General features: G+C 36.1%; 1 long non-coding RNA gene and 1 pseudogene across 1 annotated transcript; both read right to left on the bottom strand.

Annotated features, from left to right (window-relative positions):
* Positions 1-14052: 14052 nt before the first annotated feature.
* Positions 14053-15957, bottom strand: LOC143542833 (FBD-associated F-box protein At3g49020-like; annotated as a pseudogene).
* An 8362-nt stretch (positions 15958-24319) lies between these two features.
* LOC143542828 (uncharacterized) lies at positions 24320-41767 on the bottom strand. Its single transcript, XR_013136961.1, has 3 exons — positions 41635-41767; positions 25225-25314; positions 24320-24409 (listed from the first exon to the last, which is right to left on the bottom strand). It is a non-coding gene; the product is annotated as an uncharacterized LOC143542828 (long non-coding RNA).
* Positions 41768-72089: the final 30322 nt, after the last annotated feature.

The following is a 72089-nucleotide window of genomic DNA, read 5'->3' on the forward strand; positions in this document are numbered from 1 at the left end:
TATCCAGTATTATGGCTGAACAAATGGAACAAGATCCACCGGTTGCTGAGCAACAAGAGCAACAACAACAACAACAAGAGCAACAACAACAACAACAAGTTATACCGCTATTGCCGTACGATAAAAAGCATAATATATGTGCCTTTGTCGGTACAAATTTTGTAGATGAAGCGGTATTTGGAGGATTATTAGAGTTTCTCCGTCGTTCGCGTATTCACTACTCTATCACTAATGATCCTGAAGTCCGTCTCAGTATCATTCATCAATTTTGGAATACGGCGAGATACGTTGAAGCTACGAACCACATCGAAGCTACAATCAAACAGACTCTTATCACTGTAGATACTGATGTGATTAGACGCGTTCTTCATTTTGCGGATAATATTGACAATTCGTGTGAGTTTGACAAGAAATTGATCAAGGGTCTATTCCGTCGTGTATTTTATGGTGGTGACATCGGAGATTCACGGTACAACAAGAATGGATTGTGCCCGACCTACAAGTATCTACTACATGTGTTGATTCATTGTTTGGGAGGTCGTAAGGGTGGATTCGATGAGTGTTGTATCATGTTGCAGTCGGCGTTTGTGGCACTTGTTCTTAACAAACCGTTTAATTTCTCGGAGATGGTCTTCTACCACTTTAAAGAACAGTTTCTACAAACGGTCTAGAAGAAGAAGTTCCTGATGTATCCAATGTTCCTTCAGCTAATTATTCAAGACATGATCCCAAATTTGGTCATCGATCAAACATTGGTAGATGACGTGCTGGAACTAGATCACGTGATGGCCGACACTGTACGCCGAATGAAGATCTATCAGAAGGAGAGACCAAAGACCAAACGCTTGATTGGTCATATTGTGAATCCTGATTATGTATGTCCTCCCGAGGATCGCTGGATCCATGATAATTCGGACTCCGAGCGTGAGGGAGGAGAAGGTGGGAATGATGGTGGTGATGATTGTAATGATGGAGGTAATGGTGGTAATGGTGGTGATGGGGATGCAACTATTTTAGAACAACAAGCTGCAGTTGAAACTGCGTTAGCTGCTACCATTGCAGCTCAACGAAAGAGGAAATACATAGAGTTGGCCACTGAGGGGTCAGCTAAGCGTCGAGTGTCAGCTGGTGCTGGTGTCTCGTTTGGAGTTCAACCTCCAAGGTCGTCCACTCCTCTACGCCCGGCGATGCCGTTTACTACTAGCACTCCTGAGCTTACTTTGACGACTACGCTCACGTCAGATCTAAGGCTTGGTATGATTCCACATTCTGTACTATCTACTTTGCCAATGCCTTCTGTTGCAACTTTGGTGGTTTCTCCAACACCGATGATGCTGCCTCCACCACCAATGGACATCTCGTTCTTGAGATTGAGTCGTCCACACGGTCTTGTGCAACCTATTCCTGCTTCCTTTCATGCTATGTCTCCAACTCAGCAGACAAATATGCTGTTAAGTCTTTTACATTTGTATGAAAATCAAATGTCTGTTGATCGTCTGAATCAAGAACGGTTAATGGAGAATCATAAGAAATTGATGAGCTATGTCTCCTTTTGTCAGAAGGAAACGAAAGCCCTGCGTGAGATTGTTACGTCTTAGGGGGTGAAGCTGAAAGAACAAGAGGATCTCATTCTACAACTCACGTGTAAAGACGATGTGTTGAAAAAGTTGAAGAATGATGATGATGAGGACCCTGATGCTTCAGGTACTGGAGGAAATGAGCCGAAACAATCTCACGGTTCTTCCTCTGGTGCAGGCACTAGTGGAGCTGGTGATTCTGATAAACAGATCATTGTTTATCATGATACGACTGCTGCGAAACCAATTGAGATGATTGAAGCTGATACAGTTGTCTTTGTTGATGGATCGGGGGTGGTCAGGAGTGTGGTGAATCGGAATGAGATTGAAGTTGGGCAGTTTGTGCAACGGTCTCTAACACGAGAGCAGATTTCACTACTGCTTGGTTTGAATGATGAAAAGTTGACCGTGTTAGAGGCAGAGCCAGATATGGAAGTAGAGAATGATGAGGAGATTTTGAATGATCTGTCTATTCAAATGAATACGGATTTTATTTATGAAGATGAGGAGGTAGAGGTTGAAGATGTCACAACTGAGGAGTATCCTGACTTGTTTCAACACACAAATGTTGATCAAAGTGCTCCATTATTTAATGAGCAAATGTTTAAAGCAGCTGAGGATAATCTGGAGAAGGTATCCAAGGGTAAAAAGGTGGTTGATACCAGATTTGATTCTATTGAAAATCCGACTGATGCTGACATTGCAAGATGGTTTGGGTTTTGAAGCAAGAAAGCTCGTAAGATTATAGATGCGTATCTGTCACACCCTCAAAATCCACTAACGGAGTTTTACCGTCAGAGGGTGTGAACTAACAGGATCGGAATCATTAGTTATAATCAAACCATAAAAAACGTTTAAATGAAAATAAGTGCGGAAGCGTAAAACCATAGAAACCAATGTTGCGTCACGCAGGACGACTTAAAAACCCAATGATAACAGTTTAAAATAAGTTTGCATAATTAAAAGTGTTTCAAGCAATGCATGATCCTAAACCGCGCGCCCGCCTCGGCTACCTGAGAATAACATACTAAAAGTGTCAACACGGGGTTGGTGAGTTCACAAGTTTGTATAAAATAAAGCGTTTAGCGTTTTACGTTCAGCGTTTTGCGTTTAGCATTTTGCGTTCAGCGTTTTGCGTTTTGCGTTCAGCGTTTTGCGTTACCAGATAGTGTTAAATCAATTATATATCTATAGGTAGCTAGCCTATAAAACAAGTATTACTAAGTGTTCGACACCGAAGCTGACTGTTTATCATTTGCCTTGCCACCAGGTCTATCCCGACCATGGTATGTGTTTAGCCAAGATTACACCCACTCGACCTCCAGTCGAGTTTAGCGTTGGGTGGGGTTTGTCAAACCCAGTAGTACTACTCAACAATGACTCGCTATTATCCAATATTAAACGGTTCGATGTGAATGAAGGACTTTAGTTATTGCGTTTGCCACTTAGTCTTTACAAGTGATATATAATCTATATTAACAAAATCTTAAATGCGTTTTCGGAGTATGTTATCTCCCCCAAGTGAAAAGCGTTTGAAAACAGTTTAAAAAGGGGTAAGTGAACTCACTATTTGCGAAGAATTCCCAAAATAAATCACCAAAGGATGCGCGTCACAGAAAAACTCTCTCTAGCGTTCTTCCTAGCACCTTAATCTTCGATCAAACTTGAAAGATCTTGTGTATATGTGTGTGTGTGAGGCTGCCGATCGCGAGAGAGGGGAGGGGGAGGGCTGCCGTCGGGTAGAGTGAAAGGGAGAAGAGAGAGTTAGGGTTTATTGTTATTAATAATAATAACATGTTACACTTTAGTCCCTCAACTTCCAAATGTTACTTTTCTAGCTTAATTAACTAGTTCTAGCACATTGAGTTAACGTTTATAACAATGTTATCACATAACACATAAGTCTAACACATAATTATCACATAATTATTGTTTTGACGTTTTTCGTTTATTCACCAATCGTTTGCGTCAACTCGTTTGCGTTTCGGTGCAATTCCCGAAAGACTACACATGTAGTAAGTGTTAAGCGTCGTTTAAACCCTAGTTTAAATGTAATGAGGTGTGCGTTATAGATTCAGTGATCTTTAAGTTTGAATTGACGGAGTTGAGTTAACGGAGTTAACCTGAAATTGACGATTGCCACATCATTCCCATGTTAAAGAATTTTCGTCCCGAAAATTTGAGTCAAGTCGTGATGAGTGTCTGAAAAAGTATGAAAAATTTTCAGTTTGTCATATCATCCCCTAGTAGAAAGAAATTTCGTCTCGAAATTTAATTCATACCTCCGGTGATTTCTAACGGTTTGTCGAGTTTCGCGGTTTCCGGTGTTTGGTCAGCCCTTCAAAAAGGTGAGGATACTTTTTCATCATTTGATCCTCGCGTTCCCACGTGAACTCCGGTCCACGTCTTGAGTTCCAATGAACCTTAACGATTGGAATTTTGCTGTGCTTGAGTGTTTTGGTTTCCCAGTCCAAAACTTCAACTGGTTCTTCAATGAAGCGTAGCTGTTCATCAACTTGCAGTTCGTCCAAAGGGACTACTTGGGTTTCATCAGATAGGCATTTCTTCAAATTGGATACGTGGAATACATTGTGTACGCTGCTAAGTTTCGTTGGTAGGTCCAGTCGGTACGCCATCGGACCAATGCGCTTAGTTATTCGATAAGGGCCAACGTATCGGGGGTTGAGTTTGTTTCGCTTCCCAAAGCGAACCACACCTTTCCAAGGTGAGACTTTGAGTAACACTTGGTCATTCACTTGAAATTCGAGAGGTTTTCGGCGCTTGTCGGCGTAACTCTTTTGGCGATCTAGTGCTGCTGCCATGCGGTTTCGGATTTGAACAATCTTTTCCGAAGTTTCGAGTACCAGTTCTGGAGCAGTGATTTGGCTGTCACCCACCTCTGCCCAGCAGAGAGGTGATCGACACTTCCGTCCGTACAGTGCTTCAAACGGCGCTGCTTTAATACTTGCGTGGTAGCTGTTATTATAAGAGAATTCTACCAAAGGTAAGTGAGGTTCCCAACTTTTTTCGAAATCCAACACACATGCACGTAACATGTCCTCTAAGGTCTGAATAGTTCGTTCACTTTGCCCATCCTTCTGAGGATGGTATGCTGTGCTCATATCAAGACGGGTGCCTAGTGCGCTTTGCAGCGACTTCCAAAAGTGCGAAGTGAAACGGGAATCTCGATCAGAAATGATTGAGACAGGCACTCCGTGTCTAGACACCACTTCTTTCATGTAGACACGAGTCAGTCTTTCCATTTTGTCCGATTCCTTAATCGCTAAGAAGTGTGCCGATTTAGTCAACCGGTCAACGATCACCCAGATGGTATCGCATCCCGTCGGTGTCTTAGGTAAACCCGTGATAAAATCCATTGAAATGTGTTCCCATTTCCACATTGGAAGTTCCGGTTGTTGTAGTAGGCCAGATGGTTTCTGGTATTCTATTTTGACTCGGGCGCAAGTCAAGCATTTGCTCACGTAGGTGGCAATGTCGGCTTTCATGTTCGGCCACCAGTAAAGTGCCTTTAAGTCACGGTACATTTTATCTGAGCCAGGGTGGATAGAATATCGGGACTTGTGAGCTTCGTCCATCACTAGAGTTCTCAACTCTCCGTATCGTGGAACCCAAATCCGGTTCTCAAAATATCGGACCCCGTCCGATTTGGTTCCAAGTTGCTTGTTCATGCCCCGCATGAGTTCTGATGGAAGATTATCATCTTTCAAAGCTTCAAGTTGTGCATCGCGAATCTGATCGGGTAAGTTGGTATGAATCGTGAGTTGCAATGCTCGCACTCGTCTGGGTTTATCTGTTTCTTTTCTGCTGATAGCGTCGGCCACTACATTGGCCTTGCCAGGGTGGTACTTGATGGCACAATCATAATCCTTAAGCAGCTCGACCCAATGACGCTGTCGCATGTTCAGCTCCTTCTGATCGTAGATATGCTGGAGACTCTTGTGGTCGGTGTAAATGGTAAACTTGGTACCGTACAAGTAATGCCTCCATATCTTAAGGGCAAACACCACAGCTCCGAGTTCCAAATCATGGGTCGTGTAGTTCTTCTCGTGAATCCGTAGTTGTCGAGAGGCATAGGCTATAACCTTCTCGAGTTGCATCAGGACACAACCGAGACCTTGTATCGACGCGTCACAATGTACCTCAAAATTCTCTGTTCCCTCGGGGAGGGCTAAAATAGGGGCGCTACAGAGTTTGGTTTTCAACAGTTGAAAAGCGGATTCTTGTGCGTCACCCCAATTGTACTTAGTACCCTTGTGAGTCAAAGCGGTGAGGGGTTGAGCAATCTTTGAAAATCCCTCGATAAAATGCCGGTAGTAGCCAGCCAGTCCTAGGAATTGCCGCACCTCAGTCGGAGTCTTACGTGCTTCCCAGTTTTTGATGGCCTCTACTTTGCCGGAATCGACATGGATACCATTCTCGTTGATCACATGTTCTAAGAAGTGAACCTCGCGCAGCCAAAATTCGCATTTCGAGAGCCTAGCGTACAGTTGCTCCTTCTTTAACAATTCCAGAATTAATCTCAAGTGTTCTTCATGGTCTGCCTTGTCCTTGGAATAGACCAGGATATCATCAATAAACACAATCACAAACTTGTCGAGGTACGCCTTGCATACTCGATTCATGAGATCCATAAATACGGCTGGTGCGTTGGTTAGACCAAAAGGCATAACTGAAAACTCGTAGTGACCATACCGTGTTCTGAAAGCCGTCTTTGAAATATCTTCTTCGCGCACTCTTAGCTGATGGTATCTAGATCGCAGATCGATCTTCGAGTAATAACTCAATCCTTGAAGCTGGTCAAACAAATCATCAATTCGGGGTAAAGGATAACGGTTCTTGACCGTCACCTTGTTCAACTCCCGGTAGTCAATGCACATTCGGAAAGTCCCGTCCTTCTTTCTGACAAATAAGACAGGGGCTCTCCATGGCGATGAGCTAGGTCGGATAAAACCCTTATCCAATAAGTCTTGCAACTGAGTGGACAGTTCCTGAAGCTCCGCCGGTGCGAGCTGATACGGGGCTCGTGCTATGGGTGCTGCACCGGGTGTCAACTCGATTTGGAATTCGACTTGACGAATAGGAGGGAGTCCAGGCAAATTCTCCGGGAAAACTTCCGGAAAATCTCGCACAATCGGTATATCTTCAATTCGCTTCTCCTCCGCGGGTTTCTCAACAATATGCGCCAAAATTGCCGGATGACCCTTTCGTAGATACTTCTGCGCCTTCATGAGGGTAATGACGCTGGTGGTCATGCCGCTTCTCTCGCCCCGGATTGAAATGATCTCGCCGGAAGGGGTAGTAATGTGGACTATCTTGTCGTGACATATAATCTCCGCTCGGTTCTCGGATAACCAGTCCATGCCGACAACGACATCGAAACTACTAAGCGTAAAAGGAATAAGGTCGATATCAAAGACATGACCAGCCAGTTTTAACTTACATCCCGCAAGTACATGAGTCGTTACTATAGTCTTACCTTCAGCTAATTCAACAGGAAACTTAGCGTCTAACGGGGTTGGAGTTAGGTCTAAGAGTTGACTAAAGGCTTTCGACACAATACTCCTATCAGCTCCAGTGTCAAACAATACAGAAGCAAAACAATCGTTCACAGGGAACTTACCAGTCACCACGTACGGATCATTGCGGGCTTGACCCGACCCAATAACAAAAGCTCTTCCTTTACCATTGTTTCCACCACCACTGCCACTTCCATTACCTCCATTGTTGTCGTTCTGTTTCAGCTTGAGGCAGTCTTTCTTAAAATGTCCCTCTTGTCCACACTCAAAACATCCCTTGGTTGTCATGGGTGGTTTAGGAGCACCCTTTGCCGCAAGGTCTCCTGTACATTCCTTTGCCTGGTGACCCATCTTTCCGCATCTCTGACACTTGACACGGTCACACGGGCCAGCATGATGATAGTTGCACCTGTTGCACTTCGGATATTTCCCAGCATATCCGCTCGAACCCTGCCCGCCACTGTTGCTATTGTTGTTGTGACCCTGATTGTTGAAACTCCGGGTGAATTCGGGCTTGCGGTAGTGTTGTTGCTGTGGGGGTTCGAGGATGAGGATCTGGTATTGTCAAACTTTCTCTTTCCGCTGCTCGGGTTGTTGTTGCTGTTGTCAGTGTTCGGGTTGTCACGGGCCTTAGTGGTTGAACCCCTAGGTGGTAGCGCACCTTGGGTCACTGCTTGATCCGTTAGTTTGTGAGCTAACCGGATCGCTTGTTGAATCGTGGCTGGTCTGGAAGACGTCACCATGCCCTGAATTTGCGGTGCTAACCCATCAATATACATTTCAATCCTCTTACTCGGCGGGTCTACCATCCGTGGACACATCATGGCCAACTCGTGAGAACGGGTAGTGTAGGCTTCGATTTCTGAACCCACCATCTTCAATGACCAAAACTCTGACTCCAACTTTGCAATCTTCTCTCTCGGACAGTACTCCTCTCGCATCATGTTTTTGAACTCCTCCTAGTTCATCGCGTTAGCTAGTTCCAATCCAAGAATCTGTACATTTGAATTCCACCAAGTGAGGGCAGAATCTTCGAGTGTTCCAGCAGCAAATTTGACCCTACTGGCAGGGGGACAATTACACATCTCAAACGCCGATTCGGCCTTCTCAGCCCAACGCAGGAAGCCTATAGCTCCCTCAGTGCCCTTAAACGTACTGGGCTTGCAGTCAAGGTAATTCTTGAAAGTACACATTTCAGTTGGACCTCCAGCTTGATTCTGAACATGTGCGGCTAGAGCTGCCGCCGCATGGTCATTCAACAGGGTTTGGAGTTCTGCTGCGGTTAAGTTGATGTTACCGCGACCGTGTCCAGCGTTTCTTCCAGACATCTAGGTGTTATCATTCTCAGATATCGTCTGAGGACACCTCTGAGTGTGCCTCCGGCTCAGCCGGTTCTTCCTCCGGTTCCTCTTCGGGTTCCTCCTCGGGATCCTCCTCAGGTTCCTCTTCGGGATCTTCTTCAGGTTCCTCTTCAGGCTCTGCCTCAGGCTCGGCCTCAGGCTCTGCCTCAGGTTCGGCTGCGTTCTGAGCAATCAGCATTTGTAAGACATCGCAACGCTCTAGAGCTATCTTGGTTCGGGTCCTTGCTACTTGGAGTTGCTCTTGCAAGTCTATTATTTCGGCTTGCATCTTTCTCATAATCTTCATCTGTTGATCACTAGCCTCCTGCATTTCCTTCATAGTCGCTGCCATGCGGGTAATTTCCTCCTTAGTCTCGGTTCCGTCTTTTAACAGTCCAGAAACGTTCGCTCTCGTATAGCGCATGTAACCCACGTCACGCTCCAAGCATGAAACAACAGCTGCGAGAACTCGCTATACAGGTTCGGTTATGGGTGGTAGGGTGTTGGGGTAAGCAGGATGGTTCAGGGGTGGTAATGGGGGAACTTGTTCACGATAGATCATACGTCTGATCATATTAGGGTACCAATCCCAGCTAACTTCGTTTTCGTACATGCCTCTGGATAAGCGATACCTTTTCGGTGCGGGAGCTTCGAGTTCCGGGACTACTCGGGGTGGCGATGAGGTAGGTAGCTGCGGCTCCTTCCCATGAGCATGAGTCATCTGATCAGATGATGACGAGGGTGGCGTCGACATCCCTACAGGTAAGCCGTGTATGCGCGCGTATGAGTGAAAGAGGTAAAGAGATAAGATTACAAAGACTACACAAACATATGCAGTGCGTATCATTATAACTAATGGGTCGTCGCGGTTATAGTCTAGTATGCATGCAGCTTCTAGTTCTCTATAACCAATGGCTCTGATACCAATCTGTCACACCCTCAAAATCCACTAACGGAGTTTTACCGTCAGAGGGTGTGAACTAACAGGATCGGAATCATTAGTTATAATCAAACCATAAAAAACGTTTAAATGAAGCAATGCATGATCCTAAACCGCGTGCCCGCCTCAGCTACCTGAGAATAACATACTAAAAGTGTCAACACGGGGTTGGTGAGTTCACAAGTTTGTATAAAATAAAGCGTTTAGCGTTTTGCGTTCAGCGTTTTGCGTTTAGCGTTTTGCGTTCAGCGTTTTGCGTTACCAGATAGTGTTAAATCAATTATATATCTATAGGTAGCTAGCCTATAAAACAAGTATTACTAAGTGTTCGACACCGAAGCTGACTGTTTATCATTTGCCTTGCCACCAGGTCTATCCCGACCATGGTATGTGTTTAGCCAAGATTACACCCACTCGACCTCCATTCGAGTTTAGCGTTGGGTGGGGTTTGTCAAACCCAGTAGTACTACTCAACAATGACTCGCTATTATCCAATATTAAATGGTTCGATGTGAATGAAGGACTTTAGTTATTGCGTTTGCCACTTAGTCTTTACAAGTGATATATAATCTATATTAACAAAATCTTAAATGCGTTTTCGGAGTATGTTATCTCCCCCAAGTGAAAAGCGTTTGAAAACAGTTTAAAAAGGGGTAAGTGAACTCACTGTTTGCGAAGAATTCCCAAAATAAATCACCAAAGGATGCGCGTCACTAAAAAACTCTCTATAGCGTTCTTCCTAGCACCTTAATCTTCGATCAAACTTGAAAGATCTTGTGTATATGTGTGTGTGTGAGGCTGCCGATCGCGAGAGAGGGGAGGGGGAGGGCTGCCGTCGGGTAGAGTGAAAGGGAGAAGAGAGAGTTAGGGTTTATTGTTATTAATAATAATAACATGTTACACTTTAGTCCCTCAACTTCCAAATATTACTTTTCTAGCTTAATTAACTAGTTCTAGCACATTGAGTTAACGTTTATAACAATGTTATCACATAACACATAAGTCTAACACATAATTATCACATAATTATTGTTTTGACGTTTTTCGTTTATTCACCAATCGTTTGCGTCAACTCGTTTGCGTTTCGGTGCAATTCCCGAAAGACTACACATGTAGTAAGTGTTAAGCGTCGTTTAAACCCTAGTTTAAATGTAATGAGGTGTGCGTTATAGATTCAGTGATCTTTAAGTTTGAATTGACGGAGTTGAGTTAACGGAGTTAACCTGAAATTGACGATTGTCACAGTATCGGTATGTGGATCAAGAACAGAAGGACGCTGCTGCTCGTGCCAAAGCTAACCAAGTGACTTCATTCAAGAATGTGTCAAAGGTTCAAGGTAATTTTATTTCTTGGTTATATGATTCTGATCTTAAAGTATGCATTGTGAAATGGGAAAAGGGGGTTCAATATTATGAGAAGATAATGGACGTTCTCACTTTATCGCGTTGGGATGTTCGTACCCTCGCGTGTCGTCCATTTATCAACCGGGGTGGGGGGGGGGTGACTGGATAGCAGATTGGTTTCTTAACAACTACTATTCGAGGTCAATTCTAGCTTCAAGTTCCTCAAGCCCCAGGTTCGAACCCGAAAACGTGTAGACGAAATTGATCCAAGGACAGGTTGGAGGAAGTTGACTCTCAAGGTTAAGCCGCCAAAGACCATGAAGCGAGTACCAGTGAAGACTTTGAACCAACACATGCATCTATCCTTCAACCGCTGTTATTACGGTAATCGAACCGGCGAGGCCGTCATTGTTCTGGCAAAGGTTTGAAGACCGAGTTGATCAAGATTATTGATCCGATGTGGCTGTTTAACCTAACCGAGACTGACAATGACGTGCTACCCAAGAACAAGATTTTGTTTGAGCACAATGAAGACTATGATCTGGCTATGCAATTCCAACGTTTTGTGCGTGTATGTTATGAGAACTGGATTCATAGTTGCAGAGATTGGCAGTCCAAGCGCTTCAAGTAAAGTAAAGACAAAGAGCTCAAGACGAGGGGGTGTCTGTTAGTGCACGGTTTTGCGTCTCGAGTCTTTGTATTTATCGTTAATGTACTTGTCGTTTTATTTATGTAATAAATGATTAAGTTATTAATGTAGTTCATTAAAGTATAGCCTAGTTTGTTAAGGATGTTTAACGAACTAGGGCTAAGTTAAATATCCCTTCTGATTCGTTAAGGATGTTTAACGAATCAGAGGGTGATTCGTTAAGATTATTCTATTTTATGTAATGTAACGAAGCAGGTGTCTAGTTCGTTACGGAATGTGTAACGAACTAGACATGTCTTCTATATATAGTGGGTTAGTCCACTGTTTAATTTAAGTTTTGAGGTTAACATTAACGAATTCTTGTCCAACTCTCTCTCAATCTTCATCTTCATATTAATATTATTATACACATACATACATACAACTAATATATCATATATATATAACATACAATCAAGGGTAACAATGAACTAGATCCGTATGAGTTAATTATACATAGATCAGATCTGTGTTAGGATTAATCCGAGTTCAAACAGTGTGTGATTACATTTAGTATTATGTTATTTAGTTATGTTCATTTTATACATTTTCTTAAAAGCTACAGCTACTCTGACAAACACCTAATTATATCTAAAAATCTACAGCTACCAGCTTCCAGCTACTAGCTAGTTTTACCAAACATACCTAGCTCTGTCAATACAAGAATGAATAACTACATGCTTGTATCATATCTACTAAATCAACCAACCAATATAATAATCCTAATAAAACAACCTCAATTCCAATATTTAAAGTTTAAACTAAAATCTCTCAAATTGTCTAAAACACAAGATCTTATAATCGAATAATTAAAAGTATGCAGTATGAACCCGAATATCTGAGTAGCCATTTGATGGAATTAAAACATGCTTCTAGGCCATTTATTTGTTAGTAAATCCTAAGGCCGAGCATGGTTCGGTTCGGTTTAGTTATTGGGCGAAACCAAAACCAAAGGAATCGGTTATTTGAATATTCAAACCGTTCGGTTCTTCGGTTTTCCGGTTATTTTTGTTCATTTTTTTTCAATTACGTGTAGACACTGCAAAAAAAAAACAAAAAAAAAATGAAAATGCATATTTTAAGCTTGTATAAGAATGTATTAGAGTACCACATATATATTGAATCCAAAAAACAAAAATAGGCACGTGTTACGTGGACTATACAAATACAAAGTTGCTAAATAAAGTTTAAAATTCAATAAAGTTCTTAATTAAAAATCATTATAAGTTTAGTCACAATCTTCATTCATTTCTCATCATCTTGATAATCTTTATCACTATCAATCGGTTCAGTTTTTTTTTTCTGTTTTATAAAAATGGATAACCGAATCGAAACCAAAAATTCAGTTTTTCATAAAAAACAAAAAAGTTAACCGTCGGGTAATACCTCGGTTCGTTTAATTCGGTTTTCTACTCACCCCTAGTAAATCCAACACCACCATATTTGACATGTCACACCCCATCTAAGCAAAATCACAAGAATGCGACAATTGTATATCATAACACATTAATACAAGATAAATACTAAAAACGCCTCTCTTCATTATGTGTCACAACATACATTGTTCACAAAAGTCTACATGTAACAAACAACCACGTAAGTTTCAATACAAGTCTCGAAACAAATTCATGTCCATCGCTAAAGCTAAGGGGTATACACCCCTTAACATTATTTCTCTTATTCGTCACGTCTGCATCACGTCAACTTTCCCCCATCATTCAACATCAATACATCACCATTCAACCAATGGTATATACCATTCTCCTCATTCTCCATCATTCTTTATTTTCTTTATTATTTAATTCAATTTATACATATTAATTAAAAAATATATTAAAATGTATATATTATTTTACCTACTCCTCTATATTCCATCTTCTTCCCTAATTCACCTCTTCAAAAACAAATTTAGCAATTCATCTACTCCACTTCAAATCCCCCACATCCAACCAAACTCCTTCTTCTCAAGTCTTAACCATTCCAAAAAAGAAAAAAAAGAGAGAGCAGAATAATGGGTTACTCTTGCGTGAACAGCCTGACTATAGTCTGCCGCATCAAGTCATACGTGACCTGAAGGGGGGGGGGGGGTTGTTCTGGGGTCTTGCGTGATTCCACTTTGATGAAAACCCATTTTGACCCGATATAGTTTTTAACGTTTTAAATCACTCATAACCTCTTGTCTCTCTGTTTGCCAAGGCTAGCAAAAACCATAAAATAAGTCCCAAATGAGTATAATATGAACAATATGCAATAAAACAAACTCTCTACACATATATAGTCAAGACATTATCATGATTCGAGACCATCACTACATATGCAATAAAACAAAAGCTCTACATATTTAAAGTGTCAACCTATACACTATATTATCATTTCCGGTTGTTAGATCAGTTGTGATTTGGTTTGTTTGTGTAGCTGAGATCTCTGCTATTAAAGAAAAGAGAAATTGGTTGTCAAAATTTATCTTGACTAATACCATGAAAAACTCTAGATCTTTACAATTAACTTTTATACCGTTGTCGATTCCAATGCATTAGAAAATCTCCATATCCATCTACCTTTGGCAATCTTTTTCTTGTACAGTTGTTTGGAATTAAACAAGCGGGGTCAATAATGTGTATATAAATTTAGCTCATAAAAAGTGTACCTTCTTTCTTTACGAAGCTAGTTGATTTTCTTTCACAAGATAATGCCGTTGACAATGACTTTAAGTTCATCAAGTGCTTTTGGTCTTTAGAAGAGGAAGGGGACACAATATGAATTTTCGTGTGGCCTTGATCTTCTTGCTAAAGTAGCTTTTTGTATGTAACCTGAATAAAAATAACATATAACGAATCATCTTTTCTTGAAAAAGTTCAGTAAAGGATAATTAATATTTCATCAAATAATAAATCACATATAAGTATTACCTTGACAACATCACTTTGTTCATCAAAACCAGTTAAAGGAACATATGATCTTAAAGTTAGAGATTGAGGATGACAACACCAAAGTACAACATCCACAAAAGCTATATGAGCGAATGATTCTTCATGGTTTCTAGTTGTAGCTCAAGATGCTCGAGTTCATAAGGTGGCAACTCAATCACCTTTAGCTTCTCTAGCCCTTTGAGTTTCTGCAAGACAATTAGAATGAAGACACAACTTTGTGTGTGGATTTATTGTTCACAACACAAAAAATGACTAATCAAATAAACGTACCCAACTAGGCTTCATGTGGATATACAAGTTCAAAACTTTGAATCCACTTTTCTTATATAAAAATAGCCTCAACTTGTGGAACCAAAGAGTGTCAATAATATGGTCATCGGGATAATATTGCATGCATGCTTTCATATTGGTTAAATCCCATACTAGAGGCCAGAGATTATCTCCTAGTGGAAAGAGTAAACGAGGATTTATTATACAAATAAAACCAAATTTGGAGTACTAAACTCAATATCACCCAGTTCACAATTTGAATGTAACACACACGTCCTCTAGGAATGGCTTGACAACTTGTGGTTGTTGCATTTATATTTAGTAGCTAAAAACAAATTTTGAATGAAGGGGAAGTTGGATTAGAAGGAGGTAAAACCATTCGAGTTTGGTAAGGGATGCCCGATGTAAGTCACTTTTGTTAGCTTTTTGCATGAAGCCAAGTTCTTTTGCCTCCCCCCACCCCAAATGCTATCCCAATCTCCTACCAAAAGATTAGATAGATTAGGAGCTTCATTATCTACTAATTCAAGTGGAGTGTTATAGTGAATCACAACTTTTTGAAGATTTTGATGTCCACAAACACGTAATCTTTTGAGACCATGACATACCCTAATCTCAAATATTTGTAGAAGAGGACAACTACTATTGATATACTCGATCACTTCATCATTTATATGGACCATTTCGAGTTCCAAACAAATAAAGGACTTAAGCATGATACCATCAATCATCAAGGAAGACGGTAAATGACAGTCATATATGGTAAAAGATTCTAACATGAAAACTGATAAGAGTATGTTAGGCAAACGATATTGAGTAGAAGCAGAAGGGGCTTCTGAAGACTTAGTAAATTTTATCGCCAGCTTCCTCACACCATTCTTAAGAACCAATCGAAGGCATTTGTTAACAATAACTAATTCTACAAACTCCGTGATTGTTGCAATGAGATTGAGCCTGTCTGCAGTGACATTTTGATGGCAAAAAGCCAAAAATCTAGACATGGTATAGTGAACATACTTGAAAAAACTTTTTCGAGATGTAGAAGTATGGTCACTGAAATCTAAAATTGGGTAAGAAGCAGTTAGGTGAAGCCATTTCTTAGACAATACACTCATTCAAATAAGCTCTCTAGGAGGGCTATCCAAAAATGAGAGTATGTGGTGAATAATAGGTTCAGGAAGCTCTGAAATCCGATCAATCTCTCTGCATCAATCGCTAGGGTTTCCGCCTACAAAACAAAAATCAAAATTAAAAGAGCATGCATACAAACTGTGAAACAATATTTTTACACTTGGGTAGATTACCTCTTTCACTTTGCAGAAGATGATCCATCTCAATAGGGCGGCGGGAACTTTTTTAACTTGAGTTTTCATTGTTCATACAATTGTTGTCACCTTTTTCACTCTGTAGAAGACCGATCTCAGTATATATATACTACTACTACTACAAGATTTAATTTAATTAAAAAAATAGCTATACATATATTTATTACACTAAATGACATCCTCTAAGAAAAACAAAGATTTCATCTCAATTTGATAAAACTAACATGTTTGATGATCAAACTATTATTTATTTGTCATTGTAGGTTGGATCTTAGGGTTTAAAGGTATGGTTTGAGACTTACCTAGGGATGGTTCTGAATGTTAGATAAATGATACATTCTGAAAGCTCAAAACTTTATGAAACATGGAGTCAATTCATTGGTGACGTCCTTGATGCTTGTAGGATCTGACTGGGACTTGTTTAAGGAGGATGTTAGTTAGTTAGTGTTAAATCTTGAAAGTTTTGTGGTTTTAGAGTGGTTTTGGGTTTTTTTTTGAACAATAGTCGTAACAAGAGAGTAAATGGAACTTTGAGATATGCAATAACCACGAGAAATAGGAGATAGAGGTAGGATTGGCCATCCAAATTGAGGAAAGGATCAAGGAGGTGGAGATTTTCCACATCCAAAAAAAAAAAAGATCTTTGATTTGATTTTCAAAAACAAATTTAAAGAGTGTGTGTAAGAGCATTCTCATCCAACCCTCTATTTTATGTGAGAGATGTTTTTATAAATTAGAGAGTTTTTATATTTTAGAAAGCGCAGTAGTTTTTCTGAATATTTGAAAAGCCATTGTTCACCACTTACAATTTTTTAATATATTTTGAATATGGTTGTGAGTGAAACCAAGAGGAACGGTAACGATAAATGTATAAAAAGTATTATTTAATTGAAATTGAGAAAGAAAAATATATTGTTTTTTAGAGTAATTTGAATTTAGGAATAAAGAATATGATGGAAATGCTCTACGTGAATGGATTTAGGAGGAGAAAAATGAGTTTTAGTTAATAATATTAATTTTAATTATGACATGAGTATATTATATAAAGAACTATGGACATCTTATAACTTACACAAGAAACAACTATATATATATATATATATATAGGGGATGATTCATGCGAGAAGTGATATTAGAGCGAGAAGTGCGAGAAATAAATAATAACCATTGATTATGTTTAATCAATAGTATATGATCAACATGGCAATATTGTAATTTTTAGCTTATACATTTTAATGCATTTTAAGACAAAATGATAGTTTAGTCTTTTTGTTTATAGAAGCCAAAGATATAAACATCCTTATCTCAAATGAATCCCAAATTTATGGTTACCATTATCTCTCAATTATGGTTACTTTAAAATTATTAAAACCATAATCAGTTACAACAAAATCTACCTTTTGATAATTCAGAATATGGATTGCCCATTTTTTTTATTTAATAGACAATTACCCTTTGTAATTTAATTTGGACGTTGTACTTTTTTTTTTAAAATTGTCCGCTAAAAAAAAAAAAGATTGGACGTTGACTTTTAGAAATATGTATAGGTTGTTAAAAATATTAGATAGGTCTGTTAATTATCATTCGCTCATACTTATTATTAAGTATTTGTGTATGCTTATATTAATTTTGTGCGTGTTTATGTTAATTGAGTTTCCTAATATATATAATTTGGTTATGATCATACATTTCATTTGTTTAGGTTGTTTAAAATTTAAGTAGGTATATATGTTAATTTCATTCTCTAACTATATAACTAGATACCTACATACATCCATACCTACATACATCCATACCTACATGCATACATAACTACATGCATGCATATACATACATGCGTGCGTACATACGTACATACATATATGCGTATGTACGTCCATACGTCCATACGTACACACATACATGTGTACGTACGTACGTACATACATACGTCCATACATATATGCGTACGTACGTATGCACCTACATCCGTACGTACATACATACGTACATACATCCATACGCATATACAACGTACGTATGAACTTACAAGGGGCGACCATGATAAAAAATATATAATATTAAACGCAAACTAAATGACGATAAAAATCACACTTTGCTAACAACATTTAGTGTGATTTTCTTCCCAATTCATTCGGTTGTCATCATAATTTGTTGTGTTTCGGTTCTGTTGGTTAATCGTCGTTTGTTTATGCAAAAATATTTAAATAAGTGGTTGTGATCCTCGTTTATGGAGTTTGGATAAGTTTGAATTCTTAATTTTTGGTGTAAGTTAAAGGATATTTATTGTATGTTGGTGTAATGTGATGAATTTTTAACGTACAGTAAGTTCTATACAATGCATGAAGACAAGAATCATATAGGTTGGGGAATATATTTGAATTTATGGTTGATTTTGTTAATATAAAAAACTCATGCCTTGAATTAGAGATATATAAGAAAAAGATTTCACTATATGTTAAAATAGTATATCAAAAACAATTTTTTTAGAAAATGCAAAAACAAAATTAAAAAAAAAGGTTAAATTCATAAATTAAAGATGTTGGTTTATTTTCTTGACAAAGAAATCGTTGTACATATTTAATTAATAATTGTAATAAGGGAGAAATAATATATAATATAAAAAAGTATAAAGCAACTAATTAATATGTAACTCTCTTCATATAATAATTAATTATCAAACATAAGAAAAATCATTTGTACTAAAATACCCTTATTATTAAAATAAGTCATAAAACAAAAGAAAATTTCTTATTGGTTGATTTTATTTCTCGCACTTCTTGCAATAAGAAACACTTTTGAAATGAACCTAATCCTATATATATATATATAGGTAAATTAAATCTATTAATGATGATGATAATATTAGTAAGGTTAACGTTCTAAAGATTTATATCTTTTGTTGGATTTAACTTTGGCAAGATTTTATTAAAAAAGGTGTACATTTATATTATACTAAGTTAGAAACACGTGTGTGTCTATATATATATATACTAGTAGGTGTGTCTGCGCGCTGCGGCCGGGAGACAGGGGATGCGTTCGGTATGGGGTCGATTTGCGGTGTGTTGGTGACGCATAGAGAATTCAATCAGTAACTGTTTAAGGCAATGTGCGAGTGCATGATCGGTGTAAGTGAGCAAATAATTTATATAGTTGAATAAGAAACGAAGCTATTGTGATTAGAATTGGATGTAAGGAGTTAACTATGAACAAGGCATAACTATATGATGTTATAAAGCAGGTTAGTTGAATTAGGTTCCATCCATTAGTGGCCCCTACGTCTATTTTATATGATTTAGTTTGTAGCATAACTGGACAAAAAATGCATTCGAGAAGCAATAATAACATGTTATCATAAAGACATGTTTTTACGTTGTGAAATTCACCCGAGCGGTGGTGTAATGGTTGGCTCGTTCTAACCACATAAAAAGCTAGTAAGGAGAACAATAGTAAGAATCTCATATATAGTTCAAACTGGTGGAACAAAACATTCCTTTCATAATATCAAAATATTTTTGGAAAACCACATGACCCATTTGACTATTTTGAACCTTTTTTCCGGATTCATTGTAAGCGCCTATTTGGACCTGCTTGATTTTAATTCACTACCTGAACTGGTTATCACTAATTCATTATGTTTTGACCCGTTTCATTTTAATACACCATATTTTGACTCGTATATATATATATATATATATATATATATATATATATATATATATATATATATATATATATATATATATATGATTAGGTTCATTTCAGAAGTGTTCTTATTGCGAGAAGTGCGAGAAATGATTATAACCAATCATATTATTTCTTTTTATTTTTTTTGATTTTTTTAAATTCAAGGGTATAATAGTAACATATGATTTACTTTTTTTTAGGTAACTAATAGAATTAAATTATATGTAAGTTACAATTCATTAACATGTTTTTGAATTCAAAAATATTTATTTGATCTTTAATTCTATTATCTTCTTTATCGATCAATCCACTTTACTTAAGATATTGATACAAATTTGCATACGTTATCCATTGAGTTCGAAATAAATAGTTTGATCAAATAATCTCAAAATTTTTATTGCATTAGTCTAGCATTTGTGTATACCCATTTTTGTATTTTATACAAATTGAATTTATTATAGATCCCTTATTATAGATCCCATTTGATATTCGGAATTTGTTATGATACCATCAATGCATTTTTTTTGCATTTAAATGCAATAAACAATTTACACATAAACAAACTTCATACTAAGATTATGAGTTCATCACGTTAAACAAAAACACTTGAGTGTACAAACTTTATCCAACTTTCATAAATGGGCCATACACACTTCACCAACTAGTTTAGCTCTTAACCAAAAACAAAATGTGAATAAAAAATGGATTAAACCACCAAAACACTTGACCGACCGGTATCTTATTATCCTATGCTTCTCTTGGATCTGCCAAACATTCATTAAGATTCTAAAACCTTCAAAATATGTGAGCTTTTCGTCTTTATGTCTAAAAGCATAATCTTGTTCAAGGATGAATTATTAAGTATGACCTGCGAAAAAAATTCACACTTTACACATGAAACTGTGGTAAAAAAACAAAACGTGTATACCAAATTCAACAATGAAAAATGCCTATTCAAAATATTTAAATTGACAATCAATGTTAAGCGTAAACAGAGTTTACCAAAGTCGATCTCGTGCTATTATCACCATAAAAATCTGGGCTCATCTAAAAAGAGTTCCGACTTCAATAAACATATGAAGTGGCAAATTAATAACTAACCATGTTGTAATTACTAATTACTAAACTAGAAGATTGCATTCAGATGAGATATTTTAAACAATTTGATCTCATTTTTGTGTTGAGGCATAATTTGACAACTTTTATGCATGTAGTAAAAAGCTAACAAACCTGACATAACGCACGGCCGGGCCAGTTTTAAATCAACGGGTACTGGTATATACCTATTCAGTTGGGTTGGCCTGTCGGGCTGGACCAAGACTGCTACGCTGCTCAAATCATGGCATTTCACGAAAAACCTGGTTAAATTTGCAACAAATATTATAATAACGTTTCATATCTCCCAGCGATATTTACCATCGGATAATTGCATAGCGCATTTCTCAAGGCAGTTATAAAGCAAAACTTTTGTTTCTTTCACATGTGCAGCAATTGCTTGTTTCACCTATACTTAGTGTACCAAAAATGAAAAATCAATGTCCATGTATGTGCTTAGTTTTTACTTTTTAGACCACTATTAATGCACATATAAAGAACATATATTTATCAGTAATACCCAAAAACACTTATAAAGTGAGTATATAGTTCTTTTTGGAGAGGGTTCAGCTTGTAACATACAACATCAACTATTTGCAAATTTTACTTAACTTAATGCTCTTTATTTAACAGAAAGTTCATAGGCAAATAAATATAAGAAATTAAAGATAATTGCAAATAGTCAATGCTTTGAAAATCAAGGTTCCACATTATCAAATTTTAATATAACAAATCATTATGTAAATCATCAGTTCTACACCTTTTAATCACAGACATCATTAAGACTTAAGATTCATGAAGATAATAGTTAACTGGAGCATATACGAATAACCTCACAAGCTCAAAAACACAAATTCCCTACACATAACCTCCTGCATAACATACATCTTCAATTAACATATAACTAGATTCACATCTCTCCCATCTTCCACAATCCACATAAACATATTCCCTAAATGTAACCTCCATAGTAAACTACATGTACAACAATCGTAGTTCCTACATACATACATCATAATAACCTAAACCAAAATAAGGTTGCATTATCCTTTAGTATAGATATGACATCAACACATCTTTAATTAAATAATCAATTACATACAAAGAACATATAAAAAGACAGTAACAATTTCTCATAAAGACTAAACATTGTAGTTATATACACCCATGAAAATTTATTCCAACACTATCCCACATAGTTGGTTCATTAAGTGTCTACATCATTCTATATCGTACCTGCACACCTACACATGAATCGAGCATACAAATCTAACATCATACCTACACATTAATCGAGCATACTAATATATCATTATACCTACACATGAATCGAGCATACGTACAAAAGAATCGAGCATGCCTACACAAGAATCGAGCATATCAACACAGAAATAGAGCATATAAATATATATATCATCATACCTTCACATGAACCACGCATACTAATCTATCATCATACCTACATATGAATCGAGCATGCGTACAGAGGAATCAAGCATATCTACACAAGAATCGAGCATGCCTACACATAAACCGAACATATCTACACATGAATCGAGCACACTAACCTAACATCATACCCACACGTGAATCGAGCATACTAATCAATCCTCATACCTACACATGAATCGAGCATACCTACACAGGAATCAAGCATATCTACACAAGAATCAAGCATACTAATCTATCATCATACCTACCTACACATGTATCGAGCATACCTACACAGAAATCGAGCATATCTACACAGGATTCGAGCATACTAATCTATCATCATACCTTCCTACACATGAATCGATGAAACCTACACGTGAATTGAGCATACCTACACAGGAATCGAGCACGCCTACACAGAATTCAAGCATGCATAAACATCAATTGAACATACGATCTGTTGTAAAATAAGGACTTTCAATTGTATCCAAATCATTAAATTAAAATTTTGATTATTCAATACAGGAATTGAATCTTAGATCACTATAACAGTTAAAAAAACCTAATTATGGTTCTTTGTTAGCTTATATGTTACTGTGATTAAAAAAATATCACCAAATTATCCTACATACCTTGATTTCGTGCTTAGGGTTTGGTCACTGTAGCAGTTAAAAAAACCCCAATTATGCTTCAAAACTATACCAATCACTAACATCAAATGGACGATTGCTTCTCATACACAAGCAATAAGACTCAATGTGATATAAATTCATCGATTTTATGTATCAATTTCATATGCAATGGAGCGGTTTTGGGAGTGAAAGAAGGGATTCAGGCGTTACTTATTGAAACCATACACAATACTGACGACTTTGCCCTTTTAATCATAATACATCTGATCAAATATTCAAATTATTTACAAAAATGCCATCTTGTATTTTAAACCATTGATTTGTGTGTTCAATGGTTGAGATTAACTTCTCGCGCTTCTCGCTCTAATATCACTTCTCGCATGAACCATCCCATATATATATATATATATATATATATATATATATATATCAGTTACAACTACATTTTGAACCTTTTCGTTTTAAGTCACTATGTTTTGTCCTGTTTAATTTTAATACACCAAATTTTGGTTCGTTTCATCCTAAAATGACATGTTTTGGCCCGTTTCATTTTAATTCAACGTATTTTGACCCGTTTAATTTCGTTTCCATGTAGTTTGATCCGTTCCTGATTTATCCACTAGGTCAGTCTGGTTGGTTCTTTGCGCCTAGTTTTGGTGTAGCAACTATATTTCGATTTATCCTCTCATATATTCAACCGTTTCATTCTAATACACCATATTTTGACTTGTTTAAATATCAGTTAACTATAATTTGATTCCTTTCGTTTTAAGTCACTATGTTCTGACCAGTTTCATTTAAATCACCAGACTTTGGCCTGTATCATCGTGAAATTACATATTTTGGCCCGCTTCATTTTAATTCAACGTTTTTGGACCTGTTTAATTGTTTCCCCGTAATCTGAACCGTTCATATATTGAACCGTTTCATTTTAATACACCATATTTGGACTCGTTTATATATCAGCTTATTATATTTGGACCCTGTTTTAATTCACTTTGTTCTGAGCTGTTTCATTTTAGTAAACCAGATTTTGGCTCGTTTCATCTTAAATTGCCCTATGTTGGCACGTTTCATTTTAATACAACATCTTTTGACCCGTTTAATTTTGTTTCACCCTAACTTGACATGTTAATATATCAACTCACTATTTTGACATGTTTAGTCATTTACATACAAACAAAACTGATGACAGTTATATAAATAATATACAAGTGGCATAGTTAAATTCAGTATGTGAAGCTTGATTGGAGTTCTCTTATTAAACTAGTTATGGTTTTGGCTTGCCTTTATTCGACTTTTTAACAACTCCATCTCGAATAAGTAAATAGATTTTGGACCGTTTGATCTTAAAATGCCATATGTTGGCACGTTTCATTTTAATACAACATTTTTTGACCCGTTTAATGTTGTTTCACCCTAACTTGACATGTTAATATATCAGCTCACTATTTTGACATGCTTATTTATTTACATACAAATAAAACTGATGACACAGTTATACAAATAATATGCAAGTGGCTTAGTTAAATCCAATATGTGAAGCTTGGGTGGAGTTCCTTTATTAAATTAGTATTGCTTCAACGACACAAAGGCTGCCATAGCAATGTCCTACAATCACCAAAAACCAATTATTATTGTTGCAACAAAATTAGTCGAGTGAAAAAATAAGATGTCGTATGCAATTAAATACTTTCTACTCGTTTGGCCCGTTTAATGATGTGGAGTTTATGTTAATCGTTTAAATACGATGTGTATCACATCCCCATGAAATGATAACACATCCCCGTGAAAGTAAATACGGGCCAAACCGAGTAGTTCTTATAAATAAGATCCCCATGAAATGATAACACATCCCCATGAAATTATAAATAAGATGAAAATCGAGTAGTTGTTACTTTCTACTCGTTTGGCCGTATTTAATGAATTAAAGTTTAATGCAACTAAAGTTTAATTGTTCATTTAAATAAATGAACACTGATCGAACAAACAAATTTACTATTTTACTTCAAAACATTAAAATGTGTATGCTTCAATAGGGCATGTAAATTTGGATTTCTATATCTTTACTGCTAACCCTCTTCTCTACAAAATTATATCATGTAATTAAAAAATAAAAACTCTTAACAGTTTGTATTTTTTTTTTCTTTTGTAACTAAACCTAGTTACAAATGCTCAAAAGGGTGTTTGGTTTTGGTTGTTAAAACTATTTTTGCTCATTGCAATTAACTACAAAACTGTTTTTAGAGTGTTTGTGATTACTTACCCAAACTGCTTATCATCTTGTTAATTGCGAATGAAACAAGTTGTAAAAAATACGTAGTTTCAAGTTTCTTATTTCCAAAAGCAACAAATAAGCAATCAGGAACACCACACCACCTAATGATATCATTATAGGTTGAGTAAAGAGTGCATTGTGAACTGACCATATGTCTTTTGCATTCTCACGTACAAAGGCCGGATTCTTCGGCCAATAGTGTGCATTGTTCTTCAATATTCTGTTGCAGGCCATATCTCTGTTCCAAACAGTGCATTGTAACAATTTAGCATTTTATTTTCATAAGTATAAGACAATAAAATCCTATAAAAAGATCTTGAAGTTCAATTACCCAGCGCAAGCCGCGTTTTACCTAATCCCATTGGTTATCTGGGCATTAACGACGGTCCATAAGTTTTCCAATAACCTATTCTCAATTTCTCACAGTTACCAAAAAAGTTAGTGTATTGGCATTCAACCCACATATTAAAGGGATGCCTCATAAGGACAAAACAACCTACGTGTTTGCAAGTCAGATACACAATATGACTGCAAATCCTAAATCCTACTAATTGACAGTACATAACACAAGTTTGTGGAAACTTCAACCCATTTACTTATAAGTGGGTTGCTTTGGGATGCGCTTAATCTCAAATGGGCCATTAAAAGTCACCAACATTTCAGATTTAATGCCAACAACCTCTTGAATAGTCTAGTTTAAAGATATAAATTATTATTTCAATAATATTTTTTTAAAATTCCAATTAAGGCATTAGTTATCTACACAAAATCTTTTAAAATGCTTACAAAATAAGTGATTATGGGTCAACACAAACCATTGACCAGACCTCACCTGTTTTGTCAAAGACTAATAAAATGATTAGTGTTATATGCTATATTTAAATTTATTATTGTGTAACTATGATGATATATATACTTGTCGCCAAAAATATTTAGTTACCTTCGAAAAGTCAAATATAACATGCCATCTAGAAAATGCCCAGATCAATGATCAACTTTGACCAAGGAAAAGGAAACCTTAAGTCCTTAAATGTCAAAGTTAACTTAAGAAATCAACAATGCCCAAAAACAGTTTTCACCCACCAACAATCAAATGACCCAAAAATCAGAACTGACAAGAGCCTTACCGCTTCCTTTAAATTCAATATGACCAATTTGCCTCTAACATCAAAGATCATTGGGCTTATTTAAAAAGGCCAACAAACCAGCAAAACAAGACAACGAGCCAAGCTAACCTTGGCTCGGGCTCGAATCGTCTACAAACTGTGTCGGATTGGCGGGTAATGTAACAACTCGAGCTTTTCATTTCTTTAATACCCGACCCGTTTTAATATTCGGGAAATTTTATAAACAAAATTATCGCGTTTATCGAGTAAACAAATTCTTATAATATTATTATTTATTTATTTTTTGAAAAAAATCTATATATCTTTCATATTTTGGCAAAAAGTACCCAAACAATAACTATTACCTTCATTTGCTTCCCTCCTCATATTTCAGGGTCTAATCTGCAATTACTATATTATAACCCATATAACCAGCTGTCCAAACCCAAACCCGTTCAGTTGGACTCAAACCCGAAATCCGTAGACTCGTTTTGAATTCGTGATCCTTAATCCTCGGATTTTATTTTGGAATTGATTTTCAGGTCGTCAATTACTTGTATTACGCATTACACCGATTGATCTAATTGAGTAAACGCAATCAAATATTTGACGAATTGATTTATATTAACGAACCCGTCTTATTACAATTATGAATATACGATCTGCGGATGATAATAACTCAATTAATCCCGTGTGTATCTCCTTCCACGCCTTGCGAATCAAACCAATGTAATGAATTACGTTCTCGTGGTCTGTGAGTGTTGTTCTAAGTCGAACATATGGCCGACGGGTCTAGTCCTTGTTCATCTACAATTCGTAACATTATAAGGTAATCAATTTATGATTCCAGTTCGTTATAGTCTATATTGTAATAACCCTATCGTTAATTAAGCAAAGATAAACTGGTTAATCGGATTGAAGGTTCTAGGGTTCTTAATCTAGTTTGAGGGTTTTTAGCAGATCTGGATATAAATTATTTTTCTTGTTCTTTAACCATCTGAACACCTAGCTCAGTTGATTGCTGGTGTGGATGATTGCAGTTAGCCGGCCAGGGCATGAGTTCGAGCCCAGGCCAGCGCATATGTTCTTGTGAGCATTAAATTTTGTAATTTAGTTATTGATTAAACTTTTATAGCTAATATCAATGATAAATAAACTTTATTTTTGTAAGAACCGACATGTCTTGCTTGGCGTAACTTGTCGTTAAACAAGTTTATGAATCTTTATGTATATATATTTTACATGTATAATACATGTATATATTGTTCTTCTTTAAATAAAATTGGTATGACATTAGTAAACATGTTAAGTATGTATTTATCACTCGTTCGTAACAAATAGTTTCTGTTAAGGAATCTGAAATACATATTCATCTAAATATGTCTATTATAAGTATTAGATTTATTTAAACATTATTCGTATTTTATAATTATATATTAACTATTTATATATATTGTGTTGTATCTATTGAAATATTATATTATAGATTATATCTAATCAAATTATTTTATTTAATTTATATATTTAATTATATATTTATTTGTATTTTTATTATTAATTATATATTATATCATGGGTAATTTTTGGGGAATTATAATTAATAAGACTGTTAATAACAATAACCTTAGAGTTCAATTGATCGATCAATTAATAACATCTCAATCCAAAACATAACTCGAATTACATCGTAGTCTTAATTTATTTAATTGTGTATACCTTTTATAATTAAATCATATTACCGTTATTTTAACTAGGAATTTCTTGACGGTATATCCCGAAGGGTTTACTTTTCTCATCATCCTCATTCATTTTTTCGTTCATCCGATCAGGTGAGTAATCACTCCCCCTTTTACTTATTTTCAACCTTTTTGGGGCATATGCGTATCGTATCATATTTATCTATTATCTAGTATTCAAAATCTCAACTGTTTAATCCTTGTATGTATATCAGTTTATGCCTAACTTACTATTTGCTTACTTGCTTTATTTGAACCGCATTCGGACAGGTCCAACATATTCTCAGTCTAGTATGATCATACGACCGACGTAGTGGCCGGTGTCCGACTCTTTGACAATGGTTTCACCGACACATCATTTTTGGTAATCAATGCTCATTCGCATGGCAACGGGTTAGCCCTTTCTTTATGTTTGATTGTTTTTGTATGTGCTATGGTTTAACTGTTTATCTCACAGGAAAAGTTTGCATCTTTCTTTATATATTATATATACTATTACTGTGGTGTCTTAAACTGGTGTTTTACTCACTCAACATACAAAAATATATTTTATACGCATTTGCAGGTTATCAGCTTGGTAGTTTAGCAAGATGAAGATCACGTAGAGATGCTTTTTAGGATAAAAACTTAACTAATCATTGTTGTAATTTCGTTATACTTGATGTACTTAACTGTAATTGTCTTATTTGAAATTATTAAATAGATATTGAAACTTATAATGTTGTATAATAGTAACATTTGAAAAGCTGTGAGCAATCAGTTCGCCCCGGCATTTTCGCCGTAGGTTGGGGTGTGACAGATTGGTATTAGAGCTGAAAGTTTAAGATAGGTCGTTAGTGGTACCTTAGTAACATGCTTAGGAGCCCTATACGTGCTTATTTGTTTACTTGATGTGTTCTATTTGATCGTTTACAGCTTATGTAATTACTTGCTAGATTAAGTACTTATTTAACTGTTTATTTAATTGTTTATTTTATTTGTCATGCACACACACAAAACTCCGAAGCTATGCTTCACTCTCAAAATATTTTATTACTCCGAGACCATGTCTCATCATCAAAATATTTTTATAACTTTGAGGCTACGCCTCAACCTCAAAATATTTCTATTTAGTTTTATTAATTTTTTTTATTTTATTATCGGAAATTTTCTTAAGAATTTCTTAGCTTTGTTTTTGCTCCTACTTTAAGTGTTCAACGTAATCGGCTGAACGGTTACACGCTTTATTGCGTTTTATTGTTTTTTAAAATGTCTAGTCGGGTGTAAAACCCATGGGACGCCATGGACACGCCAACTATGCATTTGCACAATTCGTTATACTTGCGATATTTTGTTGGAAAATTATCATCCGTTATGATACACAAGGTGTTTCAACTACTTAGTTTGAGTTCGTTTATTCGTTATTTAGTTTGGTCGGTTAAATCGCCATGTAACGCTCATGGGCTGACAAACTTAATTGATTCATTGAATTCGTTAATTAAGTTGGTTCATTCAAATTGCCATGTAACGCTCATGGGAAGCCAATTTACACGTTTGTTTTGGTTTTGGTATGCTAAAAAGTTGGGGAAACAAAATGTCATGGAAAGCTCATGGGAAACCCAACACATCAAAGAACATTCGTTATTTGTTTGTTTATTTGATTTTATACGAAATGATTCATAACTTGATATAATTACTCAATTATTCTATTATTCAATTATGCAATTTATCAATTCCTTACTTACTAAATCATTTTTTAATCAAGATCTATTGATTCGATCTATTCATATACTCAACATTTTTATTCTCCTGATCGGATACAAATTCTCCATTTATCAAAACCCGGTTATTATAAGCCAATCAAAACAATTTACACTCTATCGATTTTCACATATTTATCTGATCACGTTATTATAATATCAATACCTCAAGTGATTTAATAATATAGCACAATTTAATACTCATGATATCATATACATAAACCATTAAACATATTTTAAGCATTCAACCTCAAATTCTAATTCGTTAAAAACATATTAAACTTTGATAAAACTTCTCTCATCAAATCAACTTATCGATTATCGATTTAGATTCTAACTTATCCTTAAGTTATAAATAAAAATCAACATAACATATCTAAGTTTCGTTTTACACAATAACTCATATGAAATCTAAACAATTATCCAATTTCCTCATTAAATCACATCTTTATTAATTATAGAATGTTTTTTTTTTCAACATCAGACAACATCAATTATTTATTCTCTATAACCGGCTCATGACCACATGTTTAGTCAAGGAGATAGCTCTTGCGATCTCTAAAATATAAACTCAATTTCTAACACGTAAATACAATCATCTAAATCTTGTTCATTAAACTAAATTGTTGGTAATGTTGATCCATTTATCTCTACTCATTCTTATGACAATAATAATAACAAACGCAAGTCTAAACATAAACTATGTGCCATTAATCAAATTAGCAACGAATCTCAACAAAATCATAGCGTCTCAACCAAGAAACTTTACGTCAAAATCCACTCGTTACGCTTCACTTGCCATTATCACTATTCAATTTAACCCTCATATCATTTTGTACCCCATGTAATCGTTCGATTATCTTGTTAATACTTGCCACGTACCACAAGACGTTCCGCAACTGTCTATGCCACCAAATTCTAAGCCTATGCTACGACGTTTTCTGCAATTTCATACCTGTCTACCTATAATTACCAACTATGGAAGTCTTAATCACCTACGCCATGTGTGTTCCAATCGTATTCAACAAGTTCAAATTTTCCAAACTTTTTTGCATTAAACCCTACTTTGCAACCTAATCAAAATATTTCAATTCAATCAACTTCAATGATTCAAATTTTTATAGATCTAATTAATCAAGTTATGTTAAAACAGATAAATCAAATCAATCATAACTAATTTATCAAAGAAGATGTTTTTTTTTTTATTTTATCTAAACATATTTTATCTTTCTCGGTCGTTCATTATAACAAATATTTATTTAATCTTTGAATTTAATTTTTTTTATTCTACTAGCTTACTGATTTTAAGTGATTATGCTCATACAATAAAATCTATATTTTCAAAATACAACTTTCTATAATACTGTACTCCTAGTTTATTTCCTGACCTCTCATTTAATAACTATTTACGCAATGTACCCCTCATCTTATAAACTTTTACTTTTAATCCTCATGATGCAATTCCTCTTACTTCTTAAGACAACATTGTTATCTCCACATAATTTAAACATTTTACTATTCTTATGGTTTCCTAAATTTATCCTTCATCTTATAAATCCTCATTTTTTATCGCCAGAATGTCTCATTCAAGAAACCACCGTCATCCTCGACATCAATCGTTTGATTCTCACAACCACCGTATAGCTGCTTGTATAGACAAAGAGTTAACTGCTACAATCCCTAGGATAGTGACCCAAATCCAAAACATCAATGCAACCGATTCAACTTTTCCCACTAATACATCTGCTGGTGACTACAAACCATCTACCTCGACTCATCCACACAACAAGAGACATAAGAACATTGCTGCAACAAATCCTACCCACCAGCAAGTCTCATCAAACAAGGAACCTTACCTCGATCCTTTTCCGTCATGCTCCATTTGTAACTGTCATCACTCGGTTAAATCCCTATGCCGTGGCTGCATCTAATGTAATCGTTATGGCCACCTTGCTAACACTTGCCGTATCCCGCCTACTGCACAAGTTGTTCCGCAACAACCTACCCCTCATGCTCAACCTGATGTTCCTAATACCCGTGGTTGCTACCATTGTAAGGACCCAAATCACCTCCATAATGCGTACCCTCAACTTACCCAAGCTCATAAAGACCAATCCACGACTATACCCTACTACTTGACCCATGCTTACCAAGCTCAAACCCATCAACCTCATGTCCCTCAAGCTCCTCCCATCAATCAAGGCCAAACTTACTTAACCCAACACTACCAAACCTCACAACCACAAGCTCAAGTTTACCTGACATATTTTCGCCAAACAACCTTCTTACAAACTGTTCAAGCTCCAGTTATCCAAGCAATGCCGAATCAATCTGCCTCAAATGCTCCTACTCATACAATTCCTCATGGTGTCCCGAGTCACGTCAGTTAAGCTACTCAATGATATTGAAGACCTTTGTCGTTCCTTCTACCTATCTTAATTTATTTTGTCTTTTTCTTTACGTATTGTAACGCCTCTTTATGACCTTAAATTATTTCCCCATTTAAATTATTTATCTTTTATCTTATGAATAAAGTCCCTTTTGGTTTAAATAGATTAAAACCTACTTCTATCTTATATCTTTACCTTCATTAACCTTAACTATATATAAGCTACCCCTTCTTAAACTTTAAATACTTATATCTTTACGTTTAAAAGTAGTCTTAAAATTTCTTGGCTTTACCAAAATTTACTGCAACTTATTTTATACATTGTTCTAAATTAAAACACCTTAAAACTTTTGTTTCCTCAAAGTCATGTTTTAATCATACGTTTTGTAAATACACACGATGGGCCGAATCATGTGGACCATCCGACGATCTAAATAATTATGGTCCGGAACATAATTATTGAAGTCCTCGCATGGAAATCATGATGCGTAAGATTGTGTGACATAATATAGAATTGAAGGTAGTTGGAACAACGGTACAAATGTAAAGATGATAAGGACATGGTGGATACGCCGCTGGTACATCCTATATATAAGTGCCCTTATCAGATTTTCATTTGGAGCGTTCTTTTACTATTCAAAGTTCTGTGTCATGTTAATTTAAAAAAAAAATTATTTTAAATTTTCATTTCTTCAAAAATTAAATTGTGTTGTTATAGTACTTCTTAATTTCGGGACGAAATTCCCTAAAGTATGGGAGACTGTAACAACTCGAGCTTTTCTTTTATTTAATACTCGACCCGTTTTTATATTCGGGAAATTTTATCAACAAAATTATCGCGTTTATCGAGTAAACAAATTCTTATAATATTATTATTTATTTATTTGTTGAAAAATATCTATATATCTTTCATATTTTGTCAAAAAGTACCCAAACTATAACTATTACCTTCATTTGCTTCCCTCCTCATATTTCAGGGTCTAATATGCAATTACTATATTATAACCCATATAACCAACTGTCCAAACCCAAACCCGTTCAGTTGGACTCAAACTCGAAATCCGTAGACTCGTTTTGAATTCGTGATCCTTATTCCTCGGATTTTATTTTGGAATTGATCTTCAATTCATCAATTACTTGTATTACGCATTACACCGATTGATCTAATTGAGTAAACACAATCAAATATTTGAAGAATTGATTTATATTAACGAACCCGTCTTACTACAATTATGACTATACGATCTGCGGATGATAATAACTCAATTAATCCCGTGTGTATCTCCTTCCACGCCTTGCGAATCAAACCAATGTAATGAATTACGTTCTCGTGGCCTGTGAGTGTTGTTCTAAGTCGAACATATGGCCGACGGGTCTAGTCCTTGTTCATCTACAATTCGTAACATTATAAGGTAATCAATTTGTGATTCCAGTTCGTTATAGTCTATATTGTAATAACTCTATCGTTAATTAAGCAAAGATAATCTGGTTAATCGGATTGAAGGTTCTAGGATTCTTAATCTAATTTGAGGGGTTTTTAGCAGATCTGGATATAAATTATTTTTCTTGTTCTTTAACCATCTGAACACCTAGCTCAGTTGGTTGCTGGTGTGGATGATTGCAGTTAGCCGGCCGGGGCATGAGTTCGAGCCCAGGCCAGCGCATATGCTTTTGTGAGCATTAAATATTGTAATTTAATTAGTGATTAAACTATAGCTAATATCGATGATAAATAAACTTTATTTTTTTTAAGAACCGACATGTCTTGCTTGGCGTAACTTGTCGTTAAACAAGTTTATGAATCTTTATGTGTATATATTTTACATGTATAATACATTTATATATTGTTCTTCTTTAAATAAAATTGGTATGACATTAGCAAACATGTTAAGTATGTATTTCTAACTCGTTCGTAACTAATAGTTTTCGTTAAGGAATCTGAAATACATATTCATCTAAATATGTCTATTATAAGTATTAGATTTATTTAAACATTATTCATATATTATAATTATATATTAAGTATTTATATATATTGTGTTGGATCTATTGAAATATTATATTATAGATTATATCTAATCAAATTATTTTATATAATTTATATATTTAATTATATATTTATTTGTATTTTTATTATTAATTATATATTATATCATGGGTAACTTTTGGGGAATTATAATTAATAAGACTGTTAATAACAATAACCTTAGAGTTCAATTGATCGATCAATTAATAACTTCTCAATCCAAAACATAACTCGAATCACATCGAAGTCTTAATTTATTAAATCGTGTATACCTTTTATAATTAAATCATATTACCGTTATTTTAACTAGGAATTTCTTGACGGTATATCCCGAAGGGTTTACTTTTCTCATCATCCTCATTCATTTTTTCGTTCATCCGATCAGGTGAGTAATCACTCCCTCTTTTACTTATTTTCTACCTTTTTGGGGACATATGCATATCGTATCATATTTATCTATTATCTAGTATTCAAAATCTCAACTGTTTAATCCTTGTATGTATATCAGTTTATGCCTAACTTACTATTTGCTTACTTGCTTTATTTGAACCGCATTCGGAGAGGTCCAACATATTCTCAGTCTAGTATGATCATACGACCGACGTAGTGGCCGGTGTCCGACTCTTTGACAATGGTTTCACCGACACATCATTTTTGGTAATCAATGCTCATTCGCATGGCAACGGTTTAGCCCGTTCTTTATGTTTGATTGTTTGTGTATGTGCTATGGTTTAACTGTTTATCTTACAGGAACAATTTGCATCTTTCTTTATATATTTTATATACTATTACTGTGGTGTCTTAAACTGGTGTTTTACTCACTCAACATGTGTTGTTGACAAAAATATATTTTATTCGCATTTTGCAGGTTATCAGCTTGGTTGTTTAGCAAGATGAATGTAACATCCCGAAATTTTCAAAATGATATTAATTATATTACTTAATAATAGAGGGAAAGTTTACTCGGGTTATCGGGAAATAAATAAATAGAGTAGGAGTTGGTATGGGTCGGGCTAGTGTTGGGTAATGGATATGGATTACGGACTTGGGTTATGAAAGAAGGAAGGAGAGTCCATGGGCTTAAGCCCATGATCGCTAAATATAAATACCATTAACCACCATTTAATCCTCATTTCCATACACACACACCCAAAACACACACAACCCGAACCAAGATCCGAAGGCGAAAACCCGAGCTTGTTGGTGCTGGATTGTCGTGACGGACCAAAACAACATCAAGGCTTAACCGTGTTCGTAGTTCGACTCGTTCAAGGTAGGTTTATAGTTAGAAATCGTTCGTATAGGTTCGGTTTGATTTGAGAAATGATAGATCTGAGTTTGTATGGTAAAAACGAATCCAACAAAGCTAATCTTACTGAAAATGGTTATGATTTAATGGGTTAATCGATTGATAAAAAGAACCCGTAACCTATATGCCTAAATCGCACCCTTTAAACATCGATGTTAGGTCCATTTGATGGTTGGGGTTTGTAGGCGCTGGTCAGACGATCCCGTGGGTACCTAAATCGAGTTATTTGGTTAAGAAACGAAGGTGATTAAGGGATTTAAGAACGAACAGTAGCTGCAGACGACAACTTCGCCTGCAGGCTAAGTTCGCCTGATGAACTTCGCCTGCAAGCTAAGTTCGCCTGATGACAACTTCGCCTAAAGCCAAGTTCGCCTGATGACAACTTCGCCTAAAGCCAAGTTCGCCTGATGACAACTTCGCTTAAAGCCAAGTTCGCCTGATGACAACTTCGCATAAAGCTAAGTTCGCCTAAGGTTTAACTTCGCCTAAAGCTAAGTTCGCCTAAGGTTTATCTTCGCCTAAAGTCAAGTTCGATTAGAGAATAGATTAAAACGATAAGTAAAAGTAAGCTAATACTGGGCCACCAGATTAGATCAGGCGAGTATTGATACGTGTAACTTATACAGTCAGCCGAGCTCAGTTAAAGAAGGGATTTACAACTATCGAAAGAAGAAGCAGAGTTCAGGTGAGTTTCTAGCCCCATTTCCTTGCTATGTTTTCGGGGCTGTGTGCATACTCGATGTGAAGTGTGAATACACTTACCTTAAGTGGTAAGTGTATGCTATAGATGTTATATGAGGTATATATTTTATAATGCTTGTCGGTACGTGAACGATCTTCGGATATTGCACGTATCGCCAAGGATAGTAAATTCCAAGTGGTTGATAGTGTGTATGAATGTTATGATGTGACTTGTTTATTACGTAAATACTGAACTGATATGAAGTGTGATATAGGCAGGTAGATGTAGAGTGTGTTAGAAGTGGCAAGAGTCTAGTAAGGGTGTTAGTGGCATAACGTGAGCGCGCGATAGGGAAAGCCTGTACGTGCCATCGTTATTATTTGTGTATGATTGTTGATGTTACTTGCTTAGTATGTAAATAATGTGCTGATAGAAAGTGGGTTATAGACAAGTAGAAGTATAGTGTGATAGAAGGGGATAGGGGTCTAGTAATAGAGTTAGGGGCATAACGTGAGCACGTGGTAGAGTGAGTCTATGCATGTCTTCGTTATTAAAGTGGCACAAGTGGCATAAGTGGCATAAAGTGGCACAAGTGGCATAAAGTGGCACAAGTGGCATAAAGTGGCACAAGTGGCATAAGTGGCACAAGTGGCATAAGTGGCATAAAGTGGCACAAGTGGCATAAAGTGGCATAAAGTGGCACAAGTGGCATAAAGTGGCACAAGTGGCATAAAGTGTCATAAGTGGCATCAATGGTTAAGCTGTAGGGGTAATTAATTGGCTAAACTGTAGGGATAATTTAGTGGTTGAGAAGTAGCGGGTTAGACAGTGGGTTAAGTGTCTTCGGACACTTATATGATGCATGTAGTGGTTGTATGATAAGTTGCTTGATTAACTAGAACTCACTCAGCGTAGCTGACTTTTAGTATGCACGCAGGTGAGCTGATTATAGAGTTAGCATGAGGATGGCATATGGCCTGGATTGAACGGCTGGCATCTGAAGAAAGAAGAAAAGAGGTTTTAAATATAAAGTTTTGTGTTATGGTATCAAAGAAAAGATTTAATGTTTTGTAACAAATGATTGATGTTTTATATTCCGCGAAAAGTTTTAATAAACTCTGATTTGCAGAACTGTGTTTATGAGTAAATCCGACGCTAAAGTAGGGCTACCGGGTTCGGGGCCTTACAAGTTGGTATCAGAGCATAAGTTCAAGAGATTTAAGCATCCTACATGCTTAGACTCGAACAGAGAATGAGATTTAAAATGAGAAAGAAAGAAGATGCCAGTTCAAGATAGCCATGTGTCACTCAAGCAAGCTCAGTAAAGGTAAAGTGTATGGTAAATGGTGTATGTTAATGTTGGCTTATTTTCTAAATGAAGAATGAGTGCAGGTTAGGGATAGGAATAATTGATTGTTTGATTTGACTAACTGCTTAAGTAGAACTAGCACAAAGAGACTCATAAAGGGAAGTGTATAGGACACGGAAAGCAACGTGATCAGCTAGTCACAGCTGGCCACTGTTATTACCTGTTAGCCTTGCTATCCTTGTACTAAATAGTTCCTTGAGTGATGATGTTTGTGTTTTCCCTTTTAGAATACTAATGGCTGGAGCAAGAAGGTTTGTTGGTAAGGGAGGTCACACTGGACGTCCTCTTGGAATACGCGTTGTCCGAGAACCTTCTGAAGAACTAGTTACTACCACGAAAAAGGAGAAAAGTGAAACTTTGCAAGGACCAAGCAGCAATGAAGGGTATCATCTGGATCCTGTTGCTCAATTTGCCATTTCTTACGCTGTAGCTGCTGCCGAGAAGAAATTTCGTACTGACAAGTCTGCCAAAAACCATGCAAGGGCCACTGAGAAGGCAGGAGAAGACGGTAAGAAGGGTGATGATGATAAGGGAGGAGCGAAAGGAACCAAAAGATCTGTAGATGTCGTGGAGTATGCGGGGAAAAAGATACCAAAGGTTGCGGGGAGGGAAACATGCAAAGTGTGCGGGAAGATGCACCTAGGAGAATGCAAGGCTGGTCCAAATCAGTGCTACCTATGTGGGAAGAAGGGACACATAACTCGTGATTGCACCGGGGACCAGAAATGTTATAGGTGTGGTAAGTCGGGTCACTTAGCTAGAGATTGTGGGGGAGCAATAGCGGTGGAGGAAAAGAAGGAAAAGAAATGGGCTACCTCTGCTAAGCGGTCTGGCGAGATGGTGACAACAACTGATGAGAGGAAGGCCAAGGTTGGGAACAAGGATGCATGTAAGACATGTGGGCGAGTGCACCGGGGAGAATGCAAGACTGGGACAGACAGGTGCTATCGGTGTGGAAAGAGTGGGCATTATTCTCGAGAATGCCCTGATCGTCCAAAGTGCTTCAAATGCGGAAAAGCTGACCACATGGCTAGGGATTGTAAGGAATCAAGGGCGGGAGGTGTGAAAGGGTAAAGACTTGGGGAAACTGCAGAGAGGAACACTTGATGAAGGAATAATTGCTCATGCAATGGTTTTATTAAGTTACTTTTGCTTAAGGACTTGTTTTGTATTAAGGTTTAAAACTTATGTTTATCAGTGACGTGTAATATGTTGAGGTTGGTTATGAATGATTATTATGCTATGATGAAAGGTTTTTTTAGACAATAGTGTTAAAAGTACTAATCGAAGCCTTGGAAGGATGAGATAAGTCTTGGTACATCGAGGGTCTCATGGACGAGCTACTTAAATAGCTAAAACACATGACCACCATTCGATGACTACAAGTCAGGAGTAAGAAGGATAACTCAGAAAGCAAAGACGATTCAATAAAGTGTGTAAATATAAGAATTTTTCCTTTTATAGAGAATAAGTTAGGTTTCGTGGACGAAACCTCTTTAAGGAGGGAAGACTTGTAACATCCCGAAATTACCAAAATGATATTAATTATATTACTTAATAATAGAGGAAAAGTTTACTCGGGTTATCGAGAAATAAATAAATAGAGTAGGAGTTGGTATGGCTCGGGCTAGTGTTGGGTAATGGATATGGGTTATAGACTTGGGTTATGAAAGAAGGAAGGAGAGTCCATGGGCTTAAGCCCATGATCCCTAAATATAAATACCATCAACCACCATTTAATCCTCATTTCCATACACACACACCGAAAACACACACAACCCGAACCAAGATCCGAAGGCGAAAACCCGAGCTTGTTGGTGCTGGAACGTCGTGACGGACCAAAACAACATCAAGGCTTAACCGTGTTCGTAGTTCGACTCGTTCAAGGTAGGTTTATAGTTAGAAATCGTTCGTATAGGTTCGGTTTGATTTGAGAAATGATAGATCTGAGTTTGTATGGTAAAAACGAATCCAATAAAGCTAATCTTACTGAAAATGGTTATGATTTGATGGGTTAATCGATTGATAAAAAGAACCCGTAACCTATATGCCTAAATCGCACCCTTTAAACATCGATGTTAGGTCCATTTGATGGTTGGGGTTTGTAGGCGCTGGTCAGACGATCCCGTGGGTACCTAAATCGAGTTATTTGGTTAAGAAACGAAGGTGATTAAGGGATTTAAGAACGAACAGTAGCTGCAGACGACAACTTCGCCTGCAGGCTAAGTTCGCCTGATGAACTTCGCCTGCAAGCTAAGTTCGCCTGATGACAACTTCGCCTAAAGCCAAGTTCGCCTGATGACAACTTCGCCTAAAGCCAAGTTCGCCTGATGACAACTTCGCCTAAAGCCAAGTTCGCCTGATGACAACTTCGCCTAAAGCCAAGTTCGCCTGATGACAACTTCGCCTAAAGCTAAGTTTGCCTAAGGTTTAACTTCGCCTAAAGCTAAGTTCGCCTAAGGTTTAACTTCGCCTAAAGTCAAGTTCGATTAGAGAATAGATTAAAATGATAAGTAAAAGTAAGCTAATACTGGGCCACCTGATTAGATCAGGCGAGTATTGATACGTGTAACTTATATAGTCAGCCGAGCTCAGTTAAAGAAGGGATTTACAACTATCGAAAGAAGAAGCAGAGTTCAGGTGAGTTTCTAGCCCCATTTCCTTGCTATGTTTTCGGGGCTGTGTGCATACTCGATGTGAAGTGTGAATACACTTACCTTAAGTGGTAAGTGTATGCTATAGATGTTATATGAGGTATATATTTTATAATGCTTGTCGGTACGTGAACGATCTTCGGATATTGCACGTATCGCCAAGGATAGTAAATTCCAAGTGGTTGATAGTGTGTATGAATGTTATAATGTGACTTGTTTATTACGTAAATACTGAACTGATATGAAGTGTGATATAGGCAGGTAGAGGTAGAGTGTGTTAGAAGTGGCAAGAGTCTAGTAAGGGTGTTAGTGGCATAACGTGAGCGCGCGATAGGGAAAGCCTGTACGTGCCATCGTTATTATGTGTGTATGATTGTTGATGTTACTTGCTTAGTATGTAAATAATGTGCTGATAGAAAGTAGGTTATAGACAAGTAGAAGTATAGTGTGATAGAAGTGGATAGGGGTCTAGTAATAGAGTTAGGGGCATAACGTGAGCACGTGGTAGAGTGAGTCTATGCGTGTCTTCGTTATTAAAGTGGCACAAGTGGCATAAGTGGCATAAAGTGGCATAAGTGGCATAAAGTGGCACAAGTGGCATAAGTGGCGTAAAGTGGCACAAGTGGCATAAGTGGCATAAAGTGGCACAAGTGGCATAAGTGGCATAAAGTGGCACAAGTGGCATAAAGTGGCACAAGTGGCATAAGTGGCATAAAGTGGCACAAGTGGCATAAAGTGGCACAAGTGGCATAAAGTGTCATAAGTGGCATCAATGGTTAAGCTGTAGGGGTAATTAATTGGCTAAACTGTAGGGATAATTAAGTGGTTGAGAAGTAGCGGGTTTGACAGTGGGTTAAGTGTCTTCGGACACTTATATGATGCATGTAGTGGTTGTATGATAAGTTGCTTGATTAACTAGAACTCACTCAGCGTAGCTGACTTTTAGTATGCACGCAGGTGAGCTGATTATAGAGTTAGCATGAGGATGGCACATGGCCTGGATTGAACGGCTGGCATCTGAAGAAAGAAGAAAAGAGGTTTTAAATATAAAGTTTTGTGTTATGGTATCAAAGAAAAGATTTAATATTTTGTAACAAATGATTGATGTTTTATATTCCACGAAAAGTTTTAATAAACTCTGATTTGCAGAACTGTGTTTATGAGTAAATACGACGCTAAAGTAGGGCTACCGGGTTCGGGGCCTTACAATGAAGATTACGTAGAGATGCTTTTTAGGATACAAACTTAATTAATCATTGTTGTAATTTCGTTATACTTGATGTACTAAACTGTAATTGTCTTATTTGAAATTATTAAATAGATATTGAAACTTATAATGTTGTATAGTACCTTTGAAAAGCTGTGAGCAATCAGTTCGCCCCGGCATTTCCGCCGTAGGTTGGGTTGTGACAGGTAAAATATTTTTAAGGATTCAGTTTTGGAAACAAACCATTTTAACCCGAGCACGTTAAATCTGTTTCATCAAATAATAAAGCATTTGAATTAAAAAAAAAACAGGGGACAATATATATAATATAACGCGCACACCTCATTTGAGTATCACTCTTCTTGGTCTTTATATAATGAGCATAATAGTCCGTTTCTTAAAATAGCCTTGAGATCCTTTAACGGGCTTTGGTAAGCGTTAGGATTCTTCCAAACACATGCGTAATAGATTTTTTGTAAGGCCCCGTTACCGTTGCCCTACTTTGGACGTTGGATTTACTCATAAACACAGTTCATAATATTAGAGTTAATAAAAAAACATTCACGGAATATCAAAACATTCACACCATTACGTTACATAACCATCCTTTCTTGTCTTAACATGCATTCAAATTATTTTAACATAAAACATTGTCTTTAAAATAACATAACATTTCTTGAGATGCCAGCTTCTTTAGGTTCATGCCATGTGCTTCCTCTTACGCAAGCTGCCTCAATCTTACAACATACAATCTGTTCTCATACTTGCACACTTGCCCGAAGGGGTGTACATTAATCATACTTACTCTTCATATATAAATATCCATCCTATTTAAAGAGCCTTCCGCCCTATAACCTCACAGATATTATAAGAATTTGGTCCCTAACATCACAGATATTATAAAGGGTCTGGTCCCCAACATCACAGATATTATTAGGGTCTGGTCCCTACCATCACAGATACTATTAGGGTCTGTTCCCTACCATCACAGATAATATTAGGGTCTGGTCCATTTGTTTCATGCAACTTTACCATACCTGTTCTTACATACTCTCCTTGACAATACGTGCAATCTCCGAAGAGCGTTCACGTACCATCAACATTTCATACATACATTATTCATACATCATATATATTTATACATACATCATATCTTACATCATACATATCAATCATATCTTTAACTACCACCTGACGGTACATGCAATATCCGAAGATCGTTCACGCACCGTCAAGCAATCTACATAAATCATACAAGGCATACACTTACCACTTAAGGTAAGTGTATTAACTATCACATCGAGTATGCACGCAGCCCCAAAAAAACATAACAAGGAAGTGGGGCTAGAAACTCACCTGAACTCGATTACGTTCACCGTTTATAGTTAATCCCTTCCTGAGCTGGGCACGACTAACTGTATAACAATTACGCATATTAATTACTATCACTATCCATATCGTATTTCTATTCCAATTACAACCCTCAACGAACGGGGTCCGGGGCAACGCCCCTGGTAGCGGGGTCTAGGGGCGACAGCCCCTAGCAGGGTCGAAGGGGCAGATCCCCTGGTTGGGGTCGAGCTGGCAGGTCAGCTTGGAAAAATTTTATTTCCATTAACTGTCTTATCACATTTTCCATTAAAATTTTGAGTCATTAATTAATTGGCTAACTTAAAAGTTCAAGGCTTCTTTGTAATTAAATCATTTTTTTTCGAAGTCCATGGACCATTCTGTCATTCTGTTAAACTTCTAATTCGTTACTTATCCTTAACGAATTGACTTGTCATGACGAACTGGTTCTTGTAACGAATTGACCCTCTAACGAACTGGACCCTTTAGAATCAGTCCATAGCGAACCATTCTATGTAACGAATTGGTCCTTCCAAATCGTTATCTTTTAACTATAGCGAATCAAGGGTAATTCGTTATCTTTTCCCTTAACGAACTGAAGCTAGTTCGTTATATTCCCTTAGACGAATCAGCTAGCGAATTACTTCGAATTCGTTAGTTACCCCTTAGCGAACTAGGGTTAGGTCAGGGAATGTCAGAACATTCCCTGACATTCTTACCTCGTATTAACTTTTCCGGCGCCGCCGCCGGAAAACCGCGGATTCGCCAGAAAAACGAGTTTTAACTCGTTTTTCACCGTTTTTCGTCCCGTTCGATCCAGATCTGAGCTAGGGTAATCCCTAAGCTCATCATAGGTACGGTTTATACCCGATTCCACCCGGATCTCGTGACTTAAACGGTTTAACGGTGTCGGCTCGTCGTTTCGCAACTAGATCTAACGGGTTTAACATCATACAATATCATACTATCATTACCTTGGATCGGGATCGGTTTCTTTGGTGATTTCGGCTTAGAGAGAGAGCAAGATGAGAGAGAGAGCTAAGTGTGTGTTTTGGGAGGTGTATGGAATGTGTGTGAAATGAATTAAATGGGTGATTAATGGTTTATATAATTATGGATCATGGGCTTAAGCCCATGGTCTTTTCCTCTTTCCTTCATAACCCAAGTCCATAACCCCATTCCATTTAACCCAACACTAGCCCGACTCGTAATAACTCATACTTTCATTTATTAACCGAAATCAGAAAACGGGATGTTACAAGTCTTCCCTCCTTAAAAAGGTTTCGTCCCCGAAACCTAACTATTACATAAACAAATCTGGATAAAACTTGCGCATCTCTTCCTCGGCTTCCCATGTAGCGTCTGATCCTTTGTGATGATTCCATATCTCTTTCACTAGAGGTATAACCTTGTGTCGGAGTTGTTTTTCCTTGCGATCAACTATCTCGATTGGTTGCTCAATGTAATTCAACTGTTCATCAACCTCAATGTCCATTAATGGCACATGCGACGTGTCATAAGCCAGACATTTTTCTCAGATGAGAAACATGGAAGGTCGAATGAATTCCTTCTAACTCTTCGGAAAATCTAGCTTATAAGCCACTTCACCTACTCGATCTAAAATCTTGAATGGTCCAATGTACCTAGGACTCAGCTTTCCTCTCTTTCTAAAATGAATAATTCCTTTCCAAGGCGAGACCTTGAGTATCACATTGTCACAAACGTTAAACTCGATTGGTCATTGCCGCTTATCTGCATATGACTTCTGTCTATCTTGAGCAGCTTTCATTCTAGCCTTGATCTGATTGAACTTTGAAGAAGTTTCTTGCACAACTTCTAAAATTCCCATCTCCTTCTGACCAATCTCTCCCCAACACACAGGGGTTCTACATCGCCTACCGTAAAGCATCTCGAATGGTGGCATACCAATACTTGAATGGTAGCTGTTATTATAAGAGAACTCTGCTAGATGCAAATTGTCATCCCAACTTCCTCCAAAGTCTAAAACACAAGCACATAGCATATCCTCAAGGGTTTGGATCGTCCTTTCAGACTCTCCATCTTTTTGAGGATGATACGCCGTACTGATGTTCAGTCTTGTTCCCATAGCTTCATGGAACTTCTTCCAGAACCTCGAAGTAAAGCGAGTATCTCTATCTGACACGATCGATAACGGTACTCCATGCTTAGATACAACCTCCTTAATGAACAAGCTTGCTAACGTTTCTGACGAGATAGCCTCTCGTATAGGCAGAAAGTGAGCAGTTTTGGTCAAACGGTCCACAATCACCCAGATGGTATCATGATGCTTAGCTGTACGGGGTAGCTTAGTTATGAAATCCATGGTGATGTGTTCCCATTTCCACTCTGGTATCTCTAGCGGTTGCATCTTCCCATAAGGCTTCTAGTGCTCTGCTTTGACTTGCAAGCAAGTTAAGCACTTACTAACATAATCTACTACATCATTCTTCATACCCGGCCACCAATAATCTCTTTTCAAGTCTTGGTGCATCTTAGTAGCTCCTGGATGAATCGAATATCTTGACTTATGAGCTTCATCTAAGATTCGACCCCTGAGATATCCATGGCGTGGAATCCACATACGGTCAAACCTAATCTTAACACCATGCGTGTTTTCCATCAACTCGTCTTGCTGACCGAAAATTCTTTCTTTCTTCACTAGCCCTTCATCTATCAGCACTTCTGACTGCACCTTGATGATTTATTCAAATAAGCTTGAGTTCATAATCAACTGGTATGACTTCACTGTTACAATGACTTCCTCATTCTTACGGCTTAGCGCATCAGCGACCACGTTAGCTTTACCAGGGTAGTACTTAATATCACAATCGTAATCCTTTATCAACTCCAACCATCTTCTCTGTCTCATGTTCAATTCTTTCTGCTCGAAAAAGTACTCTAAACTCTTATGATCTGTGTAAATGGTACACTTAGTACCATACATATAATGTCTCCATATCTTGAGAGCATGCACTATTGCTGCTAGCTCTAAATCATGCGTCGGATAAGTACTCTCATGGACTTTCAACTGTCTAGACGGACTTTCAACTGTCTAGACGCGTAAGCTATCACCTTTCCTCGTTGCATCAACACGCAACCTTATCCACGATGCGAAGCATCAATACAAACAACCAAATCCTCGTCACCATCGGGTAAAGCAAGCATTGGAGCTTGTGTGAGTCTCTGCTTTAACTCCTGAAAAGATTCTTCTTGAAACTTACCCCAACTGAATACTATCGACTTTCGGGTCATGCCGGTCAACGGTGCGGCTATCTTGGAGAAACCTTCGATGAATCTCTTAGAGTAGCCAGCTAACCCTAAGAAGCTTCGTATATCAGTCGGATTCTGTGGAGTCTTCCAATTCGTTATCGCTTCAATCTTAGCTGGGTCCACTTTAATCCCTTCAAGATTGATCACGTGACCTAGAAATTGCACTTCTCGCAACCAGAACGCGCATTTCGAAAACTTAGCATACAACTTCTCTTTATTCAGAGTCTCCAATACCTCTCTCAGATGCTCAGCATGATCAGACTCGCTTATGGAATAAATCAATATATCATCGATGAAGACGATAACTGACTTATCCAACATTGGCCGACACACCCTATTCATCATGTCCATAAATGTTGCGGGAGTATTCGTTAGACCGAATGACATTACGAGGAACTCGTAGTGTCCATACCGTGTCCGAAACGCTGTTTTAGGGATGTCTGCCTCTTTCACTTTCAACTGATGATAGCCTGATCTGAGATCTATTCGTGAGAACCAACTTGACCCTTGAAGTTGGTCAAACAGATCATCAATCCTGGGCAAAGGATATCTATTCTTCACCGTAAGCTTGTTCAACTCACGATAGTCTATGTACATCCTCATACTTCCATCTTTCTTCTTCACAAACAACACTGGGGCGCCCCAAGGTGAAACACTTGGTCTTATGAAACCTTTGTCGAGGATTTCTTGCAGTTGGGACATCAATTCTTTCATCTCGGACGACGCTAGATGGTAAGGTGCTTTCGCGACGGGCTGGGCTCCTGGTACTAAATCTATCTGGAATTCTATCTCTCGCTCCGGTGGCAATCCCGGAAGATCCTCATTGAATACTTCTGGATAGTCACACACGATAGGAACATCTTTCATTTCTTTCGTCTCGGCCGTAGCGTTGACAACATACGCCAGGTAGGCACCACACCCTCGTCTTAATAACCTTTCGGCTTTTATCATCAAAATAACGTTAAGCCCTGAACTTTCTTTATCACCATAAACCGTCACCAGACTGCCATCCAATGACTTTCGCTTTATTATCCTGCTCTTACATACTATCTGAGCTTCGTATTCAGACAACCAATCCATCCCCAACACTACATCGAACCCTCCTAAGGTCATAACATACAATGTAACAGGGAACTCATGTCCCTCTAATTCAATCTTACAATTCTTAACCATTTTCATTATTTTAACCGAGGCGTCACTAGCGGTTTCTACTATAAAAGTTCAGACACTCGGCAGCATTTCATTTTAGCTAGTTTACTAAATGTCGTAGCTACAAAACTTTTATTCGCACCTGAATCAAATAATACCGAAGCAGATATACCGTTTACTAAGAACGTACCAGTCACAACATCAGGAATCTGCCTAGCTTGTTCCTGGGTCAGCATGTAGGCTCTAGTCCTCGGCCTTGCTTGATCGGCATCCTTCTTTCCATTACCTCCAGCTTCACCATCAGTGCACTCCCTTGCCATATGGCCTGTCTTGCCACATTTGTAACATGCTGGCTTCGCACTACACTCATTGGCATAATGCCCTACCTTCCCGCACGTATAACATGCATGCGACCCCATTCTGCATTCTCACCATGAGCCTTCCCACACTTGTTACAAACATCCGAACTTCTACCCCACTTGCACTCACCACCATGCATCTTTCCGTAGGTCTTACATGACCACTTTTCCCAAACTCTTGGCTGCTTGTTCTTGGGGTTCCATAATTGAGTACCAGGTCGTTTGGCAGGCGCGACCCACTTCTTCTCCTTCTTCTCTTCCTTAGCCACATCATCTGACAAGTCCTCATAAATCGTTTCCGCGAGCCCCACAGCAGAATCAAAAGTACCTTGTCTATCAGCCTTGACCAAGACGCGAACATTCTGTGGCAGTCCCCTAAGGTAGCATTTGATCCGCTTGGCCTCGGTGTTCACCATATCTGGCACCAACCTTGACAGACGGTTGAATTCAGTGAGGTATTCGCGGTGCGTCATCTTACCCGCCTTCAGACTCAAGAACTTCATCTCAACCTTCTCTACCTCTGCATCAGCACAAAATCGTTTCATCACTAACTCCTTCATATCGTCCCATCTCAAGGCCTTGATCTCTTCTCGACTCTTCTTCTGCTCAACTGTCTCACACCAGAACATTGCCTCCTCACCGAAAGATTGGGTAGCATACCCCACCGCTTGGTCGGGACGGCATTCGCTAATCCGGATTATTTTGTCCATCGCGGATATCCATTGGAGAGTAGCGATTGCGTCTCCCAAGCCAGTTAGCTTCGGCGGGTTACAAGCCTTGAAAGACTTATAGTTGCACCCACCTCGGCCCCTTTTCTTGTCATCAACCTTCACTGACTTAACCACGCTTGATTTTTCCCCCTCCCCTTCATCATTTTTCTTCCCATCTCCTTCCGCCCTTTCAGCGGTTCCTTCACGGCCTCCAGCAGACCCTTCAGGATTCATGTTTTTCACAGCAGCTGCTACCGCTTAAGCAATGGCAGCTTGAATAGCAGGGTCAAGTTGATACCCCTCGTTGTTACTCGGATTTCGACCAGATGCACTTCCTTCTCCCTCATTGTTAGTAGCTGCTTCCACTAACGGTTCTCGGAAAACGCGTGGCCTGCCACGACGTCCCGTACGTCCCCCCTTTTCCAGCAGCTTTCTTATCTCCATCCATTCGTATTCTATAAGGAAACACAAACATCATCACTTAAGGAACCATTTAGTACAAGGATAGTAAGGCTAACAGGTAATAACAGTGGCCAGCTGTGATTAGCTGATCACTTTACTTTCCGTGTCCTATACACTTCCCTTCATGAGTCTATTTGTGCTGGTTCTACTTCTAACAGTTAGACAGTCAAGCAGTTCATATCATCGTATACTCCTATCCCTAGCAATTAAACTAGCATTCATACATTAATCTACTTTACATGTGAAGTTGATCACATACTTTACCTTCACTTAGCTTGCTTGAGTGACACATGACATTCTCGTACCGGCATCTTCTTTCTTTTCTTACTTTTATCCCATTCTTTGTTCGAGTCTAAGCATGTAGGATGCTTAAATCTCTCGAACTTTGCTCTGATACCAACTTGTAAGGCCCCGTTACCGATGCCCTACTTTGGACGTTGGATTTACTCATAAACACAGTTCATAATATCAGAGTTAATAAAAAAACATTCGCGGAATATCAAAACATTCAAACCATTACGTTACATAACCATCCTTTCTTGTCTTAACAGGCATTCAAATTATTTTAACATAAAACATTGTCTTTAAAATAACATAACATTTCTTGAGATGCCAGCTTCTTTAGGTTCATGCCATGTGCTTCCTCTTATACAACTGCCTCAATCTACTCACCTCCGTGCATACAACAAGTCAGCTACGCTGAGTGAGTTCTAGTTAATCTTACAACATACAATCTGTTCTCATACTTGCACACGTGCCCGAAGGGGTGTACATTAATCATACTTACTCTTCATACATAAATATCCATCCTATTTAAAGAGTCTTCCGCCCTATAATCTCACAGATATTATAAGAATCTGGTCCCTAACATCATAGATATTATAAAGGGTCTGGTCCCCAACATCACAGATATTATTAGGGTCTGGTCCCTACCATCACAGATATTATTAGGGTATGTTCCCTACCATCACAGATAATATTAGGGTCTGGTCCCTTTGTTTCATGCAACTGTACCATACCTGTTCTTACATACTCTCCTTGACAATACGTGCAATCTCCGAAGAGCGTTCACGTACCATCAACATTTCATACATACATTATTCATACATCATATATATTTATACATACATCATATCTTACATCATACATATCAATCATATCTTTAACTACCACCTGACGGTACATGCAATATCCGAAGATCGTTCACGCACCGTCAAGCAATCTACATAAATCATACAAGGCATACACTTACCACTTAAGGTAAGTGTATTAACTATCACATCGAGTATGCACGCAGCCCCAAAAAAACATAACAAGGAAGTGGGGCTAGAAACTCACCTGAACTCGATTACGTTCACCGCTTATAGTTAATCCCTTCCTGAGCTGGGCACGACTAACTGTATAACAATTACGCATATTAATTACTATCACTATCCATATCGTATTTCTATTCCATTTATAACCCTCAACGAATGGGGGTCCGGGGCAGCGCCCCTGGTAGCGGGGTCTAGGGGCGGCAGCCCCTAGTAGGTTCCAAGGGGCAGTGCCCCTTGTTGGGGTCGAGCTGGCAGGTCAGCTTGGAAAAATTTTATTTCCATTAACTGTCTTATCACATTTTCCATTGAAATTTTGAATCATTAATTAATTGGCTAACTTAAAAGTTCAAGGGCTTCTTTGTAATTAAATCATTCTTTTTCGAAGTCCATGGACCATTCTGTCATTCTGTTAAACTTCTAATTCGTTACTTATCCTTAACGAATTGACTTGTCATGACGAACTGGTTCTTGTAACGAATTGACCCTCTAAGGAACTGGACCCTTAGGGAATCAGTCCATAGCGAACCTGTCTATGTAACGAATTGGACCTTCCAATTCGTTATCTTTTAACTATAGCGAATCAAGGGTAATTCGTTATCTTTTCCCTTAACGAACTGAAGCTAGTTCGTTATATTCCCTTAGACGAATCAGCTAGCGAATTACTTCGAATTCGTTAGTTACCCCTTAGTGAACTAGGGTTAGGTCAGGGAATGTCAGAACATTCCCTGACATTCTTACCTCGTATTAACTTTTCAGGCGCCGCCGCCGGAAAACCGCGGATTCGCCAGAAAAACGAGTTTTAACTCGTTTTTCACCGTTTTTCGTCCCGTTCGATCCAGATCTGAGCTAGGGTGACCCCTAAGCTCATCATAGGTTCGGTTTATATCCGATTCCACCCGGATCTCGTGACTTAAACGGTTTAACGGTGTCGGCTCGTCGTTTCGCAACTAGATCTAACGGGTTTAACATCATGCAATATCATACTATCATTACCTTGGATCGGGATCGGTTTCTTTGGTGATTTCGGCTTAGAGAGAGAGAGAGAGAGCAAGATGAGAGAGAGCTAAGTGTGTGTTTTGGGAGGTGTATGGAATGTGTGTGAAATGAATTAAATGGGTGATTAATGGTTTATATAATTATGGATCATGGGCTTAAGCCCATGGTCTTTTCCTCTTTCCTTTATAACCCAAGTCCATAACCCCATTCCATTTAACCCAACACTAGCCCGACTCGTAATAACTCATACTTTAATTTATTAACCGAAATCAGAAAACGAGATGTTACATTTTTGATCCATGAGAAATTATAACATCCATCCGATAAACAATGATATTATGCTTATGATAACTACACCTCAAAGCAAATAAAGTAAAATGCCATATGCTTTTGTTGACTACAATGAAGATATATATACATTGTGCACTGTATATATCTCTTCCGGGGGCATATCAGGCAACCTCAGGTACAGAGATACCTTAGGTGAGCCAGGGCATTGACCTAAAAAACGATTGGCGCGTTACATAAACAAAAAATATAATATGAATTTAAGTGAGCTCAAAAGTTTTACTACCAATAATAAAGGCGATATCTGGAATCTGGATGGAGGAAAGACTGCTGCAATCAACTGCAGATTCTCCCATAGTTTGGTAGTCTATCACAACTGCATTTACATAAAAAAAATAATATTTAAACCAAATAATTAAGTTTAACTAACTAATGGCTCACTTAACAAATAAAATGTATAGCATTAGCATACTTCATCAAAATCAAATTATTTATCATTATCCAAACGTAACACCAATAGTCACAACTTATAACAGAATATCAATACCACAATTCAGGCTTCTTAGTTCTCACCGAACCACCAAATATTATTATCCAAATGAAAACGCTTAACTCACAAACCAACTTACTTACGGCGTATCCCACGGCTTCGGGACTGCATTAATCATCCCCTACAACTCCTGAGTCAGCACGACCTGACACCTTAACCTCGAATGATTATTAAAAACCCTATGTCTGGCGTTTCAACATGTAATATTATATTTGTGTGTATTATGGTTTCGTTTGATTTGGCTACACATCCAAACAACAATCATCTCACAGAAAGAATATATTCCATCACCTATTCCACCAAAAAACTTTCATTATTATCAACCATACTCTCAATAATCGGTTCGTTAACAATAACAATTAGTGACAAATTAAGATGCCATAAGTTTATGCAGTTTGCATGTGAGACTGTTGACCTGACATCTCGAGTACCATCATATGTGCATATGCTTACAAACTGACCAACTTGGCTTGTTTATCTTGGCGAGCTAAAATTTTACTCATCTAATTTACAAGTGAGCCGATTTCAAGCTAGCCATGAGTTTTTTTAACACTCCGTTCAAAACTTATGAACTATTAGTAGTTTGTGGGCCTTTTAACACTCCACTCAAAACTTAAGAACTGCCTGACCGTTTAAAATATATCCAAAAATAAATATATTAAAATGCTCCACTATAATTAGTTTGAGGTAGGGAAATAATGATGTTGATATAAAATACTTAGCTAATCTGCCCCTAATAAGCTATCATTTCAAAGCATATACTTTGAAATGCTTGAAAGCTACCAGCTATAGATAGCTTAAAGCCCCTAACATCCACCGTTTATACTCCCCCCATTTCATTTTTCTTCTTACCATCATTCACATCAAACATGTTAAAGAATAAAATAGCGAATACTGGTATTCATTCACATTAGGCCTTCAACATAATGACAATTTTCAAGCATCTGAACACCCCTTAAACCATCTAATTACGAATTAATCATTTAACTTGCACTAATAACTTTGGAAAAACACACATAAATACCCTTAAAACAATTATAAACAATAAATATTTGCGGCCGCTGGTGTTTGCAGTCATAACCATCAAAACTAATTCAATGAATATGGTACAAAGTACATTGTAGACGTAAAGAGGGACTTACAGTGATTTCGAAGAAATTGAGTTTAAGACCGCACGTTAAGATAAGTGAATCATCGTCATTTAAAATTCCAATAACACCACCACCACTTCGTAGGCGACAAAGATGACCATCACTTTAACCGTGGTAATCGGCAGCAACAGTTGCAATCACTCCATCTAGGAGTGCTTAAAGCACTTGATACATTGAAACAATAGACAATGATTTAAGACAATTACTGATTTATAGCTATCCTTTTTTTATTCTTCAATTTAGAGAGAGAATTGTTGTAGCGATTGAATTTAGAGAGAGAACAGAAGATTGATGCAGACTCGTCTCTAGCCCTAAAGTTGATGTTTGAGAATAACTTATAATGAACAAGGGTAGTTGTTACGGTTGCAATTAATGGAGGCAGGGATGAAATTGATGGTCGCCTGGAACGTAAGGATTGAAGCCGCCGGCTGTTAACTCATAATAAATATATAGCCGTCTCTGAGAGAGAATAATGGAAGATGGAAGGGTGCCTATCTATATTATAATGTAATATAGATAATGTAATATATATATGGGGAAAGTGAATATGAGGCTGTCACACATGCAAGCTTACATGCGAAACTCTTCAAAACTACGTCGTTTTGATCAAATACACTTAAATATTAAATTTTATAAAAATGTTTCCTAAGTTATCTCATCTTTGTGCCTCATATTCAAACGTACACATATATTCACCAAGACGAAGTCACCTCGTAATCTGGCTTATGTAATTAACATGTGAATTGAAGCACATATGATTTTGTTATAACTTCACATTATTAAATAATTGGCTCTGTGTATAGCCAAAACCAAAAATTGAATTAGAGTTATGAAATGATGTACTCACCGTCGCAAATATATAAATGTGAATCACATTTGATTTTATTAATTAATATTATAATATATGCATGGAGAATTGTTGAAGCAGATTCTCTAATAAAAATATGAAACCTCTAGTAGATGGTAGATGGTTAGTTGACCAATTGCGATGAATTTGCAGGGAAAGATATGAAACTGGGTGAAGGTTTGAACGAAGAAGACGAGATAATTTAGGAAACTATATCAGTTAGTTTAGGTAACTTTTTTTTGAAATTTAATCTTTAATTACTTTTAATTAAAACGACGTAGTTTTGATGTTCATTTAGACAAAACGACATACTTTTAGAGAGTTTCACATGTAAGCTTGCATGTGTGACAGCCTCACATTCACTTTCCCCAGTATATATATATATATATATATATATTATTTGCAATATTTAAGTAATATTATACATTAAACTACGATAAATTAATTAAATAATATGCATAAAACTTATAATTATAAATTACGTATAAAAAGTTTAAAAATCATAATTACTTCATAGCTAAGCGGAAAGTGAGAGCGCGATGGTGTGGTACACATATGCTAACGGATGTTGTGTAGCAGAAGAAAGAAACAAATGGCTACAAAAGTAGAGAACATGGAGCCAAGAGCTCAGAAATATTAAATACGCTAATTGATGTACGCCATCCGTATAAGGAATCGTGAATTCTTGTTTTTGAATTTGGCAAGAATTGAGCAAAGCGTTCAAAAAGTGTACCGTCGACGGGGAGCGAGACAATAACAATCCTATGAACCGATCCGAAATCTTGTTGCATTAAACCACATATGCAAAGCGACTTAACCATCATCCTGCAACTTCAGAATCCAGCTCCGTCGATAACAAAACGGTTTCTCTCACTCCTAACATAACTTGTCCATATAAAGCATCGATTAAAAGAATACTTTTTTTTTCATTTTATGTTGTTCTCTATATTTTTAAATATAGAACGAAAAACTTGATCCATTTACACAACTAAGTTAAAGAAAAAGGGCGTTAAAATTTTCCTTTTAAATCTTCGTATAGCCATTTTTTCTCTGCTTCTATAATATCGTATTTTGAAAAACCAACATAGTTTTGCCATTAAAAAATGGAGTAAAAAACATGCTTAACACATTTATAATCACTATCACACCTTAGTCATGTCATCTCATCTTCTGTCTTTGCGCTTGCAGGATTAACAAGTATACACTTATTTAGTTCTTGTTTTTATATGTTAAAGAATTGATCAACATCTCGTAGTTAACAAAACTCCCCATGTTGATCAGTTTCTATAATCGATGATATAATGGAAACAAGGAAATATGTAATACCTGATAATCCAGTGATGTTTGAGATTGACATCTTCTTGATCTGATCGAGTTCCCCTTTAGGGTGTATGGTTAGGATGGAGATTAGGTGTTCTTGATGAACACGATTTGAGAGAGAGAGGTAGGGGATGATTCTTATGGTGTTATTATTCATCATTAGTTATTAACCTCTCTAATAAGCTCTCTATATATACACCCAAGGGGAAACCCTATTAATGTTAGTAAGGGTAATTCCGTCCATCAAGGATTTACCAGTTATAAACATAAGGTTATTTAGGTCAATGATTAATAATAAGATAAATAATTATAAGGGCCATATATAAATATATATAAAATATATTTATTCTAACATTCTCCCACTTGGCCTAGTAATTATTTATTATGAGCATTAGATTAGTCTGATCAAAGGTTAATACTCATTTTAGTTCTAAACCCAAATTGCAGCAGAGAAATACAGTCGTTGAATCAATATTCGACTCAGGACCCCCATTAATCATACTACAACTCAAATTTAAAACCTAACTTTAGGATCAAATTGACAAATAAGCCCTTACCGTTGATTTGTATAATTAGTGTCTATACGTCTTTAGGCATGCATGAACGTATTTAGAGACAAAACAAATTTTCAACGTATGAGGAAAATTAATAATTAATCATTCATAGTACGATACGCAGTTGCGCTTGGTCATTGGTAAAACCCGTCTCTATTATTGGCCATTTAGGAGACTTATGGGTGACAGACCTTTAATTAGTGGATCCATAAGCATATCATGAATGCATTCGATACAAAAGTTTAGTTTCCTCTATTTGTTCTTAAGTCATAAGCGAACAATAATTTAGACTTGTATCGAATTCTAATGCAGCTCCGCTTGAACTGTTACTGTTCAAGAAATAAGGGTAGCTGACTTTATCACAATAAGTCTTCAATATTGGATTTATATGAAGTTAATAAATTATGAGTCAACTGATAAAGTTTTCCAACAACATTTAGTGACACGTTGCGTTATGATCAGCAACATATTATGTCATTATAACTTAGGTCGTTGTTATCAGTTAGTTAGGACTCCTTCATGAGATAGTAATGTCTGCTGACATAAGGATATACCCAGAAGTTGACAAAGTTAGAATATTAGTAGTCAACCGTTTTTTAGTTCTCACTTCTTCTTCTTTAAATTATTGTGTCTCGTTTCTTAGAGATATTGTGATATTTTATCAGATGCTTCACAATAGAAATAATTAGTCTAATGTTTAGCAATGTGACCAATATCTAAACGAGTATAGATTTGAACCTTCTTAAGGCATCTAATTAATGATGCATAAGGAAATAATCTCATTTATCCTATTAGCCTCTAAAGGAGAGCAATATTGTATGTTACAAGTGTAAGGACCCGTTTCATGTAAAACATATAAAACTAATGAGTCTATCTCGGTGTATTTTGATAACTATTAAATAAGAGGTATCTCCGAGATTGATTAGGTCAAGATATGCGTTAACAATACTTTGACTCATGTAACATATACTTGTCAAAAGAATGTCATCTATATAAGGACAAGTTTACATTAGTTGCTCCCACTCATCTTGAGGTAGGTAAATCAATCCACTTAGTTCTTGATGAAGAGAGTTGCATTATGATTTCATTATTGATTCTTGCATCAACCCATACATGGATTTTATTGACTTACAAACTAAGTGTTCTTAACCTTCAGTTTAGAACTTACAGGTTATTTTACGAACATGTAGGCCAGTGTTAGGGAAAGTTGTTTTAATGTTCATGTAATGTAGCTCTAAATTATTATAAGCTACTAGAACAGTGATGATCCTCAAAGTAACCTTTTGTAAGACAAGGAACTAGGTTCTTTGATAATTTATTCCCTCTTGAGTATACCTTTATCAATCAATCATACCTTTAGTGTATTAACGTTATTCATTCAGATTTAGTTTAGTAATGACTACCTTTTAGGTAATTCAACCAAATCCCAAACGTTATACTATTTTAGAAGATTGATTGATACTAATGGTTTAATTAGAAGAGGTAGGATCATTAAACCTTCCAAAATCCATTTAATCTTTAGTCAGGTAGGGTACATAATCATCAAAGTTAGTAGGCCTTTGAGACCTAGATGACCTCCTGAGTTGATTATTGGGTTTATAAGGAGTTTCATATTTTCAGGTTTATTAGGAGCAATATTAGTTTCTAAGTATGTAAGAGTTGGTGCAGTATGGTGTACAAGAGGTGTAATCGGAGTTAAAGTAAGCGACAATCTCTCCCCCCGCGTCTTGTACTTAGCCAAGTTATGATAAGGACTTTTACTGCTCCTACTGACCTTAGAAATATGTAAGAATTCAGCATGCTTAGGGTCAACATCAGAAGACCAATAAATTCTAATTGAGGATTATATTAATTAGTCTTGGTAAGAAATCTAAGTTTTCCCATATTTAGGTATCCAACAAAATTTGTTAGGAGTAGCATTAAATGTTAAGGAGACAAGATATAATGGAGCAGTGTCTTATACAAGGGATGTTTTATGAGGTAGATTAAGTTGTTTCTCCCCCATCTCTTGCATATAAGGACACTCAGTGCTCCCACTGATCTTTTAGGCCTCTAAAACTCCATACAAGTTTTGGCGATTCATGTCATAGGAAACTTTCATACAGTTTAGACTTGATTTCCTTATTGTCCATATTTCATAAGAAATTTTAAGGACATATTTAGAAGGAATACTGATAAGTATATATGAATTGATTTCTTTAAAGAACTTGTCCAGTAGGAAACAGATTAGATACAAGTTGATATTCTTCTAAGCTCCACTAATAGCAGTGAATTTTAACTTATGGTGGACCTCACTTACTCCCTTTATCCAGTTTATATTTAGGGCATTTAACACATGCTTTCAAATCACTAAGAATGAGATTTAATGGCAATTCATCCTTTGTCAACCGAGTCATGATTTCTCATGAAAATTTTGGTCTTAATGGATGAAGTACGTAAGTCTCATTTATCTTTTGTTAAATTCTCATTTCTATGATAACAAAAGGTTGTGAAATTTGTAGCATCGCTTAGTTTTATCTTATAAGGTTTCTATTCAGATAATAACGACCGATAATATGATAGTTTTAGTTAGTAGTGACTTTGTTTTGGTCATTTAAAACCTTATAACTGTCAAAATGTAGCTTTAGTATTGATACTAAATTCTGAGTAAACTCTAGAATGTTTAAGGTATCATAAAGCTTAATACAAAACAGCTTTTATGGTTCTTACAACCTTAACATTAAATGAGTCACTGACTCTCATCTTAATTATTATCGATTTCTGATAAGGAAACGTATAAAACTAAACTCAACTAACATGTGTTAATAGGGATATTAATATTAGTGGAGTTAAATATCATTAATTGGTAACTACCTTTCTTAGCCAACTGTTCCCTTGAGGTATGGATAGTCTCTTTGCTCGTGCCTAGTCTAATGGCATGATTTTGCAGTGAGACTTTCCCTTTGAGAACTTAGAGCTGGAAGCAGTACTTGTATTTTGTTTCAAGACTTTAGAACTATCCTCTTTTAAGGTTTAGTGGTAATAAGGTGAATAACATTTGATTTTCAATTTTAGGCATTCCTTTTCCTGTACATATATTGCTAGCAACACACTCAGTTTCCTTTAGTACTTCTGAGTGTTATAGTTGATTCTTAAGGCATCTAATTGTACTGGTGGAAAAGTAATACACTGAAAAGACTTCATTAAGTTCCATGTATAAGCTCTCAGTTTATGGGTCATGGAATTAAATATTAGGATGTATTCACAAATGCCAATTAACCTTTTTATTTAGAATTAGAGTGTTTTGCATGCATCTTAGGAATTGTTTTGATTCTATTATTTCCATAAAAAAAAACGTTAGTCTTAGGAATTTTAGAATCCGTAATTGCTCACCTGATAGGAATCATGTAAGGAGTTCTTGATTATCATAAGAGACATATTTATTTATCCCACTGATTATGCTCAAGTGTTTTTCTGTAATACTTTTATCAGAATGAGCAGTAAGAATTTCAAGTCTTTAAGGATAATCAAGACTCAAAAGGGCAAATTTTATAAGACCCTTTTAGAAGCAAAACTCTTCTTAGGTTTTGTAATAAGAGTGGATGATTTAGGTTGAGATTCAAACTTTATAGAAGAATTTTAGAGTGATTTATGTTATGGGTAATCTAATAAGGCAGACTGAAATTAGGATCATTAATGAAGGATCATTAATGTAAGGATCATTATGAAGATGTGATAATTTTAAGTATAACACCAAAATTAATTTTATTATACTTAAATAAAATAGATCACCGTTGGGCAGAAAATGTATTATTTAAGTATAAAATTCTTGTGCGAAAATAATTGTAACAAATCACCGTTGGGCAGGATTGGAACAATCAAGTTGTTATGCACAAGGTAAGTTTGCAATACATAAATGTAACAAATCACCGTTGGGCAGAATTGAGACATTTAAGGTATTTAAGGCAAAGTTAATGTCATTTGAGTATCTAGCAATTTTAGGATACTCATCTTTTAGATGACTATGCTTAGTTAGACTAAAACAACTTTGTTAAGCTACCGCATCACCATTGGGCAGAAGTGAACTCATGAAGTGTTGTTTAAGTTAAGCAAAACTAAAGTCATGCGAATGTCTGATAATATTAGGACATACACTTTTAAGTGACATACTTAATTAGACTTAAATAACAATATTAGGTTACACATCACCGTTGGGCAGAAGTGAACTATAAGTGTTATTTAAGTTAAGTAATTTAACGGAGCAGGGCCCCTTAATCAGTTAGGTTATATATAAGGGTTTCTGATCATTTCGCAACATGTAAGATATAAGTAAAGTTGCGATTTCTTCGAAGTGATGTTGCGAATTTGGTTAGGGGATTTTAGATGTTGCGAACAGTGCAGTCATAAGTAATGTTGCGATTGATGTTTTATAAGAGATGTTGCGAATGATGTTGTTATGAGAGATGTTGCGAATGGAGTTGTTGTGATGTAATCAGCATTGTTGCGATTTAAAGCACTCGCAACATAATTGTTGCGATTAAGAGTACTCGCAACATCCTGTGATTTTATGGGCTGATCGCAACATCAATAGGTAATACTCGCAACATCTTGCAAAATTAGCTCGTCGCAACATCTTAAGTAATACTCGCAACATCTTAAGGTTCGCAACATTAGTGACTTTTCGCAACATATGTCCCTTCGCAACATTCTGTGATGCTAGGTTCTGATCGCAACATAATTAGTGGACATTCGCAACATGTTACTCGCAAGATAATATGTAATTCTCGCAACATCATGCGATTTCGCAACATTTCATTTGTTGCGATTAGAGTCCAGTTGTTGTGAATAGATGCCTTGATTCGCAACATTAGCAGAATTCGAAAAGAATAATCAACCTGATAACCTTTTCCTAATTTTAAGGGATTTGGGAGATTCTGTTATAAGGTTTTAGATTATCTCAAAATTTAATAAGATTTCAAAATTATATCTTTTATCTTATTTAAAAGATTTTGAAATTAAACTTAGAGATAATATTATCTCTTTAAAGTTTTAGATTATCTCTAATTTTAATAAGATTTCAAAATTATATCTTTTATTTTATATTAAAGATTTTGAAATTAAACTTAGAGATAATATTATTTCTTTAAAGTTTTAGATTATCTCTAATTTTAATAAGATTTCAAAATTATATCTTTTATTTTATTTAAAAGATTTTGAAATTAAACTTAGAGATAATATTATCTCTTTAACAGATTTCATTTTCCCAAGTTAATCCTAATTAAGGTTAGTTTTCGAAAATTATGATGTTCTTCAAGAACATCTTCGAAAAAAACAAGAACAGTTTCAAGAATTTTACGAAACTGTTTTCGATTATATTATCAGATTTAATACTGGAATCGAAATCTGAAAGTTTTGTAAAACAGATTTCGAAAATAATCAGGTTTTTATAATGAACAGGTTTTAATCAGACCTAACAATTCGTTAGAAGTAATACGAACATCAGATCCAATCAGTTTTATGATGATGATCAAAACCGTAAACATAAGGGTTTTAATCAAAAACTCGTTTCCTATTTTAATTCCAGAAGAAACTGATTAATCAACATCATGCTCTGATACCACAAGTTGATCAGTTTCTATAATCGATGATATAATGGAAACAAGGAAATATGTAATACCTGATAATCCAGTGATGTTTGAGATTGACATCTTCTTGATCTGATCGAGTTCCCCTTTAGGGTGTATGGTTAGGATGGAGATTAGGTGTTCTTGATGAACACGATTTGAGAGAGAGAGAGGTAGGGGATGATTCTTATGGTGTTATTATTCATCATTAGTTATTAACCTCTCTAATAAGCTCTTTATATATACACCCAAGGGGAAACCCTATTAATGTTAGTAAGGGTAATTCCGTCCATCAAGGATTTACCAGTTATAAACATAAGGTTATTTAGGTCAATGATCAATAATAAGATAAATAATTATAAGGGCCATATATAAATATATATAAAATATATTTATTCTAACACCCCAAAGTTAAAGAAACACTCTCATAGTTGAAAGTTGACAAGTGTTGGGTTCTCGTAGTAGGTATGGTCACTTCCTAATTATCTCGTAGTAGGGTTCATAGTAAGAGTTAGCTAGTTTGAGTTAGGGGCTAATTGGTTCATTCAGATCTAAATGAGTAAAATTTGAATGAGTCAGATTTGAATGAGTCTTTGTCCCATTCAGCAACAACAATAAGTCTGAATGATTCAGATCTAATTTTAACCATTCAGATGTTTTTCTGTTTGGAACCAAATAGTCTGAAGTCTGAATGAATTAGATGTTTACATCTGAATGGTTTGCAATCATTTCAAGGTTAACGAAAATTTTCAACCTATCCAAAATTAACACCAGGTATCCTATCATGACTAAAAAATAAAAAAAATTTCAAGGCCATAATTGTGTCACTCGTGGCCAGTGTTGTAAATTCACAAGGCACTAGTCGGAAGGTAGAATAAGGATAGCGATTGACAAGGATTAGTCTGGATTAATCGGATCGGAATATATATGTAAATTTTTAAATATACATATACAATCCGGATTTTATCTATGAAATTTTATATTTTTACTGAGTTTTAACAAACGGGGATTAATCCTCAATAAGTCGGTGAGGTAGCGACTAGCGATTAATCGGCGCTTAGTCAGAATTTTTACAACACAGCACATACCATGCGAAAATTTTCCTATCATGTTCATAAAAAATATCACATTCCGGAAATCCTTTAAGAAAGTTATTAATCACCTCCAAAACTTAGGTTGCAGATGCTATCGCCCGATGACCCAAGGAACTTGGGAACTTCCAGCGATTGACCAACCATCTCTATTTTTTAGACTGTGTGTTGTCATTGAAGAAATTTATGAATTCATGCAGTAATATTTTGTCATGCGGTGTTGGCTGGACGCTAACTGAACACTCGTTGAAGCCACCTAAGACTGATGTGGTTTAGGTGAACGGGGGCTTCAACGAATTTTTTGATTTTTTTGTTCATCTAATCAGCTGAGTAATCACTCATCTTCTTACTTATTTTCAAACTCTTGGTGACTTATGCGTACCTTCTATCAAATTATATTTTTCATTATATTATCAAATGCAAACTGTTTATATTTATGTAGTGTATCCATTGAATGAATACTTGCTACTTGGTATTTGCTTTTGTGTTTATTAATCGCATTTGGAGAGGTCCATCATATTAATCACATTATGTCGTAGTGGCCGGTGTCTGATCGCATGAAAATGGTTTCACCAACAACTCAATTGTGGTAACCAACGCCTGATTCGCATGGCAACGGTTTAGCACACATATTTTGTTTGAAATATTTATATGCTATGGTTTTATTGGTTATACTTACAAATAAATGTGTTGCGGTTTTCTTTTATACATTACTAGTATTTATCCCCCGTATTACGGGGGTTGTTTTATATTTTTGTTCTAATATTTATTTATTTTTTTAATTCATATTTTTTTTATTGTATGAAAGTTAATAATATACTTATGGTTTGATGATAAATTGTTTCACAAATAAATGCGATATTATAACCCAGTTTAAAAGTTATATGGTTTTGATGAGACCCAAGACCCGTTTATTTTTTTTACTATGAAATTGGTTTTTTAATTATAAATAATATTTATGAAAATCTTACATTACCGATAAAAGAAAATGTTAGAAGCTTAGGTGTCAAGCCTACATTTCTCTTAATTTCTAATCTCTCATCTCATTCATTCTAGCTATTCATGGGTCATGGGTCAAAACCATTTTGTCAAGTGGGTTATAAATAGTGTGGATTTTATTCATTATTGAATTAAGTTTCATTTTTCATAAGGTTTGACCAATTACAAAACTTTAATATTATTTTTTTAAATTTCTTGACGTTTCCATTAAAACCATGCTATTTTAGTACTTTTTGTTAACCACCCGTTTGTTTTTTTCCATTAAATCTATGTTAAATTAATTTATAAGTATTTTGAGAATCACAATTGAAATAAAAAATCTAATTTCTTTTTATTATTTGACAAATCCATACACAGGTTCAAAAGCTAGTATATGTACATGTATGTATCATAAGTGTATCTTAATAATAATAAACCATCTTTATTTTATTAAAAACCCGACAAAATTATTGGTGTTTCCTCGTTGCCTAACGTCTTTATAAATTTTTTATATTTATTATATATTTATATATATTATATATATGTATAATTCTTTAACAAAAAAATGTAACAAACATATTAAACGTATTAACTGTATTTATATCATTAGATTTTCGTTAAAGATTCCATGATATATATTATATGATAATTATATATATAAACGTTTGTATTAAATTATTTAATTACAAGTTATATTTATTTATATAAATTCATTATAATTATTTAAATATTTATTTATTTAATATTTATATAATTGTATTATTTCTCATGTTTTATTTATAAATTGTTTATTTATGGTATTTTATAAATAATAAAGCTAATAATCTTATAGATAAATGGTGAATAATAGTATTGATTTCGCAATAACAATAACCGTAGAGATCAATCGTTCAATCAATAACATACTAATCACAAACATAACTCAAATCACATCGAAATCTTAAATCCATTATACGTGTATCCCATTTATTATTAACCCATAATATTATATTCTTTAACTAGAAATCATTGTCGGTGAATCTCGAAGGGGTTTAACAGCTCACATCCTCATTTGTCTTTCGTTCATCTAATCAGGTGAGTAATCACTCATCTTCTTACATGTTTTTAAACTCTTGGTGACTTATGCGTACCTTCTATCAAATTACATTTTTCATTATACTATCAAATGCAAACTGTTTATATTTTTGTAGTGTATCCAATGAATGACTACTTGCTACTTGTTATTTGCTTTTGTGTTTATTAATTGAATTTGGAGAGGTCCATCATATTAATCACATTATGTCGTATTGGCCGGTGTCTGATCGCATGAAAATGGTTTCACCTACAACTCAATTGTGGTAACCAACGCCTGATTCGCATGGCAACGGTTTAGCCCACATATCATTATTTGTTTGAAATATTTATATGCTATGGTTTGATTGGTTATACTTATAAATAAATGTTTTACGGTTTTCTTTTATACATTACTAGTATTTATCCCGCGTATTACGGGGGTTGTTTTATATTGTTTGTTCTAATATTTATTTATTTTTTTAATTTATATTTTTTTTATTGTATGAAAGTTAATAATATACTTATGGTTTGATGATAAATTGTTTCACAAATAAATACGATGTTATAACCCGGTTTAAAAGCTATATGGTTTTGATGAGATCCAAGACCCGTTTATTTTTTTTACTATGAAATTGGTTTTTTAATTATAAATAATATTTATGAAAATTAATAATATACATATGGTTTGATGAGACCCAAGACCCGTTTATTTTTTTTACTATCAAATTGATTTTTTAATTTAAATAATATATATATATATATATATATATATATATATATCTTTTTTAAAATAAATAAGATATTATTTTTTATTATATCCTATTTTATAGGATTTTTACGTATATAATTTGGTGAGAATAATTTTTAATTTAATGAGATGTTATAACCCGTTTAAGGAATATCTGGGTTTGGTAAGACCCATACCCATGAATTCGGTTCAAATGCGTGAGAAGCCTCCATTTAAGAATCAAGCAAATCTGGTGACTCCAAAAAAAAGGGGAGCGACCACATCGCGACACGTAGGATTTTTATGTCTTCGTTTATATATATTATAGATTATATTGTAATCAAAACTGATGTTTTTCTCACTCAACCTCGTGTTGACAAAAAAATATTTTGTACGCATTTGCAGGTTATCAGGTTGGATTGTTTAGCAAGATAAAGATCACATAGAGATTCCTTTAGGACTTAAAACTATTCAAGATTATTAGATTTGTTATGTAACTTCTTTATAGATGTACTTAAATGTAAATTGTTTTATTTAAAATAATTAATTAGATATTGTCACTTCAATTGCATGATAGTACATTGTGAGCTGTGAACAGTCAGTTCGTGTTCTGGCATTTCCGCCTTAGGTTGGGGTGTGACAAGTACAAGATCATCGGGGCGTGTAGCCCATAAATACTCAACCAACTCATGGCGAATGTTACTGTGTACATCACGATTCTTGTCATATATGACGTTTAGGAGTTTTTGATGATCAGTGATTGTTGATTCGGGTGTGGGACATCATCTTGGTAGTTTTGACCAACAATCATACCTTAGTCCTCAAGAACCATGTTATGTAAAATTAGACAAGTGCATACGACATCCATTATTTTCTCACCTGATCAAATCCGTAGTGGCCATGCAATCAATTGAATTTTTTTTAGAACTCCAAAACAATCTTTCAATATCTTTTTGTGTCGATTCTTGCTTCTTCATTAAGTACTTCCGTTTGTCTTCAAATGGAGACACATAAGCTTGAACAAGTGTCGATCATTCATTGCAAATGGTGTCAACAAGGTAATAGCCATACTTGAATTGTTTCCCATTTGCATAAGACGCTTGAGTGGGCCCAATCCCGTCAATACTATCAATGAGTATTAGTGATTGTTCGATAACATTTATGTTGTTATTTGATCTGGCAACACCAAAAAAACGCATGCCAGAAACAAAGATCTTGGGAAGCTATCACGTCAAGTATAATAGTGGGGCCGAAGTGATCAACCCGGTAGAACTGACCTCGACATGCCGCATGAAACATATCTCATCCAACATGCATGCAGTCAAGGCTACCAAGCATTCAGGGAAAACTATGTTTTTCACAGTGCACCTCGTAAATGCGTTGGATGCCATACAAAGATGGTTTTCTCAAATATTTCCGTGAGTAAATCGATATGATCCCTACGTATAAATAATGCCAAGTATACACTCAAAAAATATAAAACTATAACCTAAGTAAATATGCGTGTGTGTGTGTGTATAAATATATATGTGATTGATTTCTTTAGAGAACCACTTTGAGTTTTAAGAACTCGAAAGAACTCAACGTAACAATTTTGTTTTTGAAAATTTTTTACGCATGTAATATGTAAGTTTAAGTAACGTAAAAAAGTTACAGTATTTTTACACACCGAATCGACTTTTTACACATGTGTAACTAACATTTAAGCTTGTGTAATCATAAAATATATTTATTCTCCATCCTAATTCATTTTTTTAATCAAATTAAATCTTAGCTACGTATTCTATACTTATTTAATTAAATGTGTGGTCCATATTGAGTTCTTAAAGTTTTTACAACTCATCAAATTCTCAAAATGTCCATCCTCTCTCTCTCTCTCTATATATATATATATATATAACTGTCTATATAATTGTCTATCATGAAATCCGACGTGTCACTCTCATGTTGTTCCCCTCATTCTCTAAAGCCACCAGATTGCTTGATTTCTAAATTGAGGCTTCTCATGCATTTGACCCAAAATCGTGGGTATGGGTCTTACCAAACCTAGATAGTCTTTAAATAGGTTATAACATCTCATTTATTTGTGAAACTCTTTCACAATCAAACAATAATTTTTGCCGGTCATGGGTCTCACCAAACCCGGATAGCCCTTAAACGATTTATAACATCTCATTATTTGTGAAATAACCCCTTAATCATCAAAGAAAAATTTTCATGGGTTATGGGTCTTACCAAACCCTGATATCCCTCAAATGGGTTATAAGATCTTATTTATAGGTAAACACTGTCATCATCAAACCCTAATTTAATTTATCTCATTTACATGTTCTCCGTTGCTGGTCTACATCTCCATCGCCGGTTAACTTCCGATACTACTCATCATCGTCAACTACATCAACGTCCCCCTTTTTAGACAAATATTTGTGTTCATTTAAAAAAATCAACATGCTCATGTTCGTTTATGTTTGTTCGTTAAAAATATAAAAAACCTACACATCTCAATTGAAAAAACCAAAACGATATATGTATTAAATTAAAACAAAACTACGTAAAAAATAAAATAAATCATCATAAAAACAAAAACTTGAATAAACCCCCGTAACACGAGAGGATCAAACTAGTATGTATATATATATATATCTTGACAGAAAAAATGAAGTTAGTTCCGCACAACTTTTTCAGACATTTCTAGGTATTCATCCATTGCGTATGGCGAAAGTCCATACGCTAGTTGACGAAGAGCAATTGTACACTTTTGCATAGTGGTGAAACCAGGTCTACCTCTTGCATATAATCTATGTTGAAAAAAATGGATACCGATCCGAGAAATCATTTTCGAAACACATACATATTTGTCTACTCATTCGAAAATGTTTCCTAAAAAATGATGTTCGTCATAAACGGGATCGAGGCTAAAAATAGTGACGTACCAAAGTTTCGTTAGCGCCCACTAGATCATGATTAAGAGGTGATTGTCTTGTTAGCCTTTGTCGCCTTTGAAACCCTCAACCAACATGTTAACCTTTATCCTCCCCGCTTCAAAAATAAGATCGTCTTCATCGGAAGAATCAGATAAAGTAAACAAATTCCATTCCATTTTTGGTTGATTATAATATATATATATATATATATATATATATATATATATATACTAAAGCAACGATCAAAAGTGCCCCTCCACCCCCAATAAAAAAAATTCCCTTCCAATGGCTATTTTACTTACGTGATTGGGCCCGTGGCTGCTCCTTCACAGCTCCCAACGTGCCACCGCGTTGCAGTGTGCGCTACTTGTTGATAATTGATAATAAGAGTATATTGAGTTAAAAGTATTGTATTTATTGATACTTACAAAATAAAGATACATGCTATTCGTAGAGTTTTACGATGATACAAAAAAATATTAAAGTCTTGAGCTGTCAATGGCTGTGAAGTAGCACCGATGCAATCTTCTATTATAATGAGATATCAATTTTGATCATTAATTATTTCTTCCTTGTTTGACTTTATTTTCTGACACTCCCCCTCAAGTTGAGTAGTGGGATTTCCAAAACTCAACTTTTCTAAACATTCGCTTAGGATTCTCTGTTAACAACTTTCATTAATATATACACTAACTAGTCCTTTAACTGAACAAATGGAAGTTCTATGACTAATGTCTCTAGTTTTTCTTTGATGATGTTTCTATCAACTTCCACATGTTTCTTCCTATCGTGTTGCACTAGATTTTCTGAAATTTGGATTGCGGCTTTGTTATCACACATGATTTTGCTAGATTTTGTTGGGGGAAAACCAATTTCTGTTAGAAGCTTTCGTATCCATAATATTTCAGTCAACCCTCGGGCTATCCCCCGAAATTCAGCTTCTGCACTAGAAAGAGCTACCACATTTTGTTTTTTATTCCTCCAAGTTACTAAATTTCCACCAACCATAGTAAAGTAGCCTGCTGTAGAACTTCTATCTCCTTTATCTCCTGCCTAGTCTGCATCGGTATATTCTTGGATTTCGAGATACCCGTTTGGTCTGAAGAGAACACCATGGCCAACTGTTCCTTTGAGGTATCTTATAATCCTCCAAACGGATTCCATATGATTGACTTGGGGTTGATGCATGAACTGGCTCACCACTCCTACTGCATAGGCTATGTCCGGACGTGTATGTGATAGGTATATTAGTTTCCCTACCATTCGTTTATAGGGCTACTTATCTGCTAGCCCTGCTTCTTCCACCATATAGATACCATGGTTAACCATCATGGGAGTATCTGCGGGTTGACAATCCACCATTCCGATTTGGGCTAACAAGTTGAGAATGTACTTTTTATGACATATGAAGATGCCTTGTTTAGACCTAAGAAATTCTATTCCAAGGAAGTATTTAAGTCGTCCTAAGTCCTTCATTTCGAATTCTGCGAACAGGTTTTTCTTTAATTTCAACATTTTTCTTCATCGTCCATTGTAATAATCATATCATCAACATAAATAATCAAACAAGTCACCCGATCACCTCTGTGTTTGAGAAACATAGTGTAATCTGAGTTACTCTGTTTAAAGCCATATTGATGCATGGCTAGAATAAATCTGCCAAACCAAGCACGGGGAGACTGTTTAAGCCCATATAAAGATTTTTTTTAACCGACAAGTCTCTTCGACTTTAATTTTTTCAGCAAATCCCGGTGGAGCATCCATATAGACCTCCTCTTTTAGTTCACCGTGTAGGAAGACATTCTTTACATCGTACTGGTGTAGAGGCCATCCTTTGTTAGCTGCACTGATAAAAAAACTCTTATTGTGTTAATTTTTGGAACTAGAGAAAAGGTTTATGAATAATCAACCCCATATGTTTGAGTGTACCCCTTAGCGACCAGGCGAGCTTTATATCTTTCAACAGTTCCATCGGGTCTGTGTTTCACAGAGAACACCCAACGACATTGTACTGGTTTCTTTCCTTTCGGAAGCTTGCATTTTTCCCATGTGTCATTCTTTACCAATGCCTCCATTTCAGTTTCCATTGCATTTTTCCACCTTTTTAATCCTAAAGCTTGTTCCACATTAGTTGGAATTTCTTCTAAGTAGAGTGAGGAATCAAAGGCCTTAGCTTCTTTTGTTATATTTTCTTTTCCTATGTTGGCTATAGGATATCTTGAGCCATGAGTTTCTTTTTCTGGTGAATAACGTTTAGGAGGAACTCCTCTATTTACCCTTGGTGGTAGCACATAGCGTTTAGTTGTTTCTTCTTGTGTTGGTTGTTCTTCGTCACTTGTTTCACGTGTTTTTTCACCTGCCTCTGTTGCTTGTTCAGGATCAATTTAATTAGTGGTACAAGGAGAATTAGCAAATGATTCATTTTGATATAGGGTTTGAGGGGAACTTACCTCGGGAATCAGGTTAGGAAGATCTTGAGGAATGACACTTATCAAAGGATTTGCAGATTGTAAGGAACTTGGTGACTCATTTTGGGTATTGTGGGATATGTTTGACATTGGCGTCTAGCTTAACCAACTTAGTGTGTCAACATATTCCTTCTCCTCCTGATAGGATTTGTAAAAATACTCAGTTTCAAGAAAGTCACAGTCCATTGTGGTGAACATGCGACGTCTTGATGGACAATAGCACCAATATCCTTTTTTATTAATCTTTTGAGTGACTCCATACCCGAAAAATACACACTTTTCTGCACAGGGCTCAAGTTTGCTACGATTTATTTTTGGGATATGGACAAACACAAAACAACCAAAAACTCGTGGTTGGAGGGCTTTAGAAGGTGGAAGTTTAGTGAATTTTTTTAGGGTTTCAAGTGGGGTTTTAAGTTGGAGGGCCTTTGTTGTAAGACGATTTATAAGATATGTGGCAGTGGCTAAAGCTTCAGGCCAAAAAGATATAGGAACTTTGGATTCGATAAGCAAGGCTCGAGTAATTTCTAAAAGTATTCGGTTTTTTCATTCGACTACCCCATTCTGTTAATGGGTATGAGAGCATGAGGTTTGGTGTATAATTTCTTTTGATTGACAAAATTGTTTCATGGATTCATTAATATATTCCCCTCCATTATCGCATCTAAGAGTTTGGATATGTTTTTGAAATTGGGTTTCGATCATGGCATGGAACATAGTAAATTTTTCAAAAACTTCGGATTTGTGTTTTAACAAGTACATCCAGGTCATCTTAGTGCAGTCATCAATAAATGTGACAAAATATCTAAAGTACCCCCCCCCCCTCCACACACACACACAACTTTTGATGGTCCTCACACATCATAATGAATTAATGAAAAAGGAAAATCAACTTTAGTGTTGCTAGTTTTATAGGTATGTCTATGACTTTTCGCCAAAATACAAGTTTCACAATCAAAGGTACTTTTAGAAGGAAATAATTTGGGATATAAAAGATGTAAGTAACTAGTGGATGGGTGCCCGAGTCTTTTATGCCAGAGCCATGATTCTCTATCAATACTTCCATGAGCCAACATCACAGTCCCTTGATGAGTCACTTCATCCACATAGTACAATCCTTTGCGTCCAGTGCCAGGCCCAATGATCTTCCCCGTCCTGATGTCCTGTAATATAAAGAAAGTGGGGTGCATTAAAACTGAGCAATTTAATTCCTTTGTCAAATGACTAATTGGTAATAGTTTATGTGACAAAGATGGTATATAAAGACAGTTGGATAATTTCAAGGTTGGTGAGATTTCAACTGTTCCCTCCCCTTTAACAATAACCATTGCCCCACTTGTTGTTTGAATATGAGTTTTTGATGATTTTGACATAGCTTTTATATCAGACAACTCAAATGTCATGGTATCAGTGGCATCACAATTAAGTATCCAAGATTCATCACGTTTGTTACTAATTCTAGCCATATTTGCTTTACCAAGTATTTTTGTACCATGCCTTGTTTTATGATCAGAACCCAAAGTTTGATGGGTTCCTTTTATAAGTTCAGAATCTAGAGGGGTACTATTTAGCAATTCAAGAACTTTATATGGAAAAAACTTAGGATTGA

This window comes from Bidens hawaiensis, unplaced genomic scaffold (genome assembly GCF_021521415.1).
Source record: "Bidens hawaiensis isolate Kalapana, Puna unplaced genomic scaffold, B.hawaiensis_p1.1 tig00012998_1, whole genome shotgun sequence".
Taxonomy (NCBI): domain Eukaryota; kingdom Viridiplantae; phylum Streptophyta; class Magnoliopsida; order Asterales; family Asteraceae; genus Bidens; species Bidens hawaiensis.